At 42.7% G+C, this 72,089-nt stretch overlaps 4 protein-coding genes across 4 annotated transcripts in view; 1 reads left to right on the top strand and 3 right to left on the bottom strand.

The window, feature by feature from the left end:
* enc3 (ectodermal-neural cortex 3) overlaps window positions 1-14,629 on the bottom strand; it is a 21,141-nt gene extending 6,512 nt beyond the window's left edge. The window contains exons 1-3 of the mRNA XM_084308889.1: window positions 14,373-14,629; window positions 10,676-11,713; window positions 9,787-10,560 (exon numbers count right to left, since the gene is read on the bottom strand). Coding sequence (XP_084165015.1) covers window positions 9,814-10,560; window positions 10,676-11,701 — 1,773 coding nt within the window. The 5' untranslated portion in view covers window positions 11,702-11,713; window positions 14,373-14,629 and the 3' untranslated portion in view covers window positions 9,787-9,813. The remainder of the gene's footprint in view (window positions 1-9,786; window positions 10,561-10,675; window positions 11,714-14,372) is intronic.
* Window positions 14,630-26,653: 12,024 nt separating this feature from the next.
* Window positions 26,654-33,420, bottom strand: LOC311223671 (uncharacterized protein; the record flags this gene model as incomplete). The annotated part of the gene is made up of 3 exons (XM_084308443.1): window positions 26,654-26,888; window positions 33,064-33,227; window positions 33,400-33,420. The coding sequence occupies 3 exons, from the start codon at window positions 33,418-33,420 to the stop codon at window positions 26,654-26,656; spliced, it is 420 nt and encodes a 139-aa protein (XP_084164569.1).
* A 3,209-nt stretch (window positions 33,421-36,629) lies between these two features.
* Window positions 36,630-38,917, top strand: timm13 (translocase of inner mitochondrial membrane 13 homolog (yeast)). The gene is made up of 3 exons (XM_084308895.1): window positions 36,630-36,858; window positions 37,086-37,154; window positions 37,329-38,917. The coding sequence occupies exons 1-3, from the start codon at window positions 36,739-36,741 to the stop codon at window positions 37,425-37,427; spliced, it is 288 nt and encodes a 95-aa protein (XP_084165021.1). The 5' UTR covers window positions 36,630-36,738; the 3' UTR covers window positions 37,428-38,917.
* Window positions 38,918-40,817: 1,900 nt separating this feature from the next.
* On the bottom strand, window positions 40,818-59,874 carry tmprss9 (transmembrane serine protease 9; the record flags this gene model as incomplete). Its single annotated transcript, XM_084308442.1, has 15 exons — window positions 40,818-41,062; window positions 44,046-44,182; window positions 45,820-46,085; window positions 46,341-46,509; window positions 52,244-52,357; window positions 52,583-52,838; window positions 55,256-55,398; window positions 55,627-55,901; window positions 56,776-56,941; window positions 57,807-57,920; window positions 58,029-58,073; window positions 58,645-58,820; window positions 58,944-59,011; window positions 59,218-59,345; window positions 59,736-59,874. The coding sequence occupies 15 exons, from the start codon at window positions 59,872-59,874 to the stop codon at window positions 40,901-40,903; spliced, it is 2,358 nt and encodes a 785-aa protein (XP_084164568.1). The 3' UTR covers window positions 40,818-40,900.
* Window positions 59,875-72,089: the final 12,215 nt, after the last annotated feature.

Below are 72,089 nucleotides of genomic sequence, written 5' to 3'. Positions count from 1 at the left end.
CAAGAGGTTTTCACATGTGTGCTGCAAACACCGCATTGGCGTTGAAGAGCCGCCCGCGCGGTCGCAGCTCGAGAGCAAACGAGAGGCACGTACTGCGCACGAGAGCCAGGATCAAAATGCCGTCTGTAAATTCAACGAGTAGGTGGAGACACTCACTAAAGGTCACGTCAGTCACGTCTTCAACATTACCTGTCAGCAGCCCAGGGGAAAACAGAGTAGGTGTGTGTGTGTGTGTGTGTATTACCTCGAGTCTCACCCATATCTGAAACTACGTTATAGTGAGGGTACGTAAGAGTGACCGGCGACGACCACTACTGAAGGAGAAGACGTAGATTCCTACAATGTACCAGTAGCCTGTTTCCTTCACCCAATGAAACCACAGGGTCAAACAGATATAATGGAACTGGTTCAATAGGCTTGGCCAGGTGTTCTCCTTCTACTCATAATGGAATTGATTGATTGATTTTATTGTGGATTAGAGAGACATCATCCAAGGGATAAAAATATGGTAAAATGCAAGCACTTATTTCCATCATGGTCCCTGGTATTAAAAAACAGGACACATCAACATAAAACATTAAGATACAATATGCATATACAGTTGAAGATAAAATAATAATAAATAGATATGTTACCCTCTCTTTCCTATGCCGATAGCCATGATCGTACATACTTTTTGAAGCTAGTTAACCTGGGGGCCTGTTAATGCTGCTGGGCAGGCTGTTCCACAGAACTGCAGCTGAGTAAAGGAAGGTCTGCTGGCCGTACGAAATTAGTTTAAATCTAAACAGAACTATGTTTGTGTCTCTACCTCTGGTTTCATGGCTAATTGGCTATGATTGCTTTTTTACATATTGGAAGTAATTGTGAAGGTAGCTTGGCACCTCCCCTTTATAAATCCTATAGACTAGGCACAGTTTTATCATAGATACTCTTTTGTCCACCCTGAGCCACCCTGAGCCACCCTAGGCTGTTGAAGTGGGGCTGGTCTAAGTGAGTACGAGTGGGGAGCTGCAGGACTATCCTAACTAGCTTGTTCTGGGCAGTTTGAAGTCTATTTTTCAAGTTGCTGGGGGCACTGTCATACCAGGACAAGCAAGCATAGCCTGTGCCCCTGTCAGGTGTCATCCTTCTAGTCATAATGGAACTGGTTCACTAGTGTTGGTCAGGTGTCATCCTTCTAGTCATAATGGAACTGGTTCACTAGTGTTGGTCAGGTGTCATCCTTCTAGTCATAATGGAACTGGTTCACTAGTGTTGGTCAGGTGTCATCCTTCTAGTCATAATGGAACTGGTTCACTAGTGTTGGTCAGGTGTCATCCTTCTAGTCATAACGGAACTGGTTCACTAGTGTTGGTCAGGTGTCATCCTTCTAGTCATAATGGAACTGGTTCACTAGTGTTGGTCAGGTGTCATCCTTCTAGTCATAACGGAACTGGTTCACTAGTGTTGGTCAGGTGTCATCCTTCTAGTCATAATGGAACTGGTTCACTAGTGTTGGTCAGGTGTCATCCTTCTAGTCATAATGGAACTGGTTCACTAGTGTTGGTCAGGTGTCATCCTTCTAGTCATAATGGAACTGGTTCACTAGTGTTGGTCAGGTGTCATCCTTCTAGTCATAATGGAACTGGTTCACTAGTGTTGGTCAGGTGTCATCCTTCTAGTCATAATGGAACTGGTTCACTAGTGTTGGTCAGGTGTCATCCTTCTAGTCATAATGGAACTGGTTCACTAGTGTTGGTCAGGTGTCATCCTTCTAGTCATAATGGAACTGGTTCACTAGTGTTGGTCAGGTGTCATCCTTCTAGTCATAATGGAACTGGTTCACTAGTGTTGGTCAGGTGTCATCCTTCTAGTCATAATGGAACTGGTTCACTAGTGTTGGTCAGGTGTCATCCTTCTAGTCATAATGGAACTGGTTCACTAGTGTTGGTCAGGTGTCATCCGTTCATTTCCTGTGGTCCAACAGAATTAAATTATTACCAGCCCACTAGGGATTAAAATGCCACTAGGCCAGGACACACTCACAAACGTAATGCATGGACACACACACAAACCGTAATGCATGGACACACACACAAACCGTAATGCATGGACACACACACAAACCGTAATGCATGTGCACCTCCGGGCCGGGTCACATAAATCAAAAACAACGACACCTGCATCAAAGGCACCGAGATGTGGTCAAAGTGCTGATGTCCGTTACACTGCCTGAGTCACACCTCTGACCCCTGCCTGTGTCACACCTCTGACCCCTGCATGCGTCACACCTCTGACCTCTGACCCCTGCATGCGTCACACCTCTGACCCCTGCATGCGTCACACCTGACCTCTGACCCCTGCATGCGTCACACCTCTGACCCCTGCCTGCGTCACACCTCTGACCCCTGCATGCGTCACACCTCTGACCCCTGCCTGCGTCACACCTCTGACCCCTGCATGCGTCACACCTCTGACCCCTGCATGCGTCACACCTCTGACCCCTGCATGCGTCACACCTCTGACCCCTGCATGCGTCACACCTCTGACCCCTGCATGCGTCACACCTCTGACCCCTGCATGCGTCACACCTCTGACCCCTGCCTGCGTCACACCTCTGACCCCTGCATGCGTCACACCTCTGAGGCTGACCCCTGCCTGCGTCACACCTCTGACCCCTGCCTGCGTCACACCTCTGACCCCTGCATGCGTCACACCTCTGACCCCTGCATGCGTCACACCTCTGACCCCTGCCTGCGTCACACCTCTGACCCCTGCATGCGTCACACCTCTGAGGCTGACCCCTGCCTGCGTCACACCTCTGACCCCTGCCTGCGTCACACCTCTGACCCCTGCATGCGTCACACCTCTGACCCCTGCATCCGTCACACCTCTGACCCCTGCCTGCGTCACACCTCTGACCCCGTCTGCTCATCGGCGTCCTGAAGAAACCCAATTACCCACAAGGCACCACAGCAGAGGCTGCGTTTAATCTGCTTTTTGTTTTCTGTCCCCAGTGTCCAACGACGCCATGTTTGCTAATGACCGACTACAATTACGCTGTATCGACTGACGTATTAATCACATAGCTCCGTTAATTTACCTCATGAATATACATCAGGTTTACACCTTCGGGGTATAGTGAGAGTGGGCGGCACCACTGGCTCATGGAGTCACACGGACCAGTGACTTAGCGTTGTTGGTGGCGCCTGACAACATTCTAACCCAAACATTATTCCCCCAGTGTTGGATTGCAAACGAGCTACGGGGACAAAGAGCGACCGTTGTGATTGAATACCCGCCTCTCCAGCTCCATTTCAGAGGGGTAAAGATAGCATCGTTCAGATTAATTACCAAGGCAGGCATACCCCTCCCAACCAACCCCAGCTGGCTACTGTATGATGCTTCATCTCTCTCTCCTATTTAAAAAAGAAAAAAAGGGTAATCAAATTAGTCTGGCCGATTATTCAGCCACTTCAAGCATCTTTCCACCCTCTCCCTTTTTGTCACTCTCAGCGTGGAGAAAAGGCCAATAAAAACCCTATTAGGGTTATGCAAATTTAAGCCGCTGCGCTGAAGGCTGTAATGTGGTAGAAGACTGATTACTCAGGGCACGGAGTGTGTGTTCATGTGCTCTCTCTGTTATATGCGTATTGTGTGTGTGTGTGTGTGTGTGTGTGTGTGTGTGTGTGTATGCATGCACGCATGTGCTCTCTCTGTATGCATGTGTCTTGTCACTCTTGTGTGTGTGTGTGGGCACGCATGTGCTCTCTCTGTATGTATGTGTCTTGTGTGTGTCTTGTGTGTGTGTGTGTGTGTGTGTGTGTGTGTGTGTGTGTGTGTGTGTGTGTGTGTGTGTGTGTGTGTGTGTGTGTGTGTGTGTGTGTGTGTGTGCGCAAGCCGTGCATGCACTCTCTCTGTATGTGTGTGTGTGTGTATGTATGGGTGGTGGGGGGTTTGAGAGGATAGAAACGGAGGGAAGGAGGGGGGGGGGGTCTGTTGTACACAGATGCCACAATAAAAGGCCCATTCAGCCTAGGTTCCTGGTGGCCTTCGCAGCCGGGAGAGGCATTAATAAAACATTAGTATTGAGCGTGTGGGGGCCCCTCTCCTCCTCCGCACTGATCCTACACTGACCTCCTCCATTTTACTGCAGCTGTCTGGGGAAAAGAGGAGAACCCTTCCGTGACCCCTCTGACCCTCTCCAGGTGGACCCCGTCTCACGGTGCTTGGAACCATTAAAAGGAAACGGCTCGTGTCTGCGATTTCTTTTTTTTACGAGGGGTGATGAGAGTTGGGAGGGAGAGAGAGGGAGAGATAGGAGATGAGGTAGACGAGGAGATGAAAAGGCCGAGGAGGGGACAGGCAGAGAGGACAACTAACATCATGTGTGGGACATCATGATTCAGTGGTTGACGGGAGATAAGAGACTCTGCTGAACCTTGTGTGCAGGGACATCCAGGTTGACAATAGTCCTCTTACTAGGGATGTACCCATTTTTTCAGTCCCGATACGGATACAGTTACCTGGGCCTTGGGTATCGGCCGATACAGAGTACAGATCCATTCTAATCCATTACTTTTTGATGAACAGTATAAACTTGGACCGTCATTTTGAGGTCATTGAACAAAGATTATTGAGATATAATAAATGTCTCTCCATTAGAGAGAGTTAACGTATCAAAATAATGCAGCAAATGCTTTGATTTTAGCCTGGTATCGGTGCATCCCTACCTCCTACACCAGCTTTCTCTATCCCTCCATCACTGGATTAGCCCCCTAATCTGTCCTGCATGGGACCTCCAAAAACACATGGTCAAACAAACTACACACCAACAACCAGACCACCAAGTGGAACTGGAGCTGGAACTCCAGCTAGCTACTGCAAGCAGCGCCAGCGGGTCAAATGAAGAAAAACAAAGAGTGAAGCTGTGTTACGTGTCGATGGGTTTTCCATTAAGTCTATTTGATAAAGTCCATCTCCCGTTTGGACCATAACAAAATCCAACCGGAATCCTCCCCACATTTACAAATATGTTTCCATCAACAGTGGGTTCTGTGGTTTAAGTCGCATCTGGGGGAATGCAGAGAGCTGGAAACAAGCTGGTGACAAACTGATCACTCACAGACCCACCAAGCTGCCAGGACAACCCCTCCACCGCAGGGCACCATTAACAAATCATTACTAATGGAGGTCCGTCCAGGCCACACCTTCATTCTTCCCAAATTAGAATAAGGATGGTTGGCTTTTTAAAGGAGAGTCATGCCAGCAATGCCATGCCTGTGTATGTATGTACCGGTATGTATGTATGTATGTATGTATGTATGTATGTATGTATGTAATGTAACTATGTATATATATATATATATCTGTGCGCGTGTGTGTATAAGAGTACTATGAATGGGAAACGAGTGGTTTCACAACTGTGAAAAACAAACAACACTAGTGAATACTGCGGCAGCCGATATGTGTGCGTGTGTGTATATATATATATATATATATATATGCATGCGTCTGCATGTGCATGTGTTGTGTGCGTGCGTTCTGTGAGTGGGAAACAAGAGTGGTTTCATAACTGTGTAAAGAAAACACAAACAACACTAGTGAATACTGCAGCAGCTGACTGACTGGTGGTTTTCAGCTCCATATAAACATGAAAGGCAAATACACACACACACACACACACACTATTATGTCTCTGACCCCAGCTGAAAGTTGACTAGAGTGACAAGTATTTTTAGTCAGGCGTTAGCCTTGGCTGCTAAAACACTGCAAAATATAGCCTCGCTTCTCCCTCTCTTACTTGCTCTCCTACCCATCTCCCTCTCTCTGTTTAAGCGTGTGTGTGTGTGTCTTCCCTCCTTCTCCCTCTCTGTTGTTGGCATCCCTCTCCTCTCTGGTCCCCTGTCACGGGTGAGAGAGGGACACACAAGCGTCTCAGCTCTGTGGCGTCAAGAGCAGCAGGGTTTAGGAGGACTGCTTAACAAGCAAAGGGCTTCTGGAAATCTGAGCTTTTTTCCATCTCAGCTGTAATTAAACATAAAGAGAGTCAGCAGCAGCAGCAGGACTGGAGCTACTGCAGCTCAGAGCTCACAAGGATTTGGTGCCTTGATCTTTCATAGCCAGTCTGTCTGTCTCCTCCACCGCCACCCCAGCCGACTTGTAAGCCCAGCGCAGAAACCCACAGCCCAGTGTAAGATCAGTCATTCACACCAGTAGCCCCAAGCGGTCGACTCTCCCCAGTGTGTTGACTCATCCACACATAGAGAGAAGTCGAATATGAAACTGCCGTTTCTCCGTCGACTCCGCTTGCTTTGCTCTCCTGCTGTCAAAAGCGCACAATGGAGTACTTAGGATCCTGGGCTGCCCTTTCCTGTCGGTCTGGGGAGTGTGTAGACTAGACTACCACACGGTCTCCTCCGATACACGTGAAGTCGCCAGCCGCTTCTTTTCACCCAACAGCGAGGAGTTTCACTGGGAGAGTGTAGCAGCACGCGTGGAGGTTCACTTCAGTTCACGCCATCTCCCCCCAGATCCCCTCCCTGCTGGACAGGCGCCCTGACCGACCAGTAGGAGTCACTGTTGCGACGACCAGGACTCATACCCCCACCGGCTTTCCACCCGTGATCACTGACAATTGTGTTTGTAGTAAGGTCTGACCAAGCCGGAAGTACCGGCGCTACCGGGGATTGAACCCCGGTCTCTTGCAGTGGTAGGCGAGTACTTAGACCTCTATACTAGTACCCAGACGCCCCAGGAGGACTTTTTAAAATGGTCCTATTTTCCTCCAACACAGAAAGGCCAGCGTGTGATATTAGCCTATCCAAAACCTACTGAATTGACCCCAGAAGAATTATTAAAATGCAACATTATTTCTCATCAACATGTGCAACTGTAGACATTTCTGATAAAAGCAATGAGGTCTTTAAAATTGAAATAGATTCCAAATCAAGTCAGATTGTTTATATTTTGAAGATAAACCGCCTTTGTGTTTCAGGTATTTCAGTCATCTGAACATTGGTCTAGACTCTAAATGGCCTTCCTTTGGCTTGGATTAGTCACGGGATTGAACTACTGTGTGTTCATGGAAAAACAAACACAGTGAAACCAGTAGGCTCCATGTTCCCCTTTGCTCCAGTCCAGTTCCACTATCAGTATTTGTTTTCTTAACTGAATGACTGGCACATCATGGCACCCGGGACTGAGCTGCACTTTGAACTAGGAGCACAGCAGAAACCCAAGAGCACAAATTGCTTTTCATGAAACGCACAGTGAATCTATTCACAATTCATATAGCTTCATAAAAGACAACACGCTCCTTTGTTCGCTTTGGGACAATATTTTGGCTCGAGAATACATAATTAATCTATTAATTTGATATAGTAAATGATGCCAAATATATGATGAAAATAACTTAAGAGATGATGCCAGATGCTCCAGGCTACCAGCCAATCACAAGCCTCTTTATTACAAAGTCATTGTTTTGCCTTGATGTGATTTTCTCACTCATGGTCAGTGAGAGTCAGTAGTACAGTGGTCAGCAGGGACAAAGTTCAAGAACGAAGAATAGCAAAAGAACAACAAGACTGTACCGTGAAAATTAGGCCTGCCGCGATAAGCAATAAATCGATTAATTGCCGCGATAATTAAAATGAATGCAATGATTTTGACGGGCGCGATTAATTGCTATTTGCGCGTTTGTTTTAATGAGGCGGAACCAGTGCCCCTTGTCAGTCACTCTCCGTGTGGGTTGGCCGCTGGCGTTACTACAGAGCACAGCACGGGAGCTCCGTGGGGCAGTAGCAACGCCACATATTTAGCTTACCTACATTTCTCAATAGTGTTGCTCCTTTTAACCAAGTAGCGTTATTTGTAGTGTAACGTTAGAATAACACAGAATAACGTTAATACAATTACATGCATCATTGTTTACAATGAACGGGTGGGGCTAGTCAAAGCACTGGAGACGGGGACAAGTTAAACATGAATTAATTTATTATAACGGGTCGTTTTCGAGTCGTGCTGCAGTGCCTACGCACCACAGCTATTCTATTATATACGGCTTTGACGCGTCCTCCTCATCGTTGATTGCCTGTAGTAGCTGCATCTAACGTTAGTAGCTAACGTTAAAACTAAAAAACACAACCAGACGAGACAAGTTGTCGGCTAGGATAATCGCAACAATACTTCCGGTCCGGTCGGTGGGCTTCAAAATAAAAGTCTTAAACCGGAAAAGACGGAGCGGTGGGCTTCAAAATAAAAGTTTTGGGAAATAAATTTCTCAATTTTTTTTTTAACCGGTCGCAATAATATCGCTTATCGCGATATTTTCGGGGGCAATTAATCGCCCAGCAAAATTTGTTATCGTGGCAGGCCTAGTGAAAATGAAGGCATTCAAATTCACCCCTTGTGTTCTCCAAAGACAAAACATTTCCAAACTGTATTTAAGACCATTTAATATGTTTTAAGGCCTTTTATTAGTAAATGTGAAAGGACCCAAGGCCACCCTGATAAAGAGACAACCAAAATATGACTGGAGTGTAGATCTCAAATACCTCGTCACTGACTGCAAATATTTGTTTTTCCATATCTACTGCACCGAGGACAGAACAAGCCGCGAGACATGAAACCTAAACCAGCCCTCCTACCACCACCACCCGCACGTCACAACAACCAGCTAAATATCACCTTGTTCTCGCTCTCTTTCCTCTCTCCATCTAATCCCCCCCGTCCCTCTCCTGCCTGAAATGTAACACCTCAGGAAATCATGTATCAACTCTTATCCGAGTGAAGAGGACATGAAGCCGTGAAGGCAGCCACCTGTTGTTCCGTCAGACGGATTCATTCTCCCTCGGGCCAAACGGCTGAGATCCTTTTTCCCTCCAGACACGGTACGTTACAGTCCAGTCAGTCTGGAACGGGGGACACATTCAAATAGCTCCGACATGGATCCTTCCTTCCGCTCGTCCTTCCCCTCCCGAATTCCTGAAGCGCTCGCGGACCCGTCTGCATCACTTTGAGCAGCGCCGGAGAGGGAGAGTGGGCGGCGTTATCAGTCCAAATCCCCGTATCACCCCAGCAGATAACTTCAAAACAGACACTCGTCGGGATGGACCTTAACCGGTTCACTACCGCACACTACAGAAGGTTAACCCCTTCACTTTAACCGTCTGTGGTGTGGTAGTGAAAGGGTTAACCCTTTTGTCGTGTGGCCGGTGAAAGGGTTAACCTTCTCTGTATTGTCGCAGTGAAAGGGTTAACACTTTGGTAGTGTGGCAGTGTTAGGGGTTAAAGTGGTGACTCATCATAGCAGTCGGCGTTGCTTCCCAGGGCATGCCCTGTGGGGCACCCTGTGGGGCACCCTGCCTACCTGCTTGCTGCCTATATATCCCCGACAAGCACAGGCCTGCTCCCTGCCTCGGTGCTTCGCTCCCGTCGGTGACTGAGGTCTGGTGCTCCCACCCTCCTCCGTCTGACATTCCTCCTGCTCTCTAAACCAAGGCTTCTCTGTGTTTATCCAACACCCGGCTGACACAGCAGCTAGATAATGTGTAACTGTAACCACGGGAAACCGTGACAACAGCTAGGGGGGGATTTCAAACGGCCTTGTAGAGTCAAACTAACCCACATTCCACTGGGCCGTGCACAGTCAGTGGTGAGCTTATTAAAATGTTTTATCAAAATAAAGAATTCTAATGAAGAGATAATTTTTTGACTGGGCCATCTTTATGCCATCTCACTCACCCCACTGAAAGTAATAGTATCACTGAGATGTGCTATATCTATCAAAAATAGAATACTCACCAAAGAGCCTCGTCGGTTGGTCTCTCTCTAGGCCGAGAGGTACTTCCATGTGCTGACGAAGGCGGTGGGGATGAGCGAGTAGGGAACACTGGTCACACTGTCCCAGGAGTCTGACGAGGGGTCGTAACAGTCCAACGTCTTGCACCTCTGAGCCCCAAAGTAGCCCCCGACCACATAGAGCCGGTTGCCCGACGCCACCGCGTGGCAGCTGATGCGCTTGGCCGTCACGTCGCCGAACTTGGACCACTGGTACGTCTCGCTGTTGAACCGGTAGGCGGAGCTCGCGGAGAACTCCGTGTCGCCGCCGATGACAACCACGTGGTTGCCGACCACCGCCGCCGCCGTGTAGCGCCAGAGCTGCGGGCAGGCAGCCGGCACCGTCCATCGGTTCTCGCCCGGATCAAAGCACTGGACCTTGGGGAACTTGTCCCGGTTGACGCTCGTTCCCCCGAAGGCAAAGAGTTTGTTCTTGGCGCCCACCACGGCGGCGTTGCTCACGCCTTCTCTGAGAGGAGCCACCAACGTCCACTTGTTGGTCTGGGGGTCGTACTGCTCCACCTGTTTGAGAGACACGGACGGGGAGGCGGGGAAGGAGCCCGCTAGAGACGTGTGTCCCCCGACCACGTACAGCATGTGGTCCAGCTCCGCCGACCCGTGTCCAAACCTGGCGACCAGCATCGGCGCCGCTTTGGACCACTCGTCGTGCAGCGTGTCGTACACCCAGACATCTTTTGAGGCTCCGTTTTCAGAACCACGCCCTCCGGTTACATAGACCTGAAAGAATATTGTGATAAAAAGGTACTTCGTTAAGAATATTTCTGAGGCGGTGAACACGACAACAGCAATAGCAACACTGCGCATAGCCAGGACAAATGAAATACACACATACCTTATGGCCAATGGCACAGGCACTGCACTCTTTCCTGGGGCTGGGTATGTCCGTCTTAGGGGTGATCTCCTTGGTCTTGTTGTCGATCATGTAGACCTTATCACACATGAAGGTCTGTCCTCCCAGGAGCAGCAACGCCTGGCTGACCTTCCTGGGTCGGGCACAGAACCCTGTAACAATACCGTCATTCTGAAGGATCCTCATCTTGCAGCGCACGGCGTCCTCTACGATCTCCCGGCCCACCTTGTGGCCCATCACCAGCTCCTCTGAAGCCACATTCTTCAGCAGGTACGTCTCGGGGAGCAGGGCCAGACGGACACAGCGTAACAGTTCTGGCAGCTCGCTGTGCCTGTGCTCCATGTCGGCCTTCACCCAGTCGATAACAGCCTCGTACACCAGGCTCTCGTCCTCCACCTCCAGCTCTTCACTGAAGATCAGCTCCTGGACTTTGTCTCTGGGTAAGCTGAGGAAGTCCTCCGTCCTGTAGAGGGAGGCAAAGTTAGCCAGGCACATCCTCCAGGACAGCTCATAGAGCCTCTGGCACTGGTGGGCGTCCGACAGAAGCATCATGCCCAGGCAGTTGGATTGGTGGAGGTTCTTCTCCAAGAACTCAGCCGCAGCATCCCTGATGTCGTGGAACTGGAGCATGTCGCCGGCTTCTAGGAGCGACTCTGCGTTCTCCTCGTTGATGAGGACTCGGGCCGAGTAGGCGTAGTCGAGCAGCAGCTCCAGCACCTCCGGGTGGAGGGAGTCGTGGAAGTTGACGTCCTCCGTGTCGCGGCTCTCCCTGAGCCCGCCGTTGAACATGGCCTCAAAGTAGCGGCTGCAGGAGGCCAGGACGGCCCGGTGGCAGGGGAAGGTCCGGTTGCCCGCCTTCAGGACAACGTCGGTGAAGACTCTCCGCTTGCGGAGCAGGTTGAGCTGGGTCATCAGGCTGTCGGCGTGGGTCGTCTTGTGGAACAGATGGATGTTCATGGAGCCGGAACTGGACCGGGACTTCCTGTTCTCGTGGTTACTTACAGACATCCTGACGTGGACCTGGATAAGGACATGAAGGCGGGGGGGGGGGGGGGGGGGTGTAAATAAAACATCTGTGTCTGGAGTTTCTCTGTTTACCAGTCTGTTCCATTTGTTTTGAATGTTTTTATACAGACACAGGAGGAAGAACTTAAAAAAAATTATGCCACGCTCCCTTTGATGTGAACGCTACCAGAGTAGACAATAAATAATACACTCCCTTTCCGGGGACATAGAACACAGTGTTCAAACAGCTGATGAATAAGAAGAACCATAAAAACCATAAACGTGTTAATCTCTGCCGTGAGACATCGAAAATGGACTTTAGACCGGGAGGTGATAGGAGCTACTAGCCAGCTTAAGGCAGAGGATATATAGATGTAGATGATATATAGGTAGAGGATATAGAGTAGAGGATATATAGATGTAGATGATATATAGGTAGAGGATATAGAGTAGAGGATATATAGATGTAGATGATATATAGGTAGAGGATATAGAGTAGAGGATATATAGATGTAGATGATATATAGGTAGAGGATATAGAGTAGAGGATATATAGATGTAGATGATATATAGGTAGAGGATATAGAGTAGAGGATAGATGTAGATGTAGATGATATATAGGTAGAGGATATAGAGTAGAGGATAGATGTAGATGATATATAGGTAGAGGATATATAGATGTAGATGATGTATAGGTAGAGGATATAGAGTAGAGGATATATAGATGTAGATGATATATAGGTAGAGGATATAGAGTAGAGGATATATAGATGTAGATGATATATAGGTAGAGGATATAGAGTAGAGGATAGATAGATGTAGATGATAAGGTAGAGGATATAGAGTAGAGGATATATAGATGTAGATGATATATAGGTAGAGGATATAGAGCAGAGGATATATAGATGTAGATGATATATAGGTAGAGGATATATAGATGTAGATGATATATAGGTCGAGGATATAGAGTAGAGGATATATAGATGTAGATGATATATAGGTAGAGCATATAGAGTAGAGGATATATAGATGTAGATGATATATAGATAGAGGATATAGAGTAGAGGATATATAGATGTAGATGATATATAGGTAGAGGATATATAGATGTAGATGATATATAGGTCGAGGATATAGAGTAGAGGATATATGTAGAGGGAGGACGCGACCCTCTTTGCACCGCCCCCGTGCCTCAAATAGATCCGCTATCAGCTCTGTCTTTAATTTTTCAAAATGTTCAGTTGCTATTGCATGCACTCATCTGTGTTTCACTACGCACATGAGTGCATGCTTACCAACTGTTCGCCTGTTTTTACTGCAACACTACTATCACCGACATCTAAGAAGGGAGATCCCCCCTTGAATGGCCCAGGAGTGTTGCATTTATTTTAAAAAAATGTGCACCTTATGGTGTTCTTGTTTTGTTCTTGACTACTTATTGTGATGTTTCTTCTTGACTTGTTTAAAGAAGACGTGTACGGCCCATGGGGACATTAACGTGTGTTGTCGGGCCTTTACAAATCCATTTGATTTGATTTAGAGGATATATAGATGTAGAGGATATAGGTAGTGGATATATAGAGGTAGATGATATATAGATGTAGAGAGGATATATATATATATATATATATATATATATATATATATATATATATATATATATATATATATATATATAGAGAGAGAGAGAGAGAGGTAGAGGATATATAGATAATAGAGGGTGTAGCTGTGTGTACATTGCATGGTATGAAACTATATTATGACATCTGATCAACCCGGGACAAAGATCAATCAATACAGGCTCCGTCTCCCTATAAAACAGTCTGTAATGAACGATAATAACCAGGTGTGAGTTGACTCATCTCTCCTCTCCGTTTATAACATAGTCACGACTATATGAATCACCTCCTCCACCAACAGTACACTCCAAGCCACTGAATACAAGAAGGTGCCAAAGGCAAAGCTTTCAAGCCCACATAAGATCTGACACTTCTCCCAACTGCTCCTTCAGGAAAAAGAATTATGTAAGGATTGTGCAACAGATGAAACTGTAACACTGTTTTGATAATCGCCTTGTCGGTGTGTTTAGACATGCATGCTGCAATTGGCTAAAATGAGATAATGTTTATATATACGAGCCTAGTAATCATAATGTAATAAATTACATTGATAATTATCAAATAAAGAAAATGCTCATCATTAACTTTCCACATACATTTTACAATATCAATCAAAACTGTTTTTTCTTTAGGAAGAAATTAAAATAACCTACCGGTATAGCCTATAGTTGCAGTCTGCACACTGTACTCTTTTTACAGAAACACTTCCGTTTGCAAAATATGATGATGTTTTTAGATTTATGTTTGCTATTTAAGCCCCACAGAAACAGGAACCCTGCAGACTTCCGTGGAGGGGATCTAAACCCAACGCAGCGTGAAATCAAATTGGTTCTGTGCAGTAAATGTAAACCGGTCAGCGATCCAGCGTGCGCTCATCTTTCCTCCGAGTTTAGCCTCCTCTACACTCACGGCTACTATTGCAAGTCCCAGCAGAAGATCAAAGGATCGGATGTAACTAAAGTCATTACATTTCGGAAGTTAGGTACATGACAAACAAACGCATACCTCGGTGATCGATAACTACAACAATAATTAATTACCATTGGAATTCTTACCGAAATCCTTTCTTTTGGTCGCTGTCGGAGCGAAGCGAAATTCGGAGGTTTCTCCCCGAGTAACTTCTCTTCAGCTATTGTTGGTTATTATTTCACAATTGCGACGAAACTGCTTTCAAAATCTGAAACTTTAAAATACGCTTATCTCCTAAACATATGGAATGTTGTTGACCCATTGGTGTCGTTCGCCTTGACGACGTAGATTCCAAGTAAAAAGCGTTTACTATAAAGTTTTGGAGCTTCATGGACCCAGCCTGCAGACGAACAGTCACTTGTGTTCCGGGGCCAGGAGAGCGAAGGCACCGCTAGTGTTCCCTGTGGCTCCTCCTCCCCTCCCACTCCTCCTAGTAGCAATGCTATGATCCAATAGTGAAGTTGAAATATCTCCCATCCTAGAAATCTGTCTCCCTAAATGTATTTAGCAACTAACTTAATAATGTATGTGTTCATAACAGGAATGTTATCTTTCTGCTGATTGGTCGTAAAATGCATACATTTAGAATTCCAATTATATGTTATTTCCATGGTTTAGGAAAGCGCAACAGTAGCTACTGTATATTTGCATAATCATATATGTCAACTCACAAATGTAACAGTACTATATACCTGTATGTCATGATGTATGATAATGTCCCTATGCCATAAATGTCATGATGTCATATATGTTGTGTATGTCATAAATGTCACTATGAATTGAAAATTGGGGACCCTGATGTAAACAAGACAAACGTCTTTCTCTGGTCTGCATCCCCTTAACAATTGTGTGTATTGAGCCGTACTGTATTGTACCCATTCTGCAATCTGTTAAATAAAGTTTTCATTCATTCATTCATTAATTCAATTATTTGTGAACATGAGCTACTCTCTCAAAGCCAGAAACCAGAGAAGTAAGTCTCACAAACAGACATATTTTGTGGACCCACAGAACGTTTTTTTTATGAGCATTATTCTAATTTAGTGTTTGACAAAAGATGTAACCATTATAGATTTGTGGTGCTCTCGGTGTCTATAAAGTCTTTCCCAGTCCATTGGCTATGGAACAGGTTCAGACTTTATACTTGATGACATCACACATTTGAGTTTTAGCAGTTTTAGTTTGGGGATTTGGGAGAGTTGTTCATGTTCACTAATATTCTCCGACTGTCTTAGAGACCACAGGAATGACATGTATGAATAATTAAAATGGGTGTAGTTCCCCTGTAAGCACAGGCCTGAAACTTGCTTTATGTTGTGATAACAAGCATTGTTAATACGGTCTAGAGATTGGTCTAAACTGTCTGTGCTCTAAACCTAACTTCAATATCAACCACTATTTCTATAATAAAGGAGTAATTCCAAATTGAGATGTCCATCATCGTCCTCTGATCCTCTGGCATCTCCTATGACAAAATTAATGCTGGTATAAAACCTTGTAATGGTAGCCCCTTTGAGAAGGGTCCCCCGTGCCTTGGTTTAAACTCACTCCTAAGTTGAATACCCTTACTTCACTACCTGAATTGGACCCTTTTTCAGGTGGTGGAATGGACAAGACTGTGGTATTTAACATGCAGGTGCTGGTGAGTGGAGGTTTTGCAGTTCAAGGTTGTCGGAGGACAGGTGCTGAGCGTGAAGACAGTACCTGCTAGTACTTAGTGACCACAGTTACACACTGGCACAACAGTAAAACTCGCTATGGAAAATACTGGTGTTAGCTACAGATTGTTAAGACCATTCCCAACAAAATATCCTCATCATAGGGGATGTAAACTGTTTGTATTATGGATAATAGATATTATGGTGAGGAATACTGAATGCTTGTTATATCCGCAAGGCAAAGCCTGTCCTATGTGTGTGTGTAATAATAATAATAACTGGACTTTTTGAAGAAGTCTTTAATCATCTTCATGTGTGTGTGTGTGTGTGTGTGTGTCAGTGTGTGTGATAATATGGCAGGTTAAAGTCCTTCTGAGAACCATGGATTATGTCTCCAGCTAAATTCCTTTTCTGAAGGATTTTAGCAATCATGAGGTTTATGAAAGATTCTCAAGAATGTCTTGCAATTCCAATTGACGCTACTACTCTGCAGGATATAGATATGTCAAGTGTGGAAAAAGAAAAAAGAAATGCTATTAAATTCAGCCACCAGAGTGGGACACAAAATGACTCCCGTTTCTAATTTTGATCGCTTACACCAATTAAACGGCCAATCCGTGTACAAACAAATGCAATAGGAATGGAGACATATTTTCATTCTCTAGTTGATTCACTGAGCTCTTAAACTGTATTTGTTGTATTTTGGGGCTGTAATAGCCTTGTTGACATTGTTAATGGTTGTAAACATTGGAGTAAAAAAAGATGATGTATGTGAATGTAACCTTAATTTATTTGTTAAATTGATTTGGTTTAGGCCTTTGAAATAGTTCAGATCCACTTGAGATGTCAAGAGGTATAGGCATCAGTGGTGTTTTCACAAGAGGGCTGTTCCAACAATAGAGGCTCTGGGGACGTGGGACCCTTCTATCCATCCCACTGACTGATTGATTGGTGAGTGACTGTCTTCCCACCCAGTCCATTGATCTTCAAAGCACTAGGGGGACATGGGTTCACCGCCATCAACACCGCAAGCAACACTACCAGCTGGCTGCAGGTCGATACCACACTACTCAGGTTTCTCCTCTCTCTGTCCCCCACTCTCTCTCCCTGTGTCACTCAACAATTGACAAATGCTTTTAAAGATTATAAATTGCTCTTCTGTTCCTCTATTGTGTGATACTGATTTCCACTCAGGTGGATATAAATAAAAATGTGTTAAAAAAATATGAAATAGTATTTTCTTTTACTTTTTTAGTACTGCTGCTGGGAACAATTTCTTGATGAACTAAAATACAGAATGTATATATGTCTTTATGATATGTATAGGTATATTGTGGACGATGGTATTGTGAAAATCCATACTTTTGCATGAATCTTACTTTTGCATGGACCTTCATATTCTGAAGACCTCCATAATCGGAATACCTCCCAGCCATACCTTGCATAGAGGAAAAAACTTCTGTTAAAGAGAACACAGTCATTAATTAAACTTAAGAAGTCTTTATTCATTGCACACATTGACAATGTCGTCATGCAGTGACACACACATGGGATGGGCGGCACACACACATGCAATTTTTTTTCTTTTTGGGTCGAAATGTTCCTCTCTGCGTTTGACCCGACCCGTCCCGTCGTCCATGCAGGTTTGTGTGGGCAAGGAGGGGATGCACGTTCTCCAAGCCAGTGTTGCCAGTCCTCATTGAAACCCTCTTTACTTATAATTAAGCCAAATGCTTTCAAACACACAAGTGTGCCAAAAGGAGATTAGGTTTTTAAGCATATTACTTTAATGAACTCATGATTGTAATCTAGGGTTAATTCATTTTGTTACACACTTTTAACGGAACCTCGCCCTCATTCATCTCAGGGCTGTTCTATGAACATTATGTGCATGTTTGTTTGTGTGAGAGAGAGAGAGAGAGAGAGAGAGAGAGAGAGAGAGAGAGAGAGAGAGTAAGAGTGTGTGTGTGTGTGTGTGTGTGTGTGTGTGTGTGTGTGTGTGTGTGTGTGTGTGTGTGTACAACAGATCATTAATTACTCTCAGGCACCCACGCCACCAGTCAGACCCCCCGCAATCGTCCCAGCATCACAACAACCCATTCAAGAATAATATGTAGGCTTGGCTGATGATAACCGTCTCTACATTGTTATTCCTACTGTACTTCATGTCCATTCACACTGGTGGCAGCTGGCTGTCTGTGAGGTCATACTGTCTGAAACACTAGGAGGGGTCGTCTAAGGGGGTCCATCTCATGCCTGGGCCTCTTCACCAAAACAATGCAGAGGTTCTAATGAGTGTCTATTTATGTATGCTGCCAGGGCTTGGTTTCAGTCTAGTTATTATTTTATTTTTTTTTCAAACGTATTTGACCAGACAAATTTACAAGAACACAAACACATTATCATTTAATGGCCTGGGGGTGACTGTCGAAACCAAGTAACAAGCGGCGAGAGCAGTTTGTTTAATAGTTTTAAAGGGTACGTTCAGAATTTTGGACCCCTAGCCCTCGTTCCTACCAAAAGATATTGTTGTTGATCGGTAGAGTCCTTTCTCAGCACAGTCACAGTGTTCCTGGATAGCAATAAAAATAAAGATATTTCTGATGTTTAATTTTAAAGACTAAAAGAGGAATTCATTTTATTCCCATCTAGGACAGTCCAACCGGTATTTGTGAACATGGACAAGTTCATACCAAAAACTCAAATCTTTGATCATCAAGATGTCACTCTGGAGTTGCTCCATTGACAATGAATGGCAGACTAATTTTATTTTTTATCCACTTTTTCCTCCTTCTTTTTCTGTTTTTCTCCCATCCCAATTTAGTCGTGCCAATTCCCCCCTCCCCTGTCTTGATCGTTGCTCGCATGTGCCCCCCACTGGTCGGTCGTAGGGAGGGTTGAAGAATCTATCGCATGTCCCCTCCGATACATGCAGAGTCAGCCAGCCACTTATTTTCACCAGCGCGGACTCTCATTGGTGAGGTGTAACGTGTGGGAGGCTCACACTACCCTCGACATCTCCTGTCCTTGCTGTGCAGGCGCCCTGACCGACCTGTAGGAGTCGCTGTTTACAACGACCAGATTACCACCCATCGACTCCCCTCCCGCTGACTCTGCCAATTGAGTCAGTATGACAGCCGGCCCAAGCCGGAGGCAACGCTGACAGCCGGATTCGATACCGGTGTCTCACGCGTTGGTGACGAGCACTTAGACCACTGCGCCACCCAGCCGCCCAATGGCAGACTAATTTCGTAGACCCACAGAATGTTTATGTGAAAATATTTGACCAAAAGTAGCTTTATTATATATATATATATATATGTTACTTGTCCTTTCGGACAAGTTATGTTTTTGTAGTTTTTTTTATTGATTTTTGCTACCGGGCAGTCCGGTAGAGAGAGAGAGGAAGAATGCGAGATAGACCGGGGAGGACATTCGGCAAAGATCACCGGGTCCGGGAGTCGAACCCGGGTCGGCCGTGTTGCACCGTAGTGCTGTATGCGGTGCGCCACTCGGGCGCCCCATATATATATATAAAAAATTACATTTTACATTTAGTCATTTAGCTGACGCTTTTATCCAAAGCGACTTACAAGTTTTGTATGACAAGTCAGCAGGAAGGGCACAACTCTATCAGCTGAGTAACAATGTTCATCAAAGTGTTGAGTGCTACAATGTAGGTTAGTATATTAGGACAAGTGCATGACAGTAAGGTTAGTTAGGGTTATTAAACATTATTATTTTTTTAAATCAGATATTGATTGAAGAAGTGTGTCTTTAGTCGACGGCGAAAGATTGGTCGGGTTTCGGCTGTCCTAACTGTGGTGGGAAGTTCGTTCCACCATTGTGGGGCAAGGACCGAGAATAGGCAGCTTCTATTATATATATTCTTATCTACATATATATGTATATAAGACACACACTCTCTCTCTCTCTCTCTCTCTCTCTCTCTCACAAAGATGCACATATATAATATATATGTATATAAGAAGGTCTACTATCAGTTCTCATTATGAATTGAAAATGGGGGACCCTGATGTAAACAAGACGAAAGTCTTTCTCTGGTCTGCATCCCCTTATGTGTGTATTGAGCCGTACTGTATTGTACCCATTCTGTAATCTGTTAATACAATTTTCAATCCATCAATCATTCACTCCCTTACTAAAATAAATGTATCATGGTAGTTAGATGTAATTTCAGTTTTACCATGGTACTATTATTAATTCTAATAGCATGCATATTATAAATAATTTACCATAATACTGCCATGGTAAAAGTCATGTATCACCAGGGCACCTAATACCATGGTATAATCAAACCATAACACAGATCATAATACCATGGTATAATCCAATTAAAAGTTTTTAAAACCATAACACCGATCATAATACCATGGTATAATCCAATTCAAACCATAACACAGATCATAATACTATGGTATTTACATCATTTTTAGGTCACAACCATCATCATAGTGACCAAAAGATTATGGAAATACCATACCTTTTTATAAGGGCTGGATTCTACACACTTATCTCCAGAAAATGTATTTTCTGGAAGGGATTTAGGCCAGGTGTTAGCCCTTATTGGACTGTCCTTAACACATAGACTATAAATTCTCAAACTGAGTGGGGTTTATACGTAGGTTATATCGCCATCTTGTGGCAAGAAAGTCTGCAAAGATGTCTGACTATTTGTGTATTTACAATGTGCAAACTATGTTCCTTACATTTGTGTGTGAGTGTGTGTGTGTGTGTGTGTGTGTGTGTGTGTGTGTGTGTGTGTGTGTGTGTGTGTGTGTGTGTGTGTTTTTTTAGGTCCTCCATCACACTGTTTAAGCATTCTACTGTACAGTGAAGCCAAGCATGTTTAACCTGTGCAATGATGATTCTGTGTTCTCTAATATTACAGCTAACACCCCTGATGTCTTTGTTGTAAATGAACACCTTAGGGAGGTGTCCATTATTGAGGTTGGCTGTACTTTTGATTACAGCTTAGAAGAAGCCTTTCTAACCAAAGTGTTGAAATACCAACAGCTACAGCAGACCATCTCACAGCTAGGCTACAGATGTAAACTTCTAGTTTTTTATCTTTGGCGTTTTTTTTAATCTTTTTATGTCCTTTGTATGAGGCTTCCTTGTACAATTTCTGTTCATGTGGACATAAATAAACATTTCATGTGTGTGTGTGTGTGTGTGTGTGTGTGTGTGTGTGTGTGTGTGTGTGTGTGCGTGTGTGTGTGTGGCCCTTGTCTGCAGTCAGTCTTTCACTTAGCCCATTGCTCTTATCACAAAATGCTTGGCTTTTCTGAGCAAAAACCTTTGCATCTAGGTCCTCGGACGAGCCCTCCATCGGTGCTTCCAGTCATCCCAATCCTCCATGCATCCGGCTAGCTCGCCGGTACTTTCTTCTCCCGCATCTCTCCTGAGTACGTCCGCGTACGTTAATGTGGGACGTCCTCGTGATTGATTGATTGATTGATTGAAACTTTATTAACAGATTGCAGAATGGGTACAATACAGTACGGCTCAATACAAAACAAACTGCTAAGACTGAGGATGCAGACCAGAAAAAGACTTTCGTCTTGTTTACATCAGGGTCCCCCATGTAATCGATGCCCGTGTGTTGGCTCCCACAGCTTGCTGGCTGGCAGCAATGCCGTTCAGGGCCCTCCACGCAAGCGCCTGTATATTTGCATATCTTGTATGTCACAAATGTAACGGTACTGTATACCTGTATGTCATGTATGGCAGAAATGTCAAGATATATAACTGTATGTTGCGTATGTCATAAATGTCATTATGAATTGAAAATGGGGGACCCTGATGTAAACAAGACGAAAGTCTTTCTCTGGTCTGCATCCCCTTAACAATTGTGTGTATTGAGCCGTACTGTATTGTACGTACCCATTCTGCAATCTGTTAATACAGTTTTCAATCAATCAATCAATCAATCAATCAATCAATTCAATCAATCAATCAATTCAATCAATCAATCAAGCCTTCCTCACTTTAAGGTCTTGCTCGGACGAGTTGACCCACGAGCCCCAGGTATTTGAAGTCACTGACTTCCTTTAGAGCAGTGCCTCCTGTCCTGTTGGCATGTATATTTTCCCCAACAGAGTTTCACTTCCGCGTTCGGTTTGCGCGATCTGATTGGCCACTGACGTTTTTTTCAGCGCCAATCGCGTTACTCCTAACAATCGCGCCAGCAGGCTGTTACCCTAACCCTGACCTTAACCAACTAACCCTAACCCCCCCCCTAACCCTAACCTTAACCCTAACCTTAACCAACTAACCCTAATCCTAACCTTAACCCTAACCTTAACCAACTTCGAAAGAGTTTAAGCTTAGGCGCTCTTTCGAAGTTGGTTAAGGTTAGAGTTTGTCTTAGAGCATAGCGATAGAACGCCTGCCCTGATTCAAAACTCTAACCTTAACCAACTGCGAAAGAGTCGCCTAAGCTTAACCAGTGATAAACTAGGCGTTAGGTAGTTATAATAATAATATAATTTAGGACCTGCTCCGAGGTCATCAATTGGCACACATGCGATGCATGCATGCAATTCGTATCTGCGATTAACCCATCCCGTAGTTTGCAGGCTGTTCGACCCGGAAATAGGCGCAGAACTTGCCGTCCCACAATTGGCGCACATGTCACATGACCTGGCCAATCAGAGCGCAAAACTCGAACGTGGAAACACAAATTTGTTGTGGAAAGTATAGACGCGTTATTTTTTTTCCTAGCCGCATTTCTCGGAGACGCTCTCTGATTGTCCAACGCCTGTTTCTACACTGGTTAAGCTTAGGCACTCTTTCGAAGTTGGTTAAGGTTAGAGTTTGTCTTAGAGCGTGACGGCAAGTTCTTTCGACGGTTAAGCTTAGGCACTCTTTCGAAGTTGGTTAAGGTTAGAGTTTGTATTAGAGCATGGCGATAGAACGCCAGGTAGTTTGCAGGCTGTTCGACGCGGAAATGGGCAAAGACACAGCTCGTCACGCGATTGGGCAAACATGTCAGTGGCCAATCAGAGAGCGTTAGTCAGTGGCCAATCAGAGAGCGTCTCCGAGAAATGCGGCTAGGAAAAAAATAACGCAGTATAGACTATAGTCGCTGTTGTTGGCCTGAATGCCTTCTACAACAGCTTAGGCACTCTTTCGAAGTTGGTTAAGGTTAGAGTTTGTCTTAGAGCATGGCGATTGAACGCCAGGTAGTAACGCGGAAGTGCAGTGGTCTGATGCATAGATATATATAGATATCTATGGTCTGATGGCTCTGATAGGTTGCCTTCGAACGGGAGACAATTACGTCTGGTTGACCGCGATCCATGCGAGGCCTTCTCCTCCTATAGGTGGGTTATATATTAATTTAACCAGACTACAGTATCGGAATAACTAGAGCAAACATGAAAACATAGGTTTGCATTGGCTCAACACAATTATGATTGCGGGCATACTTTCAATATTTATAGGAACCTATATAATCTATATCCCAGCTGCTTTCTTCTACTAATTCTCTAAAACGATAAGGGGAAGTAGTATCAAATTAAATGTACAATACCGTCAGAGGTCTAATAGATTTAGCTGAGGATTAAGGTCAAATACACAAGTGCAGTGAGTGCGCATGTCTCTATGTAATCTAATGTAAATGTGATTTAACGTTGTATAAAATGAAGTAACACACAGTATATATATATTTTACTGGGGAATTTTTATGAAGCACACGAAGAAAAAGAAAATAATAATAATAAGGCATAGACTAGGTCAGCCGATGATGGACAGATTATGTTACCACGTCCAAAACAGAGGACGGTTGTTTATCGTGCCATCAATCATTGGAATCACTGCCCACTGAACATAAGTAAATTGAATAGCAAAGTGTCTTTCAAATACCACCTAAGAATGCACTACTTAAATATGTGAGCAAATACTGTTTGGGAGTGGAAATACCTACTGTAGGAATGTAATAATGAAATATTTACTCATGAATGTAATAACCTTTTCTGAAAATATTCATGTCTACCCATGAATGTAACCTTTTCTGAAAATATTCTGATGTTTATAAAGATGTCTACAATGTTTTACTGTTTTTAGATTATCATTGTTAATGTGAATTGTGATTGTCATATGTATCTCATGTATTGTTTTGTGTTGTCTTTCTGTGTGGACCCCAGGAATAATAATAATAATAATAATAATAATAATAATAATAATAATAATAATAATAATAATAATAATAATAATAATAATAATAATAATAATAATAATAATGGGGATCCTTTTAAACAATAAACAATAGACTGGTTGAATGACTTCTTAGATGTTATAACAAAAGGTTATCTTCAGTGTTTAATAAGTCGTTTTATGGCTTTCATGTTATTTACAAAGGTATAAACAAAAAATACGAACATATTACTGTCTCATAAAAGATAGTTATAGTGACCTCTGCCAGTGGGTCTTGGACTTCCTGACGGGCAGACCCCAGGTGGTAAGAGCAGGCAACTGCACCTCCTCATCCATCACGCTCAACATAGGGGCCCCCCAGGGCTGTGTTCTGAGCCCCCTCCTCTACTCCCTGTACACACATGACTGCGTGGCACAGCGGAACAACAACACAATCATCAAATTTGCTGATGACACAGTAGTGGTGGGCCTGATCTCTGCCAACGACGAGAGGGCCTACCTGGAAGAGGTAGATAATCTGTCACAGTGGTGTCAGGAGAACTGCCTCTCCCTGAACGTCAGCAAAACAAAAGAGATGATTGTGGACTTCAGGAGGTCGGGGGTCAAGGACTACAGCCCCCTCAGCATCGACGGGGCACCGGTTGAGAGAGTGAACAGTTTCAAGTACCTCGGAGCCCACATATCCGAGGACTTGACATGGACCACACACATTGACAGTGTTGTGAAGAAGGCACGACAACGCCTCTACTTCCTCAGGCGCCTAAGGAAGTTCCAAGTCAGTCAGAAGATCCTTAGGAACTTCTACTCATGTACAATAGAGAGCATCCTGACTGGCAACATCACCTCCTGGTTTGGGAATAGCACTGCACAAGACCGTAGCAGACTACAAAGAGTGACACGTTCAGCCGAACGCACAATTGGAGGGGGGCTTCCCACCCTCCAGAACATTTACAACAAGCGGTGCAGGGGGAAGGCTAAGAGAATCATCAAGGACTCCAGCCACCCGAACAACTGCCTCTTTGAACTGCTGCGGTCAGGCAAGCGATACCGGAGTCTTAAGGCGAGCACAGAAAGACTCAGAAGAAGCTTCTATCCCCAGGCCATCAGGCTGCTAAACGAACAATAAACACTATGCAACAACCATCAAATGCACACAGCACACACACCCACACGCACACACTCACTTAAACAAACAACACACTGCAGCACCCACTCTCCACACTTTAGATCACACAAACACACTTTATATTTATTGATAAAGGATTTGCACTACAACTCGTACACCTACTGTAAATTGTACCTAAATTGCACCTCATCCCATTTCTGCCTTGCACTATATAGTATTGTATATTAGTACACTGCATAGTATTGTATATTATATGGTAACTCAGTTACGTCTATTCTGCATCGAACATTGTACATATGTCTATACTGAACACTGTGACCTCATTTTTTTTTACTTCTAATTCACATGCTATACTATGTTATTTTATTTCATACTTATCTTGTCTTGCACAGTCTGAGCGTAACAGTAAGAAGCATTTTGTATAAAAGTATTCTGTACTTCTGTATGACAACTATTAAAGAAACTTGTAAACTTGTAGTGCAGAACCTTATGTAAAGTATAATTTAAACAATGGACAAAGATCCCATGTGCACAGATTCAGTCAGGGACATTACCACTAGCCCTAGAGACTGCCAGGTGTAGTGCCACTCCAGAGGAGGACAGACTTTGTTTGGTGTGTGAGCTACAGTAGGAGAAATTGAGAATGAGGTTAATTTATTGTTTTACTGTCCTGTTTACAAGGACGTATGGGAAGTACTTTTAGTAAAATGTCCTCCATTTATGTTGATTTTCTTGAGCAAGATGAATATGAAAAACTTGAGTTGTGCTTCAGGAAGAGATTTTATTGTTTATTGAGTTGTATAATAATCTGTAATTATGTAATGAAATTAAATGTAATGAAGTAATCCAACACTGCAACAGTATTTTTGTGTCCAAACTTTGTGTGCATGACACAAAGTTTTGTGTGCATGACACAAAAATAAAATAATCAATCAATCATTGGTGCTATCAGGGGCTGCAAAATCCTCAACAAATGATTTAAATATTTATAAAGGTGTAATAAATCAGTTGTTGAAGCAAGTTGAAGCAACGTTATGTCTAGTAATTACTAGTAATTACTAATTTAGTAAAAAGGTCCATTGGTCAGTATGTCTCAACTGATTATTTGACTAGGATCAACTTACCCCCAAACTGGGAGCAAGTTGAGCCAGATGACCAACTTAAAAAAATATATATATGTATTTCTACAATTTAATTCAAATTAAATAATCCAATTGATGGTCATCATATTGGACAGCACAGTAATGGGACGTGTAATATTAATGTAGTCAACAAAATAGTGTACCGACAACAATCAATGATAAATGATGAATATGGATATCTTGCCCAGCCCTAAGTGTAGGCTTGTATACAGTACTGTGGCTCTTTGCATGTGTATTGTCTTCTCTCTCCCAGCCTCCGGTCAGGTGTATCTGCGGTTCAGGTCGTTGATCCTGCGAAGGCCGTCCTGGTTGTAGATGGTCTTCTGTACAGTGATGAGGTAGGGGAAGGCAGAGGGCAGCTCCACCCTCCGGCTCAACTTCTGGTGGCCCCAGTGCAAGCAGCGCAGCCTCTCGGCCAGGTCACGCCTGCCTGTGCGTTCCAGGCCGTCTTGGAGCAGCTTGGTCTTATTGGGCTTGTCCCATGACCTCTCATACCTGTGGACAGAGACATGCGTGAGAGAGAGACAGAGAGAGAGAGAGAGAGAGAGAGAGAGAGAGAGAGAGAGAGAGAGAGAGAGAGAGAGAGAGCGAGGTGAGAGACAAAGGGGAGAGAGAAAAGAATGACATACAAACACACTAAAAACTGTGTGAAATGGATCAGTCTCTCACAGGGGAGAAGATGGGGTTAAAAGTTATAGCCAAAATTCAATTTCTGTCCAGAAAGGCAAAATGTTTAGATATTAAAACCTTGAAATTGCTGGCTATGACACTAATTCAACCCCACTATGACTATGCAAGTACAGCGTGGTACACCACCCCTAAGTACATCAAAACAAAACTACAGACATCCCAGAATAAAGTGATTAGGACTGTTTTTTTTTTAAACTTAATTTTTTAGCGTTTATCGCTTTTCTGGTCAAGCATGACCGACAGATACAGGGTGAAACGGGATATAGATCAGGGGAAGACATTCTGGCAAATGACGGCGGGTCCGGGAATCGAACTCGGAGTCCACCAGATCCGTGACGCAACACGGTTTTCCCCGACGCAGAAATAGCGCCGAGATATGCGGTGAGCTACCTGAGCTCCCCGATTGAAAACTTTATTAACAGATTGCAGAATGGGTACAGTAAAGTACAGCTCAATACATACAATTGTTAAGGGGATGCAGACCAGAGAAAGACTTTCGTCTTGTTTACATCAGGGATCCCCCATTTTCAATTCATCATAACATATATGACATACACGACATACAGATAGACAGTACTGCTACATCTATACATTTATGATATATCAGATTTGCAAATACAGTACTGTTTGTGATACAAAAAGAGTCCAGAAAAGAGAGTATATACATTTGACGTAGAAACTGTACATTGGAGGGTAGGTGGGGGGGACTGTACATTGGAGGTGGTTGGGTGGGTGGGGTGGGGGCACTGTACAACTGTACAAGCAAAACTGTACACTGGAATATTGACAAAACCATACTTGGTCATTTACTGTACATTGGGTTGGGTTAGGACATTTACAGGGGCCAGTTTCGAATTGCAGTCTCCCGTAGGTGTTCTTTGAGAGTGTTTTTGAAAGTGGGTAGTGATTCACATTCCTTTACAGCTTTGGGTAGGGCGTTCCACATTGATGTGGCATAATTGCGAAACGTGTTTAGTCCCTTGTTTGAGCCGAATCTGGGTTTAACATGATTTGTGGAGCTCCCTCTGGTGTTGTGATCGTGGTATTCACTGACCTTTGGGAAGTATTTTGACATGTACATGGGTACCTTGGTCGTGTAGTGTATCTTGTAGACCAGGCCCATTGCAAGTTGCTGTACTCTGTCGTCTACTCTAAGCCATCCTAGTTTGTCAAAGTGGGCAGGGGTGAGGTGGGTTCTAGGAGTAAGGTCAAGCAGTAGTCTGACCAGTTTGTTTTGAGATGTTTGTAATTTTGTTTTTAGCGCCTGTTGGCCTCTCCCAGTTCACAGAACTCAAATGGTTGTCAGTTGAAGACAGAATCAATTATTTGAAGCTGAGTATTACCCATAGAATAATGAATAGTTCCGTTCCGAAGTATTTAAAAGATTATTTTAAACTCGTCAGGGAGACTCGTGGCTATGCCACCAGAGCAAGTGGAACGGATATTGTCCCCTGTAGGATTAAGAGTGAGGCTGGGGAAAATACCTTTCAGTATTCAGCAGCTATACAATGGAATGAATGAATGAAAACTTTATTTAACAGATTGCAGAATGGGTACAATACAGTATACGGCTCAATACACACATGGAACCAGCTACCATCTCATATAAAATAAATTGTCACGATTAGGCATTTTAAAAGAGCAGTGAAGGGATGGTTGCCTAGCCGCTCGACAATTATAAACTGAAGCAGTTTATTTTGTATACATGTTGTTCTATATTGTAGTGTAAGAATTGTATGTATTTTTCTAAATGTATAAGAGCTATCTTAAGTGTTTATTGGGAAGAATTCTTGTTTTAATGTGTTTTTTGCACCTTGCTGAGACCTACATGTGCCAACTATTGCTGTGACATATGAGGACCACAATGGAAGTAAAGTCTCTGACTTTATTGTGTGATAATTCCTCAAACAATGTAATGCATGTGATGGTTGTGGCCCAATTGGGGTTTAAATCCTGTGTGTATTTTAACATGTCTAAAATAAATTCATTCAAACACGTTTTGGGCTAAGTGTATTGTATGTAGATGGTGGAGTGCTAATCTGGAGTCAGCTAAGAACACTAAGGTCTTCATGAACTTCATGAACTTACTACAGACGGTTAACCGGGTTAATGGTAGTCAGTGCGTTTTCGAGGGGACCTTTTGTCCTCTCGCCAGGCGGTCATTGTAAATAAGAATTTGTTCTTATTAATTGACCTGCTGGTTAAATAAATAAATACTTTTTTTAGTGTGGTAGTGAAAGGGTTAACACTTTGTAGTGTGGTAGTGAAAGGGTTAACCTTCTGTAGTGTGGTAGTGAAAGCGTTAACACTTTGTAGTGTAGTAGTGAAAGGGTTAACCTTCTGTAGTGTGGTAGTGAAAGCGTTAACACTTTGTAGGGTGGTAGTGAAAGGGTTAACCTTCTGTAGTGTGGTAGTGAAAGGGTTAACCTTCTGTAATGTTGTAGTGAAAGCTTTAACACTTTGTAGTCAAGTCAAGAGTTTTATTTGTCACGGCATACAAGTATACAATGAAATGCGGGGGGTCTTGCCCGCAACGATTGTGCATAATACAATAATAATAATATAATAAGAATCCAATAGAATGACATTGTGCAATAATACAAGTAATCAAAGTAGGGCATATCGGTATATGTACATGAGTTTTGTAGTGTGGTAGTGAAAGCGTTAACCCTTTGTAGTGTGGTAGTAAAAGCGTTAACCCTACCCTAAAGGGCTGCGTCCTTTCCCCTTGGCTCTTCTCCCTCACACCAACCAGTTCACCCCCCTGGACAGCTCAGTCAAGGCCTTCAAGTACGCCGACGACACCACCATCCTGGGCCTCATCTCCAACAACAACGAGTCCATTTACCGGCAGGAGGTGGACAGAGCAGTGAGGTGGTGCGCATCCAACAACCTCCTGCTCAACAGTAACACCTCCAAAACCATGGAAATTGCCCTAGACTTCGGACTTAAAAAAAAAGACCCATACTCCCAATAACCATCGCAGACCAACCCATAACCCAAACTGATTCATTCAAGTTCCTCGGCACCCACATCAGCAATAAACTCAAATGGGACATTAACACCACTGCCATCATCAAAAAGGCCCAGCAGCGCCTGTACTTCCTCAGACAACTGAGGAAGTACAGAGTCCAACAACACCTGCTGGTCCAATTTTACACTGCCATAATTCAAAGTATCCTTACCTCATCCATCACAGTCTGGTACGGTTCCACTGACAAACACACCAAACACAAACTCCAACGCATCATCAAGACAGCCTCCAAAATAATTGGCTGTCCCCTCCCCTCTCTGGACTCCATCTACACCTCACGCACAGTCACCCGCTCTGTTAAAATAGTCAACGACCCCTCTCACCCAGCACACCACTTATTCCAGCACATGCCCTCAGGTCGCTACAGGTCCATCCTAACCAGACACACACGCTTCACAAACAGTTTTTTCCCCACAGCAGTTCTTTGATAGGGAGGGGGGTTATAATCTGAGGGGAGAACACAATTTAAAGGTGCTAAACGTACGCACTACCATGAGAAAAACACTGCATCTCGATATGTGGAGTGAAACTGTGGAACAGTCTAAATGTGGTGCTAAAGCAATGTCCAAACATGAGACAATTCAAACTGATGTATACGGAAATTATGTTCACAAGGTACAGGGATGAGGAAGGGACTTGATATTCACGGGTATTTACATTTTTATTTTGTTTTCTATTTTATTTTATTTTATACATATATAGTTTTTGTTTTTTGTTTTGCATATATATATATTTTTTTTTCTTTTCTTTTTTATGTTTAAAATAGTACACTCATTTGCGTAGTGGAAAAGGGGTAGGATTAAATAAGTGTATACTTCTTCCTACTCCTTTTTGAACATGCAGATTGAGTTGTTTTGCTTTTTGTTATTGTTTGTTGTATTCATTGCATGTTCGAAATAAAGACTTCAAATCAAATCAAATCAAAATCAAACACTGAACACCCTGGCCCGCCCCCCTTTGCACAGACGGGCAAGCATCTGTCACTGACTGACACTGTTACCGTGACTGTCCTATATGTATTTATGTATATATGTATTTATTGTGGGAGTGGGAGGGGGGGGGGGGGCGTTTTTGACATTTTTGATGTTTGATGCAGGGGCGGGGCTAGGGGGTGGCTACTTGGGCTCAAGCCCTGAATGTTTTCTGAAAAGCCCTGAATCTATTAAAAAAAGAAAAAAAGAAAATATCATAATTTTTTTTCTTTTTTTTTGACAATTAATCATTGTTACATGAAAATATGTTTGCACCAGATTTAGCAGAAGCACATTTTCATCTGTAGTCTATCCAGCTGCTAACTGTATTTGAGTGAGTTAAGTCTTGGTGTTATGGTAGACTCAGACCTAAGCTTTAAATCACAATCAACAAGTTGACAAAAACATAATTCTTCCACCTTAGAAACATAGCTAAAGTACGGCCATTTATAAATCAAAAGGACGCTGAAAACCAGATCCATGCCTTTATCTCAAGCCGACTCGACTACTGTAATGCACTCCTTACCGGCCTCCCGAAAGAATACGATGATAACTATTTTATTGCAATGCACTATTGCATTATTTTATTCTATTTTACTAACTATTTTATTGCACTGCACTATTTTACTTTGTATCAGTGATAATCAAACCGTAAACAAAGACGCATATTAACACTTTCAGCGCCAGATGGCGCTGTTTACTGTTACTGTTGAAAGGCCAGCGCCTTTTAACATGGGGATACGTGGCTGTGTTTGCAGGCCTAAAGCTATATTATATATTATAGCTATGGATCTAATAATATAGTCGATTGTCATTGAGTTTCTTCCGGTCAAGATGCAAAAAACTGATCATTTTTCCATCCATACATTTCCGTTTTATACCGTCGTGAATATGAGTGTAGTTTCAGGGTGGTCTGGTGTCATTTCCAAAATGACAGAAACCAAGCCACATCGTTTCAAATGGAGTGCAATAGCGGCCGCAAGGTGTTAGGCGGCGGTATTGGACTTTTGAGATCTCAGACCCATCCCCAGTGATAACACAGGCTGCCAGCATGTCTTTATGAATGGAAATATCGAATAAAAGAAACAACGATGAAAACCTGACTATACTCTGGTTTTCGGGGGTCCTGGCGCTCAACGTTCGGCGAGTTAACCCTAGATCTTAGATCCTAATATGAAAAACGATGTGATTTAATGTTCTATGTCTTACCTTGACTTTGTCTATTTTACTGCTATCTATTTTATGCTTTATGTCTGCACTTTATGCATTGCTCTTGATCTGCCAATGTTGTGCTCATTTTATGCCTGTCTTTTTGTACTGCTGTGAAGCACTTTGAGCTGCAATTCTTGTATGAAAGGTGCTATACAAACACAGTGTATTATTGTTATTATTATTATTATTATTATTATTATTATTATTATTATTATTATTATTATTATTATTATTATTATTATTATTATTATTATTATTATTATTATTATTATTATAAATTATTATAGTTTGCTTCATTAATTAAAGGGTGTGAATTTAAGTGCCTTTTGTCTGCTTTAAGGTGGTGGTATAAGTTAAAGGTTGTGGTGTCGAAGTTAAAATCCTAAATCCGCCCCTGGTTTGATGTCTGTTTCATGTTTGATGTAACCAGTGTTTAACATCTGTACCGAAAACAATTACCACCAACCATTGTTGTGTGGCATTAAAGTATCTTGTATCTTGTATCTTATATTGTAACCCTTTGTAGTGTGGTAGTGAAATGGTGAACCAAAGAAATTGCCCTGTCGCTTTTATCAGGTCAGCCATTTTCCCCTTACAATGCGACCCAAGGTTAAATGACACACCCACATGCACACACCTACACGCACATCTACACACCTACACACCCACACACCTACACACCCACACACACACACACACACACACACACACACACACACACACACACACACACACACACACACAAAACAAGCATCTATTATACCAGCTCTCCAACATGTTCCTGGCCTGGACTCTCTTCTCAGTGGATTTGATTTGGAACTGTCGCACCTCATTCCTGGTGAAGCCCAGTTCATAGGCAAGGACTGTCCACTCAAAGCCAATCTGCCTGGACAGCTCCTGCACTGTCTTAAGGTTAATTACAGCATCCTATACAGGAAAATCATGTGCACATTTAGCAAAAACATTCTTTGTGCTTAGTGATTTGAAGAAGATACCAGTGGATATGTTTTGATGTGGTGTGCTTTTGATGTTGTCTCTGAAATAGTAAATAGTACACTCTCACACACACACACACACACACACACACACAATTGTATACCTCTTGTGCTTGGCTGGACATGATCTCAAACACCACACACACCTCTGGTCAGTTTTGTTGAATTGTCTGTACAAAATCAAATGAATAAAATGCTATCTTTATATATAAGTGTATCCATTATTGCTTTACATGTATTTCATAATGTTTGAGAGCTAACAAAGATATATTACTCACTCACCTATTACTCTGAGCTGTTCCCTTATGCTACTAAACTAAACTTCCTCAACGTTGCCACGGAGATTTAACATCAACATACTGTCCAGTTAAAGATTAGTCACTTTGGCTCCAGGGTCTCTTTTGTGGCTGATCATCTTTAGTGTAAATACGGTGCTCCATGTTAGAATCTATACAGACATCACACGATCATGGCAGAATTACCTACAAACCGTTGATCTGATTACCGAATGACTCAATACAGAGGATTTTTGACTTTAGCCATAGCTTTTCAAGGTCTGGATCCAAAGCAATGTCATGGCATCATAGTATGTACTACTCATCACATTGTGTAACAGCGCCACCCAGTGTTGATACTGAGTATAGGCCTTCACAAAGCTGCACTTGGATGTAGTTGTATTTGTGCTGTATTTGTTGACATGTAGATGTTGAAGTGGTTCTTGTTGAAGACAGAGATGCTGCAGTGCAGGGTCTAGAGGAGGGTGGTTCCAAGACACTGGAGCTTTCCTTGAGGTGTCGTGGGTCTAACTCAATGAAACCTCTACGACGGGGAAGTGCCCACCTGACAACATGTCCATCATCCGCACCGCTCACCCACCTTTTACCTACGAGTGCACTCACCATAGTATATGGCACAAGGGATAATTAGCCTATCTCAAGTCCTTTTCTTGATCATCCAATCACAATTGCTTTTGCTTTGCTTTCCTCGGACAAACATAGTTTCAAGTTTCAAGTTTCTTTAATAGTTGTCACACAGAAGTACAGAATACTTTTATACAAAATGCTTCTTTCTGTTACGCTCCAGAGACTGTGCTAGACAAAAAAGATAAGTATGAAATAAAATAGTATAGCATGTAAAAAATAGAAGTAAAAAATAGAAGTCACGTACGTAGACACAGTGTTCAGTATATACATATGTACAATGTTCAATGCAGAATAGAAGTAACTGAGTTACCATACAATATACTATGCAATATACTATATAGTGCAAAGCAGAAATGGGATGAGGTACAATTTAGGTACAATTTACAGTAAGGTGTAATGAGGTATGGGTTGTAGTGCAAATCCTTTACCAATCAATATAAAGTGTGTTTAGGTGTTCTAAAGTGTGGAGAGTGGGTGCTGCAGTGTGTTGTTTGTTTAAAGTGAGTGTGTGCGTGTTGTTAGATTCTGATCAATCTGGCCAGTATCACGTCTTCGTCTGTTTGGCTCTCCATCCACTCCTCTGCGTTGTGTAATTGTTAGAGGCTATGTTGTTGTTAGAGGCATATAGAACACTAGATAGCTTACCCGCGCTGCCGGCCGCGTGAATACTTTGGGCAGCCGAAGAGTGCTTCCGCGTTGCCCTGATTGGCCGACGCCCGCCTACGCCCGTTTCGCCCTACGCCGATAACGCGCGCATGCGCATCCGATTCCCATCAACACATAGGTTAATAGGTGCGTTTTAATAGGTTTTTGTCACTACATTGACGCGATTCCCATTAACACATAGGTTAATAGGTTTTGTTGTCACTACATTGACTCGATTCCGCCAACACATATGTAATATTAATAGGTTTTGCATAATAATAATAGCAATACTTAGAATAATAATACTTAGACAAATGCACGCAATTGGCACAAGTGTAAATTATGCATTTGTCACTACATTGACGTGATTCCTATCAACACATAGGTAATATTAATAGGTTTTGTCGTCACTACATTGACGCGATTCCGCCAACACATAGGTAATATTAATAGGTTTTGTCGTCACTACATTGACGCGATTCCGCCAACACATAGGTAATATTAATAGGTTTTGCTGTATAATGACAATACATTCGAAGCTGTCTGACGCGCCACTGTCGTGTCCATAGGCAGCGTAGCGATTTCAAAATGAGATTATTCAAAATGAGATTCGATTAAAATGTATTGTCATTATACAGCACAATACATACATATACATACACACCATCCAACCAGAGTGGATAAATTAATTAAACGAAAAAAAAAAAACTTGAACCAAGTGAGACGAACGAGGTGAGCTAAGTTGACAGATGTAAAAACACTTGTGCCAATTGCGTTTGTCCCTAGTATTGGCATTAATAAATCAGATGTCATGCTATGTTCTACAGTAGGGCGTACTACTGTGATACCCATTTCAAAGTGCGTGTGTGCGAGGCTCGCTCTCCGCTCTCCACGCATTATTTCTACGTTTGGAGTATATTGTATATATGCAGGTATATATACCGTATTAGGTATTATCTGATGCAGCGTTGCTAATATGGCGTGTTCTGTGATTAACCAGGGCGATTACCAGCGTTGCTAATATATGGCGTGTTGGTGTGTTCTGTGATTAACCGGGGCGGCGTATTCATAGATATGGGCGTATTAACCTGGGGGAGCCTCATGCGCATGCGAGGCGTAGCACGCAAACAAGCACCTGGGGCGAGCCTCATGCGCATGTGCAGCGTAGGGTAAACGAGCGTAGAGCTGGTATTCACGAAGGAGGGCGCTGGCCAATCGCGGCAATGCGGAAGCACTCTTCGGCTGCCCAAAGTATTCACGCCTGCCGGCCAATGGAGAGCGACGTCGTTGTAGGGCGGCCATCTTGCCCCAGGCAGCTCAGCTACTGATAACATTAATGTCTATGGTGCATGTACTATTTAAATAACCATAGATTGCTCAATTCTTTACCGATTTTCAAACGGGTTGGTTTGCTATAAACATCAAAGATGTAGTTATGATACTGCATACTTATAACTATGGACTTTCATATGAAAATAACTTTTTACAAACCGCTTGAATCATAGCCACGTTAATAATGCTTGTAATAAACCAAACCGTTTGTAAATCCGTCAATATTTCAGCGAGTTATGAGTATTTTTGTCTGTGCAGATCACTCACCCTCCAACAGCTACCATAGAACGTAACAGAAAGGCTGACTGGGGCAAGATGGCGGCGGTTCAGCGACGCTGGTGACTCCGCCTTAAGCTATCTAGTGTTCTATATATATCTAGAGGTACTACACTTCCCAGGGAAAATACGGATGTGACGTTTGAATTCATCCGGCGCTCTCAAGGGCATCAAGCTAATCGCCTCTTCGTGTTAGCAGCAGCGGGTACACACGTGCAGAACAGAGGACCAATACGTATAAGGTTATCATTATCACTGCAGATAGAAATGGACGGGTTTGGTTCCGACTTCTCAGGAGGTGGGGCAGGTGGTAAAATGGATACTGGGACGATCATGGAACAAGTTAAAGTCCAGATTGCGGTGGCTAACGCACAGGAGCTCCTGCAGGTACGCTAACGTTTAATCAATGGCTTGCTATTGCAAGTTAGCTCGTCGCTCAAGTTATTTGTAATAATGAAAATGTACCGTTATAGAACAAATCAATAGCCAGTCTTTTGACAACGTGCAAGCTCACTTTCGAGCTACTTTACCCCAAATTGCATCATTCCAATGTTTTTGATTGTCCGGGAAGACATTTGATTGTGTAATTTAAACACCTCTTCGTTATGTTGCAGAGAATGACAGACAAATGCTTCAAGAAGTGCATAGGTAAACCAGGAGGCTCGTTGGACAACTCGGAACAGGTATGCAAATGTAACACATTGTTTGTCATCATAATCCCAGAGAGGCCTATTGCAGTACAGACCTAAGGATATTACTCTTGTCATATATAACCTTGTTGTTATTGATACGTTCCACGAAATTCTGCAAGACTTTATTCTTTACCTTCAATTAAAGCACATCTCCTATCATTGCAGAAGTGCATTGCCATGTGCATGGACCGGTATATGGACGCCTGGAACACAGTGTCCCGTGCTTACAACTCCAGACTACAGAGGGAAAGAGCTCGCATCTGAACATCCTCTCATCACCCTTCCACGCCTCAGGCTTGTGCACCTGCATATTACAGCGTAATATGATGATGATGAGGAGACTCATGGTGCTCCGGCTGATGCCACAAACTACACATGGGTGAAGCCCCTGTGTGGCTTTGGATATAACATGTTTTTGAAATTTGGATGGCCACTGAGGAGGTTTTTTGCCTCAGCCGTGCAGCATTTTCAGTGGTTGTCCAGGGTGGCGTTCATAAGGGGTAGCTCCATGGTCGATTGCCTTGCTAGTAAATGATAATAATTTGTGTATCTTGTGGTGGTGGTTTTAATTACATGATAAATGGTCTTGGTTTTTCCACACATACATTAGTGTGGCACAACTCTCAGCTGATAATGGCTGTGCCATATTTCTTGGTGACGTGCACTTCCTACTTTAGGGCACGCGTGGAGGTCAGGATTCAAAGTAAACATTTTTTATTTTTATTTTTTTTAAAGAGCAAGAGTGGTGTGTATCAGATTCTGTAGATAACCCACCAAGCTTTTACTTTGGCACTTTGGGGCAACAGTGGCTCAGGAGGTAGAGCGGTCGTCTGATAATCTGAAGGTTTCTGGTTAGATTCCGGCTCCTCCCGGCAGCGTGTGTCAACGTGTCCTTGAGCAAGACATCCCTAACTGCTCCCAATGAGCAGGTTGGTACCTTGCATGGTTGCCTCTGTGGATAAAAGCGCCATATATATTATGCAGTCCATTTACCATTTGTGTCTTCTGACATCCTCTGTGTAAAAGAAACTCGTCGTAGTATTGTGCCACAAAAGTCAATACTGTGGAAAAACTAGACTATTAATCATGCAAATTGAAACAGCCACAACAAGACACAGATGACAGGCAATCAACCACAGGGCTAATCCTTATGAACACCGGCCCTAGACGAACACAGAGATTGCTGCATGGGTGAGCCAAAAAATTGCGGTGGCTTTGGAATAGTGTCCATCCAAATTTCAAAACATGTGTCTCCCAATGCCACGCAGGGTCTAGCGGTCATGGGCGTGTGTGGCAGCACTGTCGCGCCAACACCGTCTCTGTGACTGTACTACAGACGGGCCAGCAGAGCCTGTGAATCCTAGCCAGAAGAATAACGCTGTGTGGACATTTTCCTGTCACTCTGAAGATTGGTTTAATTTACTATTGTGTGTTTCTTTATTATGTAATAAATGATTTATTAAAAAAATATTTAAAAGATGGTAAAACCAGAGAGTCTAATAATGAACAAACGGACTAGATGAGACCTGTGCTTTTAAAATGCCGCAATCAAACGGAACATGTAGGTCCACAGGTGCGTAGGACAAGACCATGGGCTGACAACGGTAGAACAAAGAACTCTTGCACACTTCGTCTGCAGTCCAGATATATGATAACCTGAAGAAGGTCCATATGTTCTGATTGCCAGTAAAGAGGGCAGTGTGCGAGGTTTCTTTTGTTCCTGAGCTGCAAGCAGCAAGTAACTCTGAAAGGAACCCAACCTGAGTATAACATAAGAGCAAAATGGCCACCGTGTCCATGGCAGCACCACAACCTTGGCCCTTTGCACTTTTGTTTACTACAACTTGTGGTGTATATACAGTGACATTTTATTCCAGTGCCTGGCCTACCGCTATTAGACCTTGCCTGAATGTATCTTGTGTCATCATTCTGTGGAGCTCCAGAGCCTGTGCAATTGGGACAGGAGATAGTTTTACATTAAGACAAGGGTTTAAAGGGTGGAGGGGGTGAATATCTACATCTCTTAACTGTTAGCAGTGTCAGTATGGTTCCCTTTCCTTTCAGTATGGTTCCCTTTCCTTTATCACAGGGTGTGTGTGCGACAGTGAAAGTGTGTAGGTGGTAAATGAAAAATGAAGAGGCATAGAAACACCAGTGGTCCCTGAAGGGGTTTTGAAGGCTTCTCTTCCCACGCTGTTACCCGCTTTCATTCACCTGGAGGAATCGAGGAACAACTTTTTGTTTTCATAACTGTGAACCCGGCATTCATGAATCCTCCAAACAGTCCTATAGCAGAGTACGCCTCGAGAACAAAACTGTTTTGTCTGACCTGTTTTCTAGTTGTCACACTATCTGCCACCCTTCACAATAGTGGGCTTGTTTTAACAGGGTCTGCCTTGCCGCAGACGGGGTACTGAACCCTCCGCGGCTTTGTGTGCAGTGCACGGTTTGTCAAATGTCTTGGAACTAGAATCCTTCTTTCATCCCCTTGACTTTTGTGTAGGGAAGCGAGAGTGAGCATGGCTTGCTGTGTTTGGGAAGGATGTCGGAGTAGTGTTCTGGTGAGCGACTGGGACGCTATGTTTCGCGAGGAATCAATAAATCCTGTCAATCAACTGATTGTTGGGTGTTTTTGTACCAGTATTCATTCTTAAATGTGTGCAAGTCTGTCAGTGAAGGGGGGGGGGGGGTAGTGAGTACCATTCTGTCTGTTTTGAACTTCCCAAATAGCCCACTGCTTTCATACACAACATATATTTCTGAAGGTGGCACTCAAAGCACATTTATGTAATAATGAATGAGGGTGTAATTCGGTAGGAAATAGTTCCTACATAAAACTTCTCACACCAAGGTCCGTGTATTACCCTGAGTAACCGGGTCTTGATTTCTGTAAAGGGATATTGCTTTTGAGTTAAAAAATAATTAAAGATGTTGGTGTTTTGAGTGCCACAAACTGAGTGCTATTCAGCTCCATTCTATTAGTGACGGCAGTCATGGCAGACATCTCCAAAACTAGGCGAATCACAACAAAACGTTATAGATAGATAGCACTCTGGGTAAGGGAAATATATTATTTAAAATGTTGGGTGAACTATCCCTTTAAATGATTATGCTGGGTGGCTGCAGTTCTAGTACTTTGTCTGGTACTAGCATACATAATATGAAGCATTTTAGTCTGGCACAGTACTCAAGTATTCTTAGAAAAAAGACAAAAAACAATGGCTTTCAATAAATGAACCACATGTATTCAGAACCCCACACACATTAAACATTTCTTAACTTGATGCATTTTTATGAGCCATGACAATAAATACGGTAAAATAAATATACAATTCCCCATTGTGGATGTGGTGGTAGTGTGTCCATAGGCCCTAGATCAGAATGATGGTTCCAGAGTTTATCTTCTTGTTCCAGTTCATGTGTCGAGACGGTTGCAAGGTGTTGTGGTCGCGGGCCAGACCATTGCACAGTACTACAAACAGCACATTGCCCTCAATCAGCAGATATCACAAGACAATATTCTGGAGATCGTAATCAGCCGGAACAATTGACACATTCTGTCTATAAGAACTAAACGTGACGTCTGTATGAGTGTTAACTGATTTTCTACTAGCACAGCTTCAGGAAACCCATCTCATGCAGTACAGTACAGTGTTCTGGAGAAGATGCATCAGGCAGGTCCATCTGTCTCCTTGAGGATCATCATGGTGTACGACGTCTCTTTAATTGGTTTGTATTCAGAAAGGCAGGTATGTAGATATCCACTCCCTGACAGCCGTCACGCGTATGTACACCCCTGGGAAACCTGTGCGTCCACACCCGTGACCCCAGCTGGTCACCCCAGCGATGAACCACTGGCCAGAGGGTTGGCGACACGTCAGAGGACCTCCGGAGTCGCCCTGGGTGACGGAGAGAAGGGGAGACGTTAATGTCCACGTGGACTTTTATCATTTCCTTTACAGCACTTTAAAGCACTAGCTGAGCTGAGCACAGATCAGGAGACATTAATGTCCATAGTGGACTTTTATAATGTCCTTTACACTTACAGCACTTAACACACTAGCTGAGCTGAGCACAAATCAGTTGACATCTTTCAAGTCGGTTAACGTATGAGGCTACAGCGCAAGTTTACTTTTTTGTATCTGTTTGTGTGGGTTTACCCCATTAAGGACTATTTAGTATGTATTTAGCTGTGAGAACTGTCAAGACATGTGGCTACACATGACAAAAATTCACATATTTGCATATTCAAACATTCAAATGTTTTGACTAATGACTAAATATAGTATGATACAGAAATGGCGGTATCTAAAAAACTACAAGGAGTTGCTGTATATCAAATGCTTGGTACCGCTGGATTCAAAACTGGTTGAATTTTAAGTGTGATGTAATGTAAATTTGATATTTACCATGTGAAATGATTGTTCAACAAATTTCTGTGATTTTTTGCGTAAAGAAAAAATCAATATTCATGATAAATATGTGAAATTAATGTTGTCTTGTGTAGCCACATGTCTTGACAGTTGACAAAATCTTGTGTTTCTACCTCTAACAGAAAATACATCTGTGGGGCTTTTTCCTTAACATAACAAATAATCTCACACACATCCCAAAACAGTTTTGCACACATTGATTTAGTTTGACAGTTATTGAGAGTAAATTAGTTTGAATATGGCCACCGGTGATGTCATCGGGAACATTGAATCCTTGTGTTGTGTTAATTACAGCTCAATGAAATGATAAGGTAGCAGTCCCTATAAGATATTTTTTCAGCTACATAATTTCATTGAGCTGTAATTAACACAAGGATTCAATGACATCAATGGTGGCCATATTCAAACTAATTTACTCTGAATAATGGTCAAACTAAATCAATGTGTGCAAAACTTAGGATGTGTGCAAAATAAATCAGCATTGGTGAAGTGCCTATTAAGTTATTGTCATTATGTACATATTTCTGTGTTCTCCACTAAAACCAGTAGGTTGAGTAGTGTACCGGTATATGTGTGTGAGAGATGGAAAAAGAGAGAGAAAGAGAGCAATTTACTACAGTACAAGACCAAAGAGAATGTCACTTGGATAGCCATTCCAGGTGCTTTGACCGGGACAGGAATGCATGTGGGCTTACTCTGTTACATAAGCAGATTACAGAGAAGGAGAGGGTGAGAAGGGGAACACTGCAGTTTCAGGCCTCTCTGTCCAGTCAGATAAGCATCTCTCACTTAAGTGCAGCAGTGCCCCCCTGAATAAACAATTACTGGGGTTTTTGATGGTAATTCTGCAGCCGAATAACGTCTGCATGCCCATGATTGGTTATAATCTAGTGTTTTGACCAGGAACAAGCCTTTGAAACCGCTAAAGAGTCGAGGGCAAACTAGTGTAAAAATTACTGATCATTTTAATCGAATCTATCTTTGTCTGTTAGCATACTACCGGGATGCAGGTTGAAAAAAGCCTCAGCTCGGAACTAGGCAGAATCTGCATATGGCTCGCTGATAACAAACTATCATTACACATGGGCAAAACAGAGTCCATTCTCTTCGGTTCAAATAACAAACTCAGCAAGACCGACGGCTTCTCAGTTACAGTGGGTGACAATATTGTCACAAGGAAAGATGAAATTACCTACCTGGGGTCCATCCTAGAGGCTAATCTCTCCTGTGACAAAATGGCATCCAATGTAATAAAAAAAGTCAACCAACGAACTCGATTCTTGTACCGGATCTCCTCTCTGGTAAACAAGAACACCCTGAAGACTCTGGCAGGAGCACTCATTCAGGGGTACTACGACTATGCTTGCACCTCATGGTACCAAAGCACCTCAAAGGCGCTAAAAACAAAATTACAAACATCTCAAAACAAACTGGTCAGACTACTGCTTGACCTTACTCCTAGAACCCACCTCACCCCTGCCCACTTCGACAACCTAGGATGGCTTAGAGTAGACGACAGAGTACAACAACTTGCAATGGGCCTGGTCTACAAGATACACTACACGACCAAGGTACCCATGTACATGTCAAAATACTTCCCAAAGGTCAGTGAATACCACGATCACAACACCAGAGGGAGCTCCACAAATCATGTCAAACCCAGATTCGGCTCAAATAAGGGACTAAACACGTTTCGCAATTATGCCACATCAATGTGGAACGCCCTACCCAAAGCTGTAAAGGAATGTGGATCACTACCCACTTTCAAAACCTCTCTCAAGGGACACCTACGGGAGACTGCAATTCAACACTGGCCCCTGTAAATATCCTAACCCAATCATTCCAACCCCCTCCAATGTACAGTCATTTACCTAGTATGGTTTTGTCAATAGTTCAATGCACAATTGTGTTTGTTTGTACAGTGTCTCCTCCCCCCCCCCCTCAATGTACAGTGTTACTTGTTTATACAGTGTGCCCCCCGCCCCCCCCCCCCCAACCACCTCCAATGTAAATTACCCAGTATGGTTGTCAATATCCCAATGTACCCAACCCCCCCCACCCAACCTCCAATGTACAGTTTCTACGTCAAATGTATATACTCCCTTTTCTTGACTCCTTCTGTATCACAAACAGTACTGTATTTGCAAATCTGGTATGTCATAAATGTATAGATGTAGCAGTACTGACTATCTGTATGTCATGTATGTCATATATGTCTATATGAATTGAAAATGGGGGACCCTGATGGAAACAAGACAAACGTCTTTCTCAGGTCTGCATCCCCTTAACAATTGTATGTATTGAGCCGTACTGTATTGTACCCATTCTGCAATCTGTTAAATAAAGTTTTCATTCATTCATTCATTCATGCTGTTGGGGACACATGTCTGAAGAAGACTGAGAGAAAGGTATTCATGCCACATAATATTGTATGTACAGTATATCTTACCAAACAGGTGTCCTTGCCTCCCTCCATGTAACCAGCGCACATCATGCTAGGAGTTAGCCCGTTGCCATAGGACTGCTGACAGTCTTCCCGGTCGATGACGCTCACTGCAGCTTTCTGCAGCAGGCTGGTCAATGAACCTGTGCATGAGGGGGAATCAAAGAGAGACATCCGTTGTTTTCTGTGTTTTCACAAGCTAAATGGAATGTTGGAACAGCGCAGGCTCTTCTCAGACCAAGAACCATGTAATTCCATTTGAAGTTTTCAGAGGAACAGTGTTTTCAAACTTCATTATCTAAAGATGGTAAGAGCGTTGGTACCTGGTTGAGTACTTTTTTTGTGATATATCACATTCATGCCCAAGTGATTTGGATTGACTTTACAACTGTAAATACATGGGCGGTCCAAACATTTTATCCGATGGTGTCAATTGAGTTGCGTCACCATAGCGATTTCTCCAAGTAAAATATGAACACGCACATCCCTCAAAAGGAGGATAGCATTTCTTCCCAAAAAAAAAACACAAATAGCTTTCATTTGAATCCTTTCAAATTTGTGGTGCACATTATGACCGCTAGAGGATGAACCCTATTGATTTTGGTGACCCCAAGGTCTTGCCTCTAGCGCCACCATCAGTCCAAACGTAATTTTTTTTATTGTGAACGTGATAACTCAAAGAGCTTTCCTTCAAATCTTTTCAAATGTGAGTCCTTCAAATCTTTTCAAATGTGCAGTTCACATTTATGACCCCTAGAGGGTGAACCCGATTGATTATGGTGACCCCATGTCCTTTCCTCTAGCACCACCATCAGGCCAAATGTTTACATTTTCAATTAGTGTATGTCGAATACTTTTCATGCAAATCTTTTCTCATTTGCTGTGCACATTCATATCCTACTTGTGAACGCAATAACTCCAATAGCTTTCATTCAAAACAATAGAAACCTTGCAGATTCAAGACATAGTGTGTCGGAGGAGATAGTGTGTGTGTGTGTGTGTGTGTGTGTGTGTGTGTGTGTGTGTGTGTGTGTGTGTGTGTGTGTGTGTGTGTGTGTGTGTGTGTGTGTGTGTGTGTGTGTGTGTGTGTGTGTGAAAGAGAGAGAGAGAGAGAGAGAGAGAGAGAGAGAGAGAGAGAGAGAGAGAGAGGGAGGTCTAGTTTAAGTGATCTATTAACAGGGCTTTGTGGAGACTGACATTACATTCTTGAATTAGCAAGCAATCAAAGTTGGCTGGCTAACATTACAGTGCTTAGCTACTCGTTGCTATGCTAATAGCTACTGGATGCTATGCTAGGATGCTAGGAAGCTATGAATGGAAATTAAGTGTGGCTTTTGTAAGAATATCATGGTCTCCACAATCTCCCTATGAAGGTATATCATAACGAAACCCTGCGTCACGTTGGATAAAAAATATCTGCTAACAAACATTATTCTCTAGTCTGTCTCTAGTCCTCCTCATCCATAATTAATGTTATCTGTTATAACCAGCACAGCTGTCTGGTGCATTTGCGTGTTCGGAGGAAACAATGAGACAGAGAGCAGCTAGATCGGACACAACAGGCAACACTAGATTCACGTCTAACTGGCCAAACATTCTTCGAGTTTCAGGCTTCTCTTCTTGATGTCTCTTGATGAAAAGAAAAAATCTAAACAGAGTTATATAGTTCTTCAGTGCAAGGGTTCATTGTAAGTGCGGAGTACAGAGCAAATATGATCTTACAATAAGATGGTTTTGGCTCAACCTATGTAATATCTGCATCAATCTGAATCTCTCTCACCTCCCTCCCTCATGGATCCCCAGCCAGAGATGTAGCACTCAGTATTCTTGAAGAAGTGGTGGACCGGGGAGGGGAGACAGACGGACTGGATGGTGTAGGAACTGGTGGCTGGTACGGCCAACTCCACCAGAGCCACATCATGGTCCATAGTGGTGCTGTTGAAGGATGGGTGGAGGATGACCCTCTGGATGGGGATGATCAGGGCTCCGACCCCGGACCGCAGCACTGAGCCCAGGCTCACTGACCAGCCGGAAGGGCTGGAGTCACTGGTGATGCGAATAACAATGTTAGAACATGCTACATAACATGCTGAAGTGTTAAGACAGGAATTCACAAGTGCATTTTAGGCTCAACTTCAAGGAAACCTTTGGACTGGCCATATATGTAATACAGTACAGCACAGTATTGAATGGTTCACGTGGTTTGGAATCTTGTGTTGTGCCTCAAACTAAAACACGTAGGTTAGAGTATAAAATGTATTTCAATGTGATATTAAAATATGAAAAAGAGAAGGCTGGAACCTTTTGAAGCAGTGCGCGGCTGTGAGCAGCCATTTGCTGTGAATGAGTGTAGCCCCACAGCGGTGGAGCCTCTGGTATTGCAGACTGCCTATCCAAGGCCACTCTCCTCTTCGAGCCGTCACCCCGCCCACAATCCTCTGAGAACCAACCGCAGGACGCACACCACAGTCTGAAAGAGCAAAAGTGTACCTAAAGTTTACTCATTTGAATTGACTAGCTTGTCTTAAGTATTTGGTGCAAACAGAGTCAGCACTGTTACATTTGGTTCCCTAGGTGGAACATCAGACAGGCCAACCTCTTCTGATAATATAATATAACACAATATAATGAAAACCAATCTGGCCATCTGCAAAAACTGGCGGCAGAATTACTTGTGAAAATGTCCCAGAAATCCACCTTTATCATAAATGTACTGTACATAGATACACCACACATTCTCTTAAGGGCCCATATCTCATATAAATCAGATTGTAAATGCTCATGAGGTAATTTTATACAGTCAGACCAAATACCCCCAAATCACCACATTGAAAGGTCTAACATGACTACTCAGATCATTACACATAAATACATTTGTACTTGATTCATAAGAGTCTCAGCTTTATAACACAGAAATAGGAATAGGCTAAATATGATCAAAAGAAAAAATCTGACATGGTTGTAAAGGTGACACTTTTGTGGTTCCAGTGAGCCCAATCGTTTTTTTCCCAATCAAAATATGGAGCAAATGATCATAAACTTTCTGGTAAGGTAGCATGTAAGGGTTATCTCCAGATTCTTCAAGGTCTACGGTTTCAGGTGACACCTCTATCTTCACGCATGCTTTAGAATGTAGCCTGCAACAGCCTCAGAAAGACTGTAACGTTGGCTGCATCACTTGTGTTACAGCTACAGGTTTATAGGGTTAAGATTTGGAGCCGAATTCCCTTCCAAGTTAGCATAGACTGGCTGGTGCCCCTAGATTCCTCAGGGTCCCTAGCCTCAGATTATATCTACATATTCCCTGTAGCACTAATGTAGAGACTGCAAGAACCTCTGCTAAAAAATAAAAGGTAAATGGTGCATTTATATATCGCTTTTATCCAAAGCGCTTTACAATTTTTTCCTCACATTTTACCCATTCACTCACACACCGACGGCGGAGGTAACCATGCTGATGCAAGGTGCCAACCACCGAAAGATGGTTGTTGTTTTTTTTCTTTCTCCTGTAATTCTTTTAAGACTTAAACTTTGGAGCGAAATGTCTAGTAATCTAGTTTTATTATTATTATTTTTTTCAATCAGACTTTCTTTTGCCCTGGCAGCTGGCGCCCACTAGTGGATGACGCCTGGCGGCCTATACGGCCTGTGCCCAGGGCAGGTGTTATGCCAAATTGTCCATGCCCACCGAGAATTTCATGCAGCCTGTGGGAGTGATTTCTGTAGTTATACGTATATTTTGTATTCGCAGAACACAGCATAACAAAGGTTATGAATTATAACCAAAGTTATATGAATACTGGCGTCTTCCTTCACCTATTGGACTGCTCCGTGCGCCTATTGGCACCTGCTAAAATACTTTTACTCAATGCGCCTATCACTGACCAGAACCACGCCCCGCTGCTTGCATATAAGCAGGTGTGGTTGCTGCTAATTTCCCTTCTGTAGCTTCTTTCACAAGAAAAAGAGGGACAACGGGGTGAAAAAGCAAGACACTACACCAGTGTTCATATAACCAGGGTTATAATTCATAACCTTTGTTATATTTCATACTGGCTGCGTGTCTTGCTTCGCCTACTGGACAATAGGGTGGGGCTAGCCGTGTAGCCCTGATCAGTACCCTGTTGACCCAAAAAAAAAAAAAATCAGAGGGAGGAACACAGACTCCTGTTGAGGAGGATGAATAAAGTGATAGAGCTGTTCCTTGTGCATAAAGACGCAGCAGCCAAACATCCAACACTGACAAGTCAGAGGCAAAAATTACTGAGAAAAGCCTTGTTTTTAGGTATACAAGGGGATAGGAAAACAGGGCGGCCAACAAGACCTGGTTACGAATTATAACGGTTGCAAAAGAGGACCCTCTTTACACGTGGATAAGCACTGACCCTGAATGAAATGTTCTCAAACCCGCAGGAGGAGAAGTATTTCACAGGGAAATTGACAGAGTATCTGGAGGGGATCAGTGAAGGAGTTACGAATTGTAACCTGAGCAGGGGGTGACGGGCACTCCAGTGTGTAATTATGCATAAAGAGCCCCTACCGAAAGCAAGAAGCCCAGAAAAAACCCAACCGCTCGTTCGAACTAGAAGAAGGGATGTCGAAAATCTGACGAAAGGACAAGGTGAGGACCAGGATGCTGCTGTGCAGTGTCTGTCACTGATACGCCCCTTGAGCAAGGCAGAGGAGGCAGCCACTCCACGAATGGCTGCCTGGGTGTAGCAGAAAGCAATGCCCTCACACAGCGAAAACGATAGGTGTTTTTTAGAGGCAGGCCTCGGGCAGCCCCACCGTGGCACAGGAGCAGCTGTGATGTGGACCTGAAGCCGGCCGTGCGTTCCATATATATGGAGAGTGCACGGATAGGATGCAGCAGATGCATGTTCTTCTTCTCCTCATCATTAGAATCATCCAACCACCCCGTCACCTGTGGTGTCCCCCAGGGATCCGTCCTCGGCCCCCTGCTGTTCACCCTATACATGCTCCCCCTCGGCCGCATCATCAGCCGGCACGGTGTGTCGTTCCATTGTTACGCTGATGACACCCAGCTGTATATCCGGATTACACCATCATCACCTTCATCACCCCCCACACTGACCGCTTGCCTGGAGGAGACTAAGGCGTGGATGAACCACAGGTTTCTCCAGGTCAACAGCTCCAAAACTCAAGCCATGCTGATCGGTACCCCACATCAGGTCCGGTCATCCACCATCACCACCATCTCCTTCTCCGGTCAGGACATTCCCCTATCCACCCTTGTCACCAACTTGGGTGTGAAAATGGACCCCCACCTCACATACGAAACTCACATGAAACACCTCTGCAAGACCTCTTTCTTTCACCTCAGAAACATCACTAAACTCCGTTCCTCACTCACCCTGGCAGATTCTGAGAAACTCGTCCACGCTTTGTTTCCTCCAGGCTGAACTATTGCAATGCACTCCTCATCGGGATTCCTAGTAAAAGCATTCAAAAACTGCAAACCATCCAGAATAGCTGCTAGGATCATGTTGAGGGTGCACAAATATGATCACATCACCCCCACCCTCAGATCACTTCACTGGCTCCCCGTGGAACACAGGATCGAGTACAAGGTCTCCCTCCTCACTCACCAGTGCGTACAGTGGTGCCCCTGCCTACCTCAAGGAACTTCTCACCCCCCAGTCCTCCTCACGCTCCCTCCGCTCCGGCACAGCCTACCTCCTCAAAGCCCCCAGGACTAAGCTGCACACCATGGGCGATCGAGCCTTCTGCTCTGCCAGTTCCATTTCATTGGTTGTTTTATTCATTTTAATTGTTTTATTCATTTAACTTTTTGTTTTTATCTCCTGTAGCACTTTGAGATTTTTACAAATTATTATTATTATTATTATTATTATTATTATTATTATTATTATTATTATTATTATTATTATTATTATTATTATTATTATTATTATTATTATTATTATTATTATTATTATTATTATAGAATTCCTTCAGGATATTGTCCACAGTCCCTGGAACGAAAAGAGCTCCTAATGTTCTAAGGGACACAAGCAGGTTTAGGTCTCAGAATATCACTGTTGCCATCTCCATTGACAGTCAGGCGGAAGGACTGACAAGGTGCACAGAGCGCTGACATGCTTTGCCAACATGATAGCCAGGAGAAACGGGGTCCCATTAGGATATAACTGTGTTTGCACCGCAGGAACTATAGGGATCAGTGTGTTTGCACTGCAGGGACCAGGATCTAAGCAGAGGTTTGGGAGATTATTTTACCCCCCAAAAGACGCTCCTCTGGGGGTAGAACCTTTCCAAAGTCCAGGAACTCTGGGGGTGGTGCTTGCAGGCACTGTACATTCTGAATGATCCAAGTACTCGCAGCATTACATTTCAAAATCTGCAGCACAAAACAGTTTTTTTGTTAATTGAGCTATGCATTAAAAGCATTTTCCCCCAGCAAATATTTTAGTTACATCAGAACAGTCCTAAGTTTATAGGTTAAGTATTCAACGAGGCATTTAACATCCATGTCATCTGCTGCCAGGAAATGCAAATGTGGAATGCAACTCAAGCATTTAAAGATTGCTATTCCCTACAGACGGAGAAGATTGCACTACAGCACTGTAATGTGTAATGCTATTATAAACTGATATATTTAGTGATCTATGCACAAAAGCGATAATCTTTTCCCAACAAATCTTAGTTACAATTGGATTGTATGAACTAAGCCGGTGAAATGTTTGCAGCTCAAGTATTTAAAGACCCGTTATTAGTAGGCAATTCGGACATGCCTCGTTTGGAAATGGACTCTGTGAGGTTTATCCAGGGTTCCCACAGACATTGCTAAATGAAATTCAAGGACTTTTCCAACCACTATTTTTCATTTTCAAGGATGTCACTCGAAGGATACAATTCACTTTTAAATGCTGTTTTTTTAAGCATGGCCTGCTTGCCAGCTAAAGCAAGCTAGAGCATCACACATGAAGAAATGAGGAAAAGCAGTTGGAGCGTGCAAGACGATTTCTTGATTCAGAACAATTTGATCATGGATGAACAAAACATTCAATGCCAATGGTTGATTTAAATTTCAATTACTTTTTAAGCACCTTGTTAAGAAATGCGCTGTTTTCAAGGAATTATAGGCCTCGACTTTTGGTAAAAAAATTAAGCACTTTAAGCACTTCAAGGACCTTGTGCGAACCCTGTTTATCATTGATGCAGCCGGCGAGAGGCAGTGACTGGAATCCCCATGGTGACGAGTGCTGGCCTGGCCCTCTCACTGCTCTCGGGGGGATAGCCCCGAAAAGGTGAGGTGTGGAGCCGGTGATGAACCACATCACCACATCTGGGAACAGAGTGACGGGACCTGAGATCCTGCTCATCATGGCCGTGGGAGAGAGAGAACACCGGTTCTTTCGAAAGCGGCAGCTCTTCCCGGGGGTTTTATCCCTGAAAAGGGCCGTTGGTTATAATCCTGAGTAGTGTTCATGAAGAGATGTCATCTCAATCGGCGTCGTGAGATGCGTATGAGCAAGCTTGTTGGCTTGAAAGATGGAGAAGGGAGATTAGCAGCAACCGCACCTGCTTATATGCAAGTAGCGGCGTGTGGTCCTCGTGCATTAAGTCTATCATCCGGCGCCAATAGGCACACAGAGCAGTCCAATAGGCACACAGAGCAGTCCAATAGGCACACAGAGCAGTCCAATAGGCACACAGAGCAGTCCAATAGGCACACAGAGCAGTCCAATAGGCACACAGAGCAGTCCAATAGGCACACAGAGCAGTCCAATAGGCACACAGAGCAGTCCAATAGGCACACAGAGCAGTCCAATAGGCACACAGAGCAGTCCAATAGGCACACAGAGCAGTCCAATAGGCACACAGAGCAGTCCAATAGGCAAAGCAAGACACGCAGCCATTATGAAATATAACACCAGTTTCTCCTTTAGATTAAATGCATTATGTTAATTTACTTATTTTAGACCTTATACAAACCAAGTGGTGTACTGATACATACAATGAATACATATCATTATCATATGTTACAATATTCTGTAGGTGAATGTATTAGATAAGATAGTTGTGTTTTAGGCCCTGTGAAAACCAAATGTAGGCTGATACATACAAATGTACTGTATCACTACAGAAATACGTAAGTCTGCATGCTATTCTTGGCGGACATGCAGAATTTGGCATAACACCGGCCCTGGGCATCAACTCACCACAGTTTCTCTCATCTGCCTCGTTGGGGCAGTCCGGGATTCCATCACACTCCGGGTTGACCTTGCTAATGCACACGCTGGCACTACACCTGAAGTTCCCACTGCAGTTAAAGGCTGGGAGACATGATGGAAGAGATTAGCATGGGCGTCAGCTTTGGCTGCAAATGACATCAATCAAATCTACGGTATTTGTCAAATTTGTGTGTTCATATATTTCCTACAATTATCATTGTTCTTATTATTGCAGGGATTGATTATCAATTTGTAAATTGGATTGACTAACGGTTGATTCATGAATGATCCAATCAATCATTACAATCTCTCAGGACATTTGTTTACCAGGTAGGAGGGGAGGGGAGGCCATGACCATGGTCTTGGGCATAGGCGCTGGCATCGTAACTGGCACAGAGGGCGTGTAGTGGAGATTGACTAGGCTGGGGTCTGTATAGCTGAGGATCCAATTGCGGAGCCGGGTAACTCTGGAGTAGACCCCGGGTCTGTTGATCTGGGCACAGCCCACACCCCAGCTCACTACCCCAGCCAAGAAGAACCTTCCTGGGGCTTCCTCACACACGAGGGGCCCTCCAGAGTCACCCTGGAGGTCAGACAGGACGGGAGGCTGGGGTCAGACACAGACTCAAGACACACTTATTCAATAGACATCTGAATGAATAAAAACAAAATGAAATGAAAGGCTGTCAAAGTTAACGCGATATTAACGCGTTAACGCACAATTCTGTTAATGCCACTATTTTTTTAATGCACGATTAACGTTTTAAAAAAAACTTTTATCTTTTTTTCTTTTAACTTTTTTTTTCAGACTTCACTCAGGTGTATTATTGATACTCTCATTGATACTATGTTTGTTTCTGACTCAAATTGTGTGTGGGGGGTGAGAGAGAGGAAGGGGCAAGAGAGAAAGAGAGGTGGGAGAGTGTGTGTGTGAGAGAGAGAGGGGGAGGCAGGGGGTGTGAGTCCTCAGCCCTTGTGTGGGTGAATGTAACATTAAACAAGTTCCTAACGCTTTCTTTCCCCTATTATTTCATGCACTTTATTCATTGTTTTAAATTATTATTTTCTTTTAAGTTATTTTGTGCATTTACATTTACATTTACATTTTTGTCATTTAGCTGACGCTTTTATCCAAAGCGACTTACAAGTTTTGTACAACAAGACAGCAGGAAGGGTACAACTCTATCAGCTGAGTAAAAATTTTCATCAAAGTGTTGAGTGCTATAGTGTAGGTTAGTATATTAGGACAGTATGCATGACAAGTGCATGACAGTAAGGTTAGTTAGGGTTAGAGTTTTTTTAATTTTTTTTTGCATCACTCTGTTTTGAATTTGATGCAAATTTGCAATGCATGAGGGTCATCCTTTTGTGTTAAATGGCTGCATAAAGCAAGCATTTGTTGACTTTCATGTTGATGAGAGTATTAAAACTTGAAAAATATCCTTTCAAGGTAGATTTAGAACAGATACAAAATATGCGATTAATTTGCGATTAACTCATTCTCTGCCACGCTGGCCGCGCATCTTGCGGTCAGTAGGCCGGCTTTTCGTGACTGTTTTCGCGATAATTCATGATCTTTGCGGAGCTATTTCTATATATATTCTATATTATAGCTATGGGGAAAATGGTATGGCTAATTTGACAGACACTATTTGCAGTACAGCATGTAAAAAGGCGTTTTTTTCTTTAGTTTGTAGTTTATTACACGCTGAACATCGCCCATTTCCGAAATAATCCAGTCTTTTTCCATAGATCGCGAGATAGGACGCTTTATGTGCAATAAGCCCTAATCATTCTGGTTGATTCCCTGAACCCCCAAATCAAAGGTATATAACATGTACATGTACCTTCACAAAATCATCCAGATCGTTAGAAAAAGCCAGTACAGCAAGCCACTGCGATCGTTACATAAACATGTTCCATGTTCTGTAAAATAGACATAGGGGGTTCTTACCTTAGCCAGAAGGTACTCCAAAAAGAATAATTCTAATGATCCCATCGGCGATCGCAATTACAAGTTTATATGTAATTACACGTTGTTTACTGGACACTAGGTTTTGAAGCGAGCGGGTCTGCTTTTGCGATTGCTTTGGGAGAGCTCCTCCCCCACAGAGCCAGTCTCAATGCCTCGATGCATTCAATGACAATAATGCTGCCTTCCTATCAGAGTTCAAATGGTAGACGATACTGCCATCTGGTGATATTCGATCGACATTGCAGTTCAAGCGTATGTGGCTGTGCCAAAGTGATTCAGATCGCTTCGGGCGAGTCTGTAGCGCGGGGATCAAAGGAAAAATATCAAACGATCTAATAACGTATATATACGTGATTGGCGGAGATTGAGTTAATTGTGAGTTAACTATGGACAATCATGCGATTAATCACATTAAATATTTTTATCGATTGACAGCACTATTAAATAACATGTCTTATTGTCTATGCTTACTATGCACTCCGAGTGAAGCGCTCGATGGCTTTGTTGCACACAATTTACTTTACTTTAGATAAAAGCGTCCGCTAAATGTAAATGTCAATAATTCATCACAAGACAATACAGAAATACAGAAACAGCATTATGGGCTGTGTTTTTAGGGTGGAACCGGTGTCAATGAGTAATTTAAACCCTGGGTATATTACAAACAACAAAAGGAGAAAGGAACATCCAGTCTATTTATAGAAACCCACCCGTGGCCGTGAGGCAAAAATCCATTGTCAGATAATGCAAGCCGATAGCTCAAGTACAATGATGAGTTGTATTTTAGGGGACAACTTTTCCTATACGAGACCAAATTATCTCAGTTAAGCACATAACACGGCGTGTCTCCTGTTGATAAAACTAAGTCCACGCGGGACTGGGTTGGACTGGATTTGATATATTGACTTCGATTAGATATTAAATCTACAATGGTTAGAAACAAACAGCCTGGAAGAAGTTTGATTATTTGAAACTCTTAATTCATTACATTGCAAGGTCAGGTGAGAAGGACAATGTGAACTGACCTGACAGGAGTCCACCTTCCCCTGCAGGAAACCGGCACACATCATGTTATCAGTCACGGCTCCTCTGTAGACCAGTGACTTGTTACACACCCTGGAGTCAATGATCCTCACTACGGCCTTCTGCAGTTTGGGAGGCACCTCATCTGAACAACACAACAAGAACAAAGGTTGTTATTGGCCACGGTTGTCATTTAATGATAATCACCTGCTATTTGATTACAACCTCCTGTTGCCTGCAACTAAGCCGTCTGCGATCCAATACTATGAATACTGTCGCTCGCTAATGGAAATTATTAATATGAAGCGCTGTTTCATAGCAAACAATTCAACATGCCCCCCATTTATTGCACATAATACACAGACAGACTCACACAAGAACTGAGCGAGTGCGCCCCATCCCGACACCATACAGTTCTGTCCTGGGGCGAAGATGTGAGAGGGGGAAGGCAGGCAGACGGGCTGGACATGGGGGCTGAACGTGAGAGGGGTCTCGAGCTCCAGAACCGTCACGTCATTGTCTGTAGTCGTAGGGTTGTATTCCGGGTTCACCACCAATGACTTGATGTTGATTAAGACGGACTCGGATTCCTCGCCACTGACCAGACTGGCCCCAACCAGTGCTGACCACTCTTTGGGGTCGTTGTCCCTACAGGGTGAAGAATAGTTGAGTGGTTTTTGTTTGCTTGTTTGCTTTCTTTATTTTTTAACCTGGGCTTGTGTATGATTTACTGCATGTGTAGTGCTCTAGATGTGGTGAAGAGTGTGCGATATTTGGGTCACAATATCACTGACATGTGTGATGATGTTGATGGGCAGCGCCAGTGCTGCAAACTGTATGCACAGGCCAATATGCTGGCACGAAAATGTTATATGTGTACAGACAATGTGAAAATAAGCCTGTTCAGAGCCTATTGTACTCTATTTTTATACTGCACACCTCTGGTGTAATTATAGCACAGCAAAAATTAAAAAACTGCAGGTAGCATATAATGATGCATTTAGGATCCTCCTTAAGCTCCCAAGACGGACTAGTGCAAGCCATTTGTTTGTGACTACAAATGTCCCCAGCTTCCATGCTCTGCTGAGGAACTTGATGTTTAAATTTATGTGTCGACTATTAGAGTCAAAAAACAAGAAAATAGGTGCCATTAGTGATGTAAAACAAAGTGATACAAGGTACTCCTCTGATTTGTGGAAACATTGGAATCGATGCCTTTATGTATTTTAATCTATGTTGCCTTGTTTCTTTTGTTATTGTATTATTGTTGTTGTTTTGTATGTGTAATATGGACCTTGAGTCTGAAATAAAGTCTTCATCATCATCATTGTATGTCACGTTTAAAGTCTGATGTGATGCTCTTTTATTGCTGAGGTTATTATTGATTGCTAGGGAGAATCACATATACAATCACATAGCTGTTACCATAAAAACAGGGTGGGATTTAAAACAGTCACAAAACCCTATTCTACTGATACTAGAGACCTTTTTTTATCAGGGAAATATGATTGCAGAAATGTACCTCTCGAAGCAGTGCGCTGCACTGACCAGCCAGCGCTCGTTGACGATGGAGGCTCCACAGGTGTGGCGTCCGTGCAGCTTCAGACTGACCTGCCACGGCAGCTCCCCTGGCCGAGCGTCCTCGCCACCCACAACGCGATTCCCCATGGCAGGGCGAGTACCACAGGCTAGGGAGAGAAAGGGAGAGAGCGAGGGGGAAGATAAAGAGAGGAAAAGGGGGAGTCAGTGATGTGAGGGAGACTCTCCCTGCCAGCTGAGTAGGTCCTAACAACACACTCCTCGGTTAAAGGGAGAAGAAACCTGCAGAAGGTTGACTTTATTGTGGATCAGTGCAATCAATGGACGTAAATGTAAATGTCAATGGACGGGTATAAGCAAAGCAAGAAGGGGACTTTATTGTGGATCAGTGAAACAACAGGGACAACGATAGAAATAAGTCCTGGACATTCGTTCTATCCCTGACAAGGCAAATACACATGTTGATCTGTCAATTTTGTTATATGTTTTTGTCAATAAATCAAATCAAATTAAAAAAAGAGTGGACATGGAAAGAGCTTAGCGTGTACAGTAGGTGCATGTTTTGTTTTTTTGATCACGCACACTATCAGGTCCAGAGGAGGCTGTTGCACTACCAGACAATTTCAAGGGAAAGCATGCATTGATTCTGGCTTATCAGGACACACAAAGATGGACCCTGTGATGGGTGTGTGATTGATCCCCCATTGGAAGGATTCACGCCCCCCCACGTGTGCACAACTGCACGCATTCACATCATGTACATGACCATGAGGAGCTGTAGCACGTTCACGTGACTCGCTCTAATGTGGGGAATCCCAAACAAGCCAGTCATGGTGAGGGGGTGGGAGAGGGAGCAATTGTGAGACACACATAAATCTATTCTGATTCAATTCTTGTTTTCAGCATGACCTGGCTGTCATAGCTACTGCTCCAATACATGACAATAATACATATTAAATTGAGGATACGAAAATTTGGTTTGCGACCAAGTAAAATAGTTTGAAAGCCACTCACAGCAGCGAGCTTCATCAGATTCATCTGCGCAGTCTGTGATGAAGTCACACTCAGGGTTCACTTTGGTGACACACTCTCCATTGTCACAGGCGAAGGTGTTGTCTGGACATCTGGCTGGAGTCAGGAGGAGAGCAGAGCAGAGTCAAAGAGATGGAGAGGTTTTAGACAAGCAGATACGATATACAGAGATAAATACACAGATAGAAGACCGATAGAACTTACACATCATCTCATCTCCAATGGTGTAGAATGACTTTCCACTGGCCCCTTGAGAGAAAAAAAACAATAGAAAAGCCTAAATATACCCCAAGACATTACAAAATGTTTGGTCAAAAAGCAATTTCCCATATTGCTCCGTGTAACTTGTTCATAAAAATAATCGCTACTTTGGCAGTCTAAATTATTATCGCTACAGTCTAAATTACGGAGTTGAGAAACCTTGAGAAAACCTTCGCAACAGCGTTGTATGAAATACAATGACACACCCGTACAAGCTCTTCAGGTCTGGCACCAATAGTGCTGCAAAATCTGTAAAAGGTTGCATCTCTAGAACATCAAATGTGAATGACACAAATGTAAAATGGTGCCCATGGTTACCTTGCTTGAAGAAATAACTTTTTTTGTTGCAGTTTTCTCTTATCCTCCATGTTTAAACACTGTGCAGTTACAGCTGCCATGGCTGCCCATCCTACATAGCATAGCTATAAGTGATATACAATTTTATGCTGGAGCACAGGAACGTATGACATCCTCTCTATCTGTACACACCTGTGGAACATGGATTACAATACAGTGGATCTAGTGGGCAGTCAAGCTGATGACAGTATAGCTGAAGTACCCAGTAAGATGATCGCATTGATCTCTCCAAACGCTGGCACCTCCAGGACATTCCCATGCAGCGCTGCATTGAGCCCCACCCTCAGCAGATCCTGGACGAAGTTGTCGGAGTACTGCTGGACCTTGGACACCTTGAAGACCAGCCGAAACGTCACCATAACGTCACCGTTGATGTTACTGGAACAACAGGAATAAAAACTGATTGTGCCCATCTTTGCAGTTTTAACTCTTTACTGTGAATGTTATTTATTTCACGTGAAGAAAATGATAGCTAGTCTCTGTGGTCCGGCACTCACTTACCCATAGGCAATAATACTACAGTCAATGTAGTGATGTGATATCGATGAGGCGGTGAAGACAGTTTCAATCTGTGAGAACGTGGAAATGAACACGTGTGTCTGTCATACTGTGGACACTTTTTAAGTTGTTGATGTCTTTGCGCCATCGTCATCAAGACAAGTTCCTGTACATTCATTGTACTTGGCAAATAATAGCCTTTCAGACACATGATTAGATGCTGAAAAGTGAAAATAATTGTCCTGAGTCCTCAGAGGGCGAGGCAGTTAGCTCTAACCTTGGTCTTGAGAAGGGTGGAGAGAACCATGGAGAAACCAGAGGTCTCGTCCTGCAGATCAGGGTCATAGTGCAGACCTTTCAGCTCCACCGTCTCCATAAAGTAATGCTGCTCCTGGACGAGGTACGCTGACAAGAACAGAGGAGAAACACACATGAATAATATAATACTTACTTATATTCATAGACAAGAACATATAAGTGCAGGTATTTATTTTATTTCACAACTCTTTCTAAAAGAAAAAAAATATTAGATTTTTTTTAAAGGGCTTGCATACAGCATTGCTCCTCCCAGAGCATGGTGATGTGTGCAGGCCTAATTTTGAAAATCTACATTTCCAAAGCTCATACTCGTATAAACAGCTAATTGTATCTGTTTAATTTAGGAATTATATATTGTGGGTTTACAGACAGTGGTAAAAAACCTACCACATGTTACACCTCTTTAATATAATACAAAAACTTAGTTAAGAGTGTGTGATTGTATGATGAGCCAGATGTTAATGTCAATTGACTTACCAATCAGCAGGCCTATGAAGACCCCGACGATGAGGAAGATGAAGAAGAAGGCTAGGAGGATCCCCCTGCAGGTGGCTGAGTTGGAGGACGCGGGGCAGGGGCCTGAAGAAGACCACGACTCTCCTCCATCCTTCTTCATGTTGGATTCACAGGAGACCCCTCCTCATCCCACTGACTAGGGTGTCAAGGGGAGAATATCTCTGATCAAAGGGAAACACATATTGAGCCCAAAAGACAAAATAAACTAGGCCACTCATCAGATTTTTCACTTAATAGTAGCCTACTTAAAGGGTAAGTTCGGAATGTTGTGAGTGTGTGAGAGAGAGTGAGAGAGAGAGAGAGAGAGAGAGAGAGAGAGAGAGAGAGAGAGAGAGAGAGAGAGAGAGAGAGAGAGAGAGAGAGAGAGAGAGAGAGAGAGAGAGAGAGAGAGAGAAATTGAGACACCAACACAGTCTCAACAAAATCATACAGCATTTAGCAATTGTTATTTTAGACAAAATGTCATAATGTACGCATGCATGTGATAGTGGACGAGGTGCAGCTGCAACCAGATGCCAAGGTATTCTACAATGACATCCAATAGTGATTGGTGCGGTAGGGATAACGGATTGATGTCCCATTTATAAACTTCATGCAAAGTCAGAGCATAACTTTGCCGTGAAAATTAAATGCTACCGTACATCCTCGCTGAATGTGCAATATAAACAAATAAAAGAGAAGAAGAGAAGCAATACGTTAGACGAAGTAAATCGGAACGTTGAACACCTATCAAGTTGCTAGTTAAAAGACAAAGATGTATGTGCTTAAAAGCTGTACATGACAAAGGAGGCCATTTTGCAATCCGATCACAGATCTGACAAGAAGAGAATTTATGCCATAATAACGAAAAAAAGTTAATATTCTTAAACCTTTACAGTTAACGTACATTCTATTTATAACCACACTGGACTGGTTTGACACATTTGGTCCACTAGATTGTACGCACGTCGACACCACCAGGCGCAGCATTTACAGTATAACACAGACTGTATTCTCCGAAACTCACTCACCTCTTCTGTCTGTGATATGTCCGAGTATTGACATTCACAATATCCTCTCCGATGGATGACTTGGGGCAGCCAAGAAGAGACACACACATGGATGGAAGAGATGAGATGGGAGCAAGCTATATGTTCCACCGCCAAGGGGCGTGTCGTCGGGCTTTCTGAAGGGAACTCACCTTTAGTTTACTTAACTAGCCCCCCGCTGCCTGTTTGCCTACCCCCCCCCTCCCGCCGTCCCGACCCCAGCCTTTTGGTTACACCCAAGTGTGCAAAGGAACTTTAGTGTCCCCTTATTGATCCAATAATATCCAGGTAAATAAAAACATCCGACACACCCTTACACATTGCAGACATCAGAAAGTCATAGCAAATTAGCTCTCGAAAATTTTTCAATTCAGAGCAATGATCAAAGAGATGAACAGTTCCACCTGCCACTAGTCCTCCATTCCCTCTAACTCAGCTTCTGCTTCCCCTGTTCCATTGACACAGTGACTGAGCACTAGCAGCAGAGGAGGAGCAAAACGCCATGGAATTCTCTCCTTACTTCTGGCTCCGTGCCCAGGGCTCACTACTGTTGGCAGACCATCAGGCTTCTTTGACCAGGATTACAGTTTCTCTAGCCTGCTTCTCTTATCAGTTTTGGTTTCTTTGCTGTGTCTTAAACCAGCTCCACTCAGGATGAAAATTATTGCAATGATAGATTGATTTGTCTGGGCAAGAGGGCAAAGTGCTATCCTCTTAGCAGTTGTTTGTATTGAGAAGTCTTTTTCTGGTCTGCATCCTCTTAGCAGTTGTTTGTATTGAGACAATGCAAAGTATTTTCAGCATTTGATTGATTGATTGGGTAAAATACAGTACACTGTAGTGTATTGTACCCATTCTGCAATCTGTTAATAAAGTTTTCAATCAATCAATCAATCAAATGCTGAAAATACTTTACATTGTGTGCATGTTCAGCAGTAATACCTAAAGCCCCTCTCTCACCCACCCAAAAGAAACAATGCCAACAAGTCATTATCAGTTGACATGATTGCCCCACCCCGCTTAAGGCACTTCCAACTTGACACAGTTATACCACAAGCGCTCCTTTGTCTGTGTGCGGACAGGCTTGAATGGCTCATCTTTACAAACACTACACCCCTTAATTTCCACACACCTAAGATCACCATCAAAAGCTCCCATTCCCATAGGCATGAAAAAGACCATTCCACCTTAATTTAGGCTTTAGCTTAAACTTTTAAAGGGGCACATCACCCCAAAAAAAATATGCTGATTTATTTTGCACATAATCTCACACACATAACTCTAAACTGTTTTTCACACGTTTATTTAGTTTGAGTTATTGAGAGTAAATTAGTTTGAATATGGCTGGCCACCAGTGACGTAATCAGGGACATTGTATAGGCCTATTTGTGTTAATACAGCACCATGAAATGATTTAGATGAAAAATAGCAATACCTTGTCTTATAGGGACTGCTACCTTATTTAATGGAGCTGTAATTAACTCAACACAAGGATTCAATGTCCCTGATGACATCACTGGTGGCCATATTCAAACTCACATATACACACACACACACACACACACACACACACACACACACACACACACACACACACACACACACACACACACACACACACACACACACACACACACACACACACACACGCACACACACACACACACACACATATACATACATATACATACATACACATATATATATATACACACACACTTTATACACATACATATACACATTACTTGCCTGTAAAGGGCAGCATTACCATCTTTAGCTTGTCACAGTTAAGAAAATAATAAGAACAAATAATTAAAAACTAAAATAAATAACCACTGGACTACTGCTCACTAGCTAAGTAATACATTCATAATTTATGTTTAAATGATGATTTGCTATTTAATTGACGTATGTGTTCTGGGCAGCTATTCCAATAAGTAATGGCTCGATTTTCATAAGGCATTCAATTTTGGGCGAGGTAACATGATTTTACCTTCTCCTGCCATTCTAGTTAAATTATTGTGTAAGTGACTGCATCTGATAATTTTACTATATAAAAACTCAGGCTTAGAGGTGTGGATGCTGTTATTGAAGAATGTGACTGTATTTAAGACAAGCCTTTTATCTACCGATAACCATAAGAGTTCCCTATGCATACTGTTTATGTTCATTGTTTTTTTTTATCCACTTTTTCTCCCATTTTCTATATTTTCTCCCATCCCAATTTCGTATTTCATCCAATTCAACCCTCCCCTGTCACAAACGCTGTTTCTTGCCTCCCACAAGCCGGCTGCAATGTGGACTAAGTCACATAGCACAAGTCCCCTCCGGTACTTGAGGTAACAGCAGTCGCATCTTTTCACCTGCGCAGCTCGATCTCTCAGTGGCGAGGAGTAACGCGTGGGAGGCTCACGCTGCCCCCGACACTTCCTGATTCTACTGCGCAGGCGCACCAACCGACCTGTAGGAGTCGCTGTCGACAACCCCCGATCCCCACCCATCAGTTTCCCACCCCCTAATACGGCCAATGTGTATTAGTATGAACGACCAGCTAAACTGAAAGCAATGTGGAGCTCTGCATTCGTGGCGAGCGCCTTGCCCACTACGCCACGTAGCCACCCTTGTTTATGTTCATTGTTATGGGGCAATGTAGGACTAGTCTGGCAGCTCTGTTCTGGGTCAGATGCAGAGGACCAAACAGGTGAGCTGAGCAGCAGTCCAGGTGGCTTAAAACGAATGACTTAACGACCTGTCCCAGAATATGTGCTGGAATATAAGGAAGGCATTTTCTTGCCATATAAATGCCATTACCCATTTTCTTAGCCACTGTGTCAATGTGCTCTATACCCATGTCAGTCGACTATGACTCCAGTAATTTAACCTTATCAACCTGTTGTATGGGTTCACCAGACAAGTGCAGACTCAGTGTTGGATTGGCTAATAGTTTGTGACTGGTTCCTAGGATAATGGATTTGGTCTTTGAGATGTTTAATACCAGCTTATTTAGTTGTATCCAATTAGATACTGCATATAACTCTGTTAAACTAAACTTTGTGTAGATCACCACTAGTATTGTTTGCAGCATAATACAGTGTGAAATCATCCGCGTACATTTGTATACTTGCTTTACACAAAGCAGATGATAAGTCATTTGTGAATATGGAATACAGGAGTGGTCCAAGACAGCTGCCATGTGGCAAGCCACAATCTAGCCATTTGCAAATAGACATGCTGCCATTGTAATACACTCTTTGTCTTCTTCATGATAAATAACTTTTCATGAATGAGATGGCACTTTGTGCAAATCCATAGCATTCCAATTAAAGGTTTGTGGTCCATCCCATCAAATGCTGCGCTAAAATCCAGTAGCACTGCACCTGTTATATTTGAGTTATCCATCTCCTTTAACCAGTCATCAGTCATGTGTGGGCAGAGCAAGTCAAGTAACGTTTATAAGTGTGTTGAAATATAGAATTGAGACCATTACAGTCAAAGTATTTTTGTATTTGTGAATTGACAATTCTCTCCATCAATTGACTAAGTACTGGTAGTCTGCTGTTCTGCCCACTAAATGTTAAATCTGTTTTTAGGTAAGGGAATTATTTTGCCTTCCTTCCAAATGTTTGGATATATACCATAAGCTAGACATTGGTTTACTATATGACAAATGGGACCGGAAATGTGGTCAGCTGCGAGACAAAGTACCCTACTGTGTAACATGTTCAGGAAGGGCCTTCAACAGCCTGTTCATCACACCCTCTGCCACACTGCTAAATTGGAATGTACAGCTCTTATTCCACATATTTTTCCTCATCAATTCAAAAGTGTTTGAGTCAGCAATGATCATATTCTGCCTTAGTGCATTGACCTTGTTTATACAAAGAAATCCTTAAAATAATTAGCTAATGGTTTGGTTAAAAACCTTCCACCGATTCATTATTTCATTTAAGGTTTTCCAGAGTTCTTTGCCATCATATTTAGTGGCATCTATTCTTTCTTTAGAATATAACTTTTTATATTTTATACACAAATGATACATGGGAGAGCTGTTTCTTGCAAAATGACAGGTGGAATGTCTCCTGAACTGTTACGATTATGCTTCTTCGGCATGGTGAACCCAGGTGGCAGAGTAAATAACGATGATAGATGAGACAGAAGTCGACGTGGTGATGATAACAGTTTACTTTACAAGACAGGAACAATCCACGACTGACAAACATAGGTAACATTTAACAATGAACCCGCAAGGGACTGCTGGCCCACAACACTTAATATACAGACACTATTAGACCTATCTCAAACCCTGCCCTCTTTTCTTGATCCTCCAATCACAGTTTGTCCGAGGTAAGCGACAGTTGTGATTGGAGGATCAAGAAAAGAGGGACAGAAACAACAGAACACAGAGCACACTGGGAAAACAATAACAATTAAACAACCAGACTAAAACATATTTACAAAACACAGACAGGGGAACACAAGTCTAACAAAGTGGAGACAACAACGACAACACAGACAATAAACATAATAAACATAACTGGCAGTAAATAATAATAATAAGCTGGTGTGTGAGCTGATGCCAGATCTGCATCAGCCCACCGGTTGGCAATGTTATGTTATGAGGGTTATTGATGAGGGGTTGTGAATGTCTGGGTTCTGAACCAACCGAACCGGGCGGAGGGTTGCCGGCTGGTCCCACAGGACCGGGGGAAGTGTTACACTGAACCACCAGTAGATTCAGATTATTGTCTATTGTCACAGCTTTTTTAATCTTTTTTTTTAATGTACATACCGGTACATTCAGAAAAACATGAGGTTTATTTTTCCCGGCTCTTCTACCGTAGATTTGTAAACATAATACACAACATATATTCTATCTATACAATACAAGGTATATGTTAGCAGCAGCAGTGTGCATGTAATAATTGTGCTTGTGTGGTGTGCAAGTCGTCTATTCATTCCTCATTGCACCTTACCCTAAGTCTGTACCTCATCTTACAATGTCAACTTTAAAAGTCTGGCTTTTGGTAATGAAATGTTCTTAATGATCAACAGCAGAGGAAGATTGGGCATCATTAAACCCCTCCCTATGCTTGATAGATTTATTGAAAACTTTATTAACAGATTGCAGAATGGGTACAGTACAGTACAGCTCAATACATACAATTGTTAAGGGGATGCAGACCAGAGAAAGACTTTCATCTTGTTTACATCAGGGTCCCCCATTTTCAATTCATCATAACATATATATATACACACTGTACAAGCAAAACTGTACATTGGAATATTGACAAAACCATACTTGGTAATTTACAGTACATTGGAGGGGGTTGTGTTAGGACATTTACAGGGGCCAGTTTCGAATTGCAGTCTCCCGTAGGTGTTCTTTGAGAGTGGTTTTGAAAGTGGGTAGTGATTCACATTCCTTTACAGCTTTGGGTAGGGCGTTCCACATTAATGTGGCATAATTGCGAAACGTGTTTAGTCCCTTGTTTGAGCCGAATCTGGGTTTAACATGATTTGTGGAGCTCCCTCTGGTGTTGTGATCGTGGTATTCACTGACCTTTGGGAAGTATTTTGACATGTACATGGGTACCTTGGTCGTGTAGTGTATCTTGTAGACCAGGCCCATTGCAAGTTGCTGTACTCTGTCATCTACTCTAAGCCATCCTAGGTTGTCAAAGTGGGCAGGGGTGAGGTGGAAGATTTGCCTCTAGGATGGAACCCAGGTAGGTAATTTCTTCTTTCCTTGTGACAATATTGTCACCCACTGTAACTGAGAAGCCGTCGGTCATGCTGAGTTTGTTATTTGAACCGAAGAGAATGGACTCTGTTTTGCCCATGTGTAATGATAGTTTGTTATCAGCGAGCCATATGCAGATTTTGCCTAGTTCTGAGCTGAGGGTTTTTTCAACCTGTAACTTGTTCTTGTCAGAGACCAGCAGGGCTGAGTCGTCCGCAAACAGGAACAAGTTGCAGTCACAAGCTGACGACATGTCATTTGCATAAATTAGGAACAGTAGCGGTCCTAGTATGCTTCCTTGTGGAACACCACAGCTCACTGTGAGGGTACCGTTTACCTCCACCATCTGTTCTCTCCCCTCCAGGTAGGATTGCATCCAGCTCACTGATAGACTATCAAAACCAATTGCTTTTAGCTTGTCAATCAGAATGATGTGATTGACAGTGTCGAAGGCCTTTTGTAGGTCCAGCATGCCCGCGTCCAACTCTTGTTTGATGTGGTCGTTTAAATAGAGAAGGCATGTGTCAGTGGAGTGGGATGTTCTGAAGCCAGATTGGAATTCATAGATTAGATTGTTTTCCGTGAGGTATTTTTCTACCTGTTCGTATACAATTTTTTCCATGACTTTCGAGATGGAGGTAAGGATAGAAACAGGGCGGTAGTTGCCTGGGTCTAATTTACTGCCTTTTTTGTGCAGGGGTGTTACTCTCGCAATTTTAAAGTCCTTGGGGACATGTCCCTGTTTTATGGAGAGGTTTATTATGTGTGTGATGGCCGCTGTTGAGTCTCTGAGGAATTTGCACCCGCCCCCCTCCCCCTCCCAATGTACAGTCTCCTCCCCCTTGTATGTATATATTTTCTGTTAGGATCTCTGTTTAGTACTGTATATTTGCATATCGTGTATGTCACAAATGTAACAGTACTGTATGTCATAATATATCTGTATGTTGTGTATAATAAATGTCATTATGATTGAAAATGGGGGACCCTGATGTAAACAAGACGAAAGTCTTTCTCTGGTCTGCATCCCCTTAACAATTGTGTGTATTGCAATAGTACCCAGCTGCAGCTCCGGAGAACAGCGCTTACAAGCCCCCGCACATACAAGGCCGCACATAGCAACCCCTCGCTTCCATTGGCTGATTTTGGTCACGTGATTTTGGCACGTTGCACTGCGGGATTGATTGATTGATTGATTGAAAACTTTATGGTGACGTGATTTTGTGTCACGTTGCACGTTGCACTGCGGGATTGATTGATTGATTGATTGAAAACTTTATTAACAGATTAACAGATTGATTGATTGATTGAAAACTTTATTAACAGATTGTAGAATGGGTACACGTGACCTGACCGATTGATTGATTGATTGATTGATTGATTGATTGATTGATTGATTGAAAACTTTATTAACAGATTGCAGAATGGGTACAGTGACCGATTGATTGATTGATTGATTGATTTATTGATTGATTGATTTATTGATTGATTGATTGATTGAAAACTTTATTAACAGATTGCAGAATGGGTACAGTGACCGATTGATTGATTGATTTATTGATTGATTGATTTATTGATTGATTGATTGATTGAAAACTTTATTAACAGATTGCAGAATGCAGTACAGCTCAATACACACAATTGTTAAGGGGATGCAGACCATGCAGTACTGTTACATTTGTGACATACAGTAAATATATACAAGGGGGAGGGAACTGTACATTTATGATGAATTGAAAATGGGGGACCCTGATGTAAACAAGACGGAAGTCTTTCTCTGGTCTGCATCCCCTTAACAATTGTGTGTATTGAGCTGTACTGCAGATATATTTCAATTGCCTTACTTATTTACATAAGTATTATAGGCCTACAGCAGTATTGTACAGACAGTCTGTGTGAAGTCTGTGTGGTTATCCAGCTGCACAAAGGCAGAGCAAGAGGCTCTACAGAGGGTGGTGAAGGCGGCAGGCAGGATTGTCGGGACTCCTCTATCAAACATCACCTCCGTCTTCACCTCCCGCTGCCTCCACCGCTCCAAGTGTATCATCAAGGACCAGTCTCACCCAGCACATCACCTCTTTCAGCTCCTTCCCTCAGGGAGGAGATACCGGTCCATACATGCCAAGAGTTAAAGATTTAAGAACAGCTTTTTCCCCCAAGCAGTCAGACTGTTAAACGCTCATTGACTGACCCCTCACGTGCACCATGCACTTACCTGGACTTGATAATCACTGTTACCACTCATCATGCACTTTATTTAAAATATTCTGTTATGTACAGTGTTATATGTGTTTCATGTATGTATATATTGTACTACGGTCTGTGGGAGCTCCCCTGAAATTTCACTCACGGTCATATAAGAGTTTTAATGTAGACGGTTTTATTAATGAAATGTTGGGTATAAACTGGGAGGAGGTATGTTGTGAGGATGACCCAGAGGTTGCACTGGACTTATTTATGTCAGAAACAAATCAGCCCCATGGATAGATAGTAGCTTTTAATGAATTTTAATGAATGAGAGAGACATACTGTAGCCAAAAAAGCATCAGTGTGTTCCAGTTCTGCAGATGACAGACAAAAGTACCGTTCCTTACGTAATCAAGTCACAAAGTTAAATAAGGTGAGAAAAAGGGAATATTTTAAACCATGGTTATATGATGTGAGAAATGATGGTAAAAATCTATGGAATGTTTTAAATCAAATTATGGGTAGAAAATCCAATGTCTGTACACCTTTTGTTGAGTCATATGGAATTGTCCTAACCAAACCATGTGATATTGCCAACCATTTTAATGATTTTTATGCAAGTAAGATATCTCAGCTCAGGCAGGGAATGCACATCTCAAACAATACAAAATCAAATGACATAATTAAGAATATCATAATGAAAGATAAAGGGTGTACATTTGATTTTCAACAGGTTGAGGTTAGTGATATTGAAAGGTTACTCCAGGCTCTACCTGACAGCAAGTTAGCTGGCACAGACAACTTGGATAGTAAATTATTGAGAATTACTGCTACGATCATAGCAAGTCCAGTGTCATATTATTAATAGATGTATACAAGTGGGACTATGTCCAAAGATATGGAAGGAGGCTAAGGTTACTCCTTTACCCAAAGACTCCAAATCAGTTTTTAATGAGGGCAACTCCAGACCTAATATAGAAAATGTAATGTACATATACGTTGTATACATCTATTAATAATATGACACTGGACTTGCTATGATCGTAGCAGTAATTCTCAATAATTTACTATCCAAGTTGTCTGTGCCAGCTAACTTGCTGTCAGGTAGAGCCTGGAGTAACCTTTCAATATCACTAACCTCAACCTGTTGAAAATCAAATGTACACCATTTATCTTTCATTATGATATTCTTAATTATGTCATTTGATTTTGTATTGTTTGAGATGTGCATTCCCTGCCTGAGCTGAGATATCTTACTTGCATAAAAATCATTAAAATGGTTGGCAATATCACATGGTTTGGTTAGGACAATTCCATATGACTCAACAAAAGGTGTACAGACATTGGATTTTCTACCCATAATTTGATTTAAAACATTCCATAGATTTTTACCATCATTTCTCACATCATATAACCATGGTTTAAAATATTCCCTTTTTCTCACCTTATTTAACTTTGTGACTTGATTACGTAAGGAACGGTACTTTTGTCTGTCATCTGCAGAACTGGAACACACTGATGCTTTTTTGGCTACAGTATGTCTCTCTCATTCATTAAAATTCATTAAAAGCTACTATCTATCCATGGGGCTGATTTGTTTCTGACATAAATAAGTCCAGTGCAACCTCTGGGTCATCCTCACAACATACCTCCTCCCAGTTTATACCCAACATTTCATTAATAAAACCGTCTACATTAAAACTCTTATATGACCGTGAGTGAAATTTCAGGGGAGCTCCCACAGACCGTAGTACAATATATACATACATGAAACACATATAACACTGTACATAACAGAATATTTTAAATAAAGTGCATGATGAGTGGTAACAGTGATTATCAAGTCCAGGTAAGTGCATGGTGCACGTGAGGGGACAGTCAATGAGCGTTTAACAGTCTGACTGCTTGGGGGAAAAAGCTGTTCTTAAATCTTTAACTCTTGGCATGTATGGACCGGTATCTCCTCCCTGAGGGAAGGAGCTGAAAGAGGTGATGTGCTGGGTGAGACTGGTCCTTGATGATACACTTGGAGCGGTGGAGGCAGCGGGAGGTGAAGACGGAGGTGATGTTTGATAGAGGAGTCCCGACAATCCTGCCTGCCGCCTTCACCACCCTCTGTAGAGCCTCTTGCTCTGCCTTTGTGCAGCTGGATAACCACACAGACTTCACACAGACTGTCTGTACAATACTGCTGTAGGCCTATAATACTTATGTAAATAAGTAAGGCAATTAAAATATATCTGCAGTACAGCTCAATACACACAATTGTTAAGGGGATGCAGACCAGAGAAAGACTTCCGTCTTGTTTACATCAGGGTCCCCCATTTTCAATTCATCATAAATGTACAGTTCCCTCCCCCTTGTATATATTTACTGTATGTCACAAATGTAACAGTACTGCATGGTCTGCATCCCCTTAACAATTGTGTGTATTGAGCTGTACTGCATTCTGCAATCTGTTAATAAAGTTTTCAATCAATCAATCAATCAATAAATCAATCAATCAATAAATCAATCAATCAATCGGTCACTGTACCCATTCTGCAATCTGTTAATGAAGTTTTCAATCAATCAATCAATCAATAAATCAATCAATCAATAAATCAATCAATCAATCAATCAATCGGTCACTGTACCCATTCTGCAATCTGTTAATAAAGTTTTCAATCAATCAATCAATCAATCAATCAATCAATCAATCGGTCAGGTCATGTGTACCCATTCTACAATCTGTTAATAAAGTTTTCAATCAATCAATCAATCTGTTAATCTGTTAATAAAGTTTTCAATCAATCAATCAATCAATCCCGCAGTGCAACGTGCAACGTGACACAAAATCACGTCACCATAAAGTTTTCAATCAATCAATCAATCAATCCCGCAGTGCAACGTGCCAAAATCACGTGACCAAAATCAGCCAATGGAAGCGAGGGGTTGCTATGTGCGGCCTTGTATGTGCGGGGGCTTGTAAGCGCTGTTCTCCGGAGCTGCAGCTGGAAGCATCTCGTGTATTGAGCCGTACTGTATTGTACCCATTCTATAATCTGTTAATAAAGTTTTCAATCACTTTACATCGGTCAACCAGCGGCACCTGTCGGGTGAAATGTGAAACAATTGTTCTGAATTTAGATTATTACCCTTCTATTCCAGCAGGAGGCGATACGGGACACACAAACCACGGCTACATTATGGGCAGATTACAGAAAATAAGTCAATAAACAAACATACGTTCAGCTGACAAGAAAGCGTAATGTAAAATGTAAAAGAAAATGTACGCGGTAGGGTTGTTGTCAACATTTACTGTAGCACATTTATCTGTCTAGTTTCAGCACCGGTGGAAAATAAAACGTACCACTGTCT

The sequence above is a fragment of the Notolepis coatsorum genome (assembly GCF_963971535.1).
Source record: "Notolepis coatsorum genome assembly, chromosome: 2".
Lineage (NCBI taxonomy): Eukaryota > Metazoa > Chordata > Actinopteri > Aulopiformes > Paralepididae > Notolepis > Notolepis coatsorum.
The sequence above is the reverse complement of the archived record's forward strand: the minus strand, read 5'-3'. Positions and strand labels throughout refer to the sequence as shown.

Coding starts and splice junctions, on each gene's coding strand:
- timm13 (XM_084308895.1), top strand. CDS start 36,739: ATGGACGGGTTTGGTTCCGACTTCTCAGGAGGTGGGGCAGGTGGTAAA. Junction 36,859..37,085: donor ACGCACAGGAGCTCCTGCAG/GTACGCTAACGT, acceptor GTTATGTTGCAG/AGAATGACAGACAAATGCTT. Junction 37,155..37,328: donor CGTTGGACAACTCGGAACAG/GTATGCAAATGT, acceptor CTATCATTGCAG/AAGTGCATTGCCATGTGCAT.